The sequence below is a fragment of the Podarcis raffonei genome, chromosome 8, assembly GCF_027172205.1.
Source record: "Podarcis raffonei isolate rPodRaf1 chromosome 8, rPodRaf1.pri, whole genome shotgun sequence".
Taxonomy (NCBI): Eukaryota; Metazoa; Chordata; class Lepidosauria; order Squamata; family Lacertidae; genus Podarcis; species Podarcis raffonei.
The window spans coordinates 71,041,564-71,106,581 of record NC_070609.1 but is presented as its reverse complement, the minus strand read 5'-3'; the positions used below and the strand labels follow the sequence as shown (position 1 = coordinate 71,106,581).

The following is a 65,018-nucleotide window of genomic DNA, read 5'->3' as shown; positions in this document are numbered from 1 at the left end:
CAGTCCCTGAACACTGGAGCTTGCAATCTGAAATACATGACACACAAGGAAAAAGGACTGGTGAGGGAGGAGGAAACACAAGGCACCAGTGCCGAAAATTACTATGATGGCCGGCTGGGATAGAATCTGCTCAGGTAGCCTGATTGGACACTTGCCTTGAGGACAAAGTTGAGGGAGGTCCAAAGACAGCTGGTTTCTCAGCAGAGGTAATGGAATAGCCCTGTTTCCCTTCTCTCCCTCAGCTCTGCCCTCGTCTCATGCTCCTCTTGGGGCTTCTTATACACACCACACAAACAGAATTACGTAGTCCAAAACACCCCAAAACCCCTTAACGACTGTATGTTTCACAAGCAGAGTAGGACTGTTATACAGTGGTACCTCTGGTTAAGAACTTAATTCATTCCGGAGGTCCATTCTTCATTCTTAACCTGAAACTGTTCTTAACCTGAGGTACCACTTTAGCTAATGGGGCCTCCCGCCGTTGCCGCGTGATTTCTGTTCTCATCCTGAGGTAAAGTTCTCAACCTGAGGTACTACTTCCGGGTTAGCGGAGTCTGTAACCTGAAGTGTCTGTAACCCTAGGTGTCTGTAACCCGAGGTACCACTGTGTGTATTTTGATAAAAGGGGGCCTGCAGTAAAATGTGGTAGCGTAGGGTGCTCATTTCCTGCTGCCAGCCAGCCAGCCACCTGTCCATGCCCTCTTTGGGGATACTTCATTCACAAGAGGTTCCCCTATGGCGGGGGTTAATTCATACTCTTATTCTGTGGAACTAACCACATAGCAATAGGTTTGGAGGTATGGGACCTTACATGGCTATTAACCAAGCAGAGGGCTCTTGAACCATACCCTCGATGCCTCCAGAATGGCACAATAAACCATGGTTGGCATGACGTCCAGGTTTAACAAACACCAGTGCCTTTGCTCCTTTTGAAGCACTCCGGACAATATCAGTGAGATGGGTCGACTTGGACACATGGCAAGGTGAGTGTTTTGTCTTATTTTCCCTACCACTGTGTATGGCATTTGGCTGCAGAATTCAGCTGCCTTGATGATATTGAGTTTGTGGGTGGGTGTTTTTTAAGTTTCTAGCCCTCATGGCTGAAATCTCAGAAAGGTGGCTAGTTAAGGTTTTCTGTGTTTTTGGTGGCAATGAGAGGCTTCTGTAGCCTAAGCAGCTCCTTGAGCCACCCAACAAAGAGCAAAAAGCAAAACAAGGCAAAATCAAGAAGTGTTAATTATATTGTATGGAATTTGCAGTCGTGAGATAGCTTTGAAAGGGGGCCAGGAGGACGGCCCACCACGCTGAGCCTGGATAGCTCAGTTGGTTAGAGCGTGGTGGTGATAATGCCAAGGTTGCAGGTTCAATCCCTGCAGGGAGCACTGCATATTCCTGCACTGCAGGGGGTTGGACTAGAATCAGGGGTCGCCTGGGCCAGTTCACTCCATGCCCCCGCGATTTCCGACATGCGTCTGCGCAGACGCGATTTCCTGTGTCTCTGTAGACGTGATTTCCAGTGCCGTGGAAGCGAGTCCCTGTGCCGCACTGCAACAGTTTAGCGCAGCGCGTGGGGACTCGCCGAGTGGGAGGCTCGTTTCGGGGGTGGCTCATGGGCCAGTTAAATGACCCCCGTGGGCCACAGGTTGCCGACCCCTGGACTAAATGATCCTCAGGGTCCCTCCCAACTTGATGATTCTATTATTTATTTGCCATTTACATGCTAAAAAGGCTTACTGCTGCTACATCATCATCATCATAATATAATATCTAATAAATTACACATTTTCAGTAACATAAGTAAACGGCAGCTCTTCAACCTTAGCATTTGACACCTGAGGGACATACATTTTCAGCACCTGCTCTCTTCCTGTGACTGCAGTTTGTTTTAATCTGAATTTTAAATGATTGCCAGCAACCCTGGGGCCTTTTTGACGTAGGGTGCATAGTAAATGTAAGTGATTATGGCAGAGTGCAAGAACGCCCCTGTTGTCTGCGATCATATCGGGGGAGCATCACCGAACAGCTAATGCAGCGGAACTATGTGTGGACGGGGCTGTATGAATCCGGCATTACAGGGGGTTGGACTAGATGACCCTCGGAGAGCCCCTCCTGCGAATCTGGTCAAATCCGCCACCAATGCACCATCACTGCGTCAATGACACGCTGCACGAAAAGACATTGTTCCGGGGGAGCCCTCGGGTGTTGACTGCATCTAGTTTTGCAATTTCTTCCCTTTGCTGTCTCCACCCCTGCCCAAACCTGCAGCAAATTGTTCTTCCATCACTTAGCCCAATGCTAAGATGTGCAGCTTGAGTGAACAAGCGCAGAGTGTTTGGAGACCACGGACAAGTAGTTCCCTTTCTCTGCCCAGCTGTGAAGGGCAGCGAAGTCGGGGTTAGCCTGCTGTGAAGAGGAAGGCAGGGAGAATCTCCTCCCTGCTCGGTTTTTGTAGAACGGAAAAACCCGTGGTGCGATCAAGCGGGTCCTGCCCTGGCAGGCTCATTACAAAGCCCCGGGAACTCGATGTTTTGTGGGTTGGATGATTCCGGCTCTCGCTGCATTTTCAAGTTTGCCAAAGGTTTCTCTTTTTAATGTCAAGGTGGACCGCATCTGGATTTTGGGGGAGCCTGGCTTATTTATCCAGTCAAGAGCAGGCTCCCGGGGCGGCCTACAAATGTCGTTGATAAGTCTTACAAAGAATCGGAAAAGATTGTTTCCTCCTCCGGGCACAGCCAGTTCTCTTTTATGTTTGGCTTTCCTAGGGGAAAGTCGTGCAGCGGCATCCCTTCGGAAGCACAAAATGCCACCTTTGAATAGTGACCACCTGCATTTCCTCCAGATAGATGTTTGTTGGCTTTATTTTGCTGAAACAGTTTGAGAGTTCCGCCAACCTCTGGGTGAGCTGGCTTCTCGCCCTTTGCATTGTGATGAGCCGAGGAGGAGGAGGAGGAAAGTCGTGGCCTACCTTGAAGGAATAAGTAGCAAAGAAAGGAGTGAGAGTGCTAGCTTGGGCCCAATGCCCAGGTAAATGGAAGGATGTTGGAGAAGTTCGATGAAAAACAGATGGTGGAGCAGAAATTCCCAATGTTCAGAACTGAGTCAGTGCTTAGAATGTCAGATTAGGACCTGGGAGACCAGGGTTCTAATCCTCACTACAGTGGTACCTCGGGTTAAGTACTTAATTCGTTCCGGAGGTCCGTACTTAACCTGAAACTGTTCTTAACCTGAAGCACCACTTTAGCTAATGGGGCCTCCCGCTGCCGCCGCGCTGCCAGAGCACGATTTCTGTTCTCATCCTGAAGCAAAGTTCTTAACCTGAGGTACTATTTCTGGGTTAGTGGAGTCTGTAACCTGAAGCGTATGTAACCCGAAGTACCACTGTACCTATAAAGTAGCTTCTTAAAGACCACCAACCTTTTCCTTAGAAGGAAATATTTTTTGTGAATTGAGAGAAATGTATGCGAGTCTAATTGTGTCCTGCCCATGTAACACTTTTTTTCTCCGGCCTGGGCAGTTTTAAAATGGGATTGGATTTTTTATATATATCAGCATATCTCTCTCTAGATTACTGCTAGCCATGATGTAGTCATCATGGAACCTCCAGCATCAGAGGCAGTATATGGGTAAATAGCATGTACTGCTAATGAACAATATGAGTATGTTGCTGCCTTCATGCCTTGGCTTGTGAACGTTTTCTAGGAACATCATTCTAGCAGAAAGGATGCTGTGCTGGTTGGACCTTTGAAGAAAAGCAAACCTCAGTGGTTGTGCATCTCTTTGGAATGCAGAAGGTTCCAGGTATCTCCAGGTAGGGCTAGCAATGATGAAATGAATCATGTAAACAAAGATTAAATACATTCTAATGGTGAGTAGGTCTGCCAGCAACTATTAACAGCTAAGTATATGGCTAACAGTGGATCCTCCTTGTACAGGAGCAGGATACCTCTGGATGCCAGTTCCTAGGGAGAAACACCAGGGGGCAGCAGACTCTTGCCTCCTTGCCTGCATATGAGCTGCTAGAGGTGTCTTAGATAGCTGTGGTTGCAAACAGGGCAGTGAATCAAAGACATAAACTGTGTTGCTGTTCCCCGCAAGCAGCTGGTTTAAGTCTCAGTGTTTTTCTCTGTAATTTCTGTCTGCATTTCCGTTCTAATCTCAGATATATTTTTGAGCTTGCTGCTGTTGACGAGAGAGAGAAAGAGATTTGTTTGTGAATTGTGGATCTGCATAATTGTCTGGGACATCTTGTCCCGCAAACAAATTTTAAAATTCTTGGAATTCTCTTGACGGAAGACGTTTTCTCCATTGCTCCTTAGATTTTTGTTCTTTATCTTTTTCAGTCCTTCCAGCCATATGCTTTCCTTGTGCATTCATGATGATTTGTGTTCACAATGGTGTCAGGGGCAGTTTCAGGGCTGCTTTCCACCTGAAAAAGTTTGGAGGTCAACACACTGCTTCGTTTCCAATCAGTGCGTGTGATGTGACTTCTGCTGAAATCCTCTAACTTTTTGTACCACAAATTTTCCAAGGGTTCATGTTCCCCTGTCCCCACTTTTGTTGTCCTGTAGTGAAATAGTGTGGCAACATCCGGGAAGTATTGCAGAACCAACTAATAAAGCAGAATTATGTGGGGACGGTCCAGTATATATCCACCACAAATGCACTGTTATTGCCTCCATGACATGTTCCCTCAGTTTCCAATATTAAGTTTCATTTCCACATTAGTTTGCAGATTGATCGACTTCCTTAGTCCCCGCGCAAACCCATCAGCATGTTAATGCAACTTTCTCCTGACGTACACACAATTTTGTCTGCATTGTTGGCTAATGTGCTCATTTTGAGCATGCAATGTCCCCTAAAAATAACACATTTTTGTATGTTGCGTTCACTGGCGTATGCATTTTTGAATGCACACTTTACCATGGGGTGCACGGTTTTTTAAAAAACATTACAAAATTCGGAGAAGTGCAAATTTTGAAGAAGTGCTGCATTTCAGTTGGTTTATTGTTTCAGAAAGTGTGACTTAAGTAGGTTGACCTGTAAAGGGGAACTGACTCAAATTCTGCCCCCCACCCACCCACAAATGACCACAATGCCCAGCCTTTCTCTTGTAACTCCATATGACCTTCCCTCCCTGCCGTTTTTTTCTATCTTGCTTCTTGACACAGGACTGAAAAAGACATGCGAGGTTGCAAGGAATATTTTCCCCTCTCCTTAGGCCAAAATTAAATTGAGCTGGATTCAACAATCACTGAGAACCGGCCAAGTCAAACAGCCAGATGTGAAAATTGAAAGAAGGGGGGGAAAGGTAGAAACTCTCGTTAAAGAGAAGGGAGAATTAAGAATAGCCTGTTGTGCAGCTTATGTAATACCATTTACCATGGCTGTGTGTCAAAGCATCTAAACACAGCCAGCCTCTCTTTATAAAAAAAAATGGAGAAAGTAACAGCATGGTTCAGTTAAGGACAGGGCTATTTTCCATCTTTTGGGGCAAGCCCCGGCCTGGTATAGAATCAGGGGATAGAATGCAGTGCAAAGTGTTATCAATTTTCATTTTTAAAGAAAGCCCGCAAGTTCCTAGTCCTCATTATGGTTAGGAAGATAAGCCTAACACCCACTTACGATCTGAAGCTGTAAACTTTTGACCTGGGGATTCTACCACCTCTCTCCGAAGCATGCTTAGGCCAGATCTAAGTTTCTTTTGTTTTAACTTGCTTATATTATAGGCTTTAAAAAGAAAAAAACGCCCATGATTCTTTAGCAGCTTAATTGCCCGAGCCTGCAAAACATCGTGCACGTATGATGTTGCGGCTCGTGACTTGGCCGAAACGGCCTCGTGATTTGGATCAGAAGGCCTGGGGGGCCACATCAGGCCTACACGATGGATGTTTTGCACGAGTGCTTCAGGCTTAGCACTCATCTCCTATGCCCAGATCGCAGACTTAACCTTGACATCTTGCCCAGGCTTTGAAGCCTGCTCAGGGATCTCTGCCCACTGGGGCTGCAAGCTGCACCTCATTCAAGTCTCATCATACCACCCTTTCGATTTTTATCAATTCCCTGCAAGGGAGGAGAATTGGGGCTTATTTTCCCAGGCTTTCTCAATTGAAAAAAACCTATCTTTCTCAATTGCAAAACCTATGCAAGCTCCCCCCAGAGTCCCGTTCTCCATCTGATTTTTCCCCTGGCACACACACCTCCCAGCTGCAATGCCCGCTGCTCGGACACCAGAGGTTTTCTTTGGCTATCGTGCCTTCAGAGCAAACATCTCGCTTCTCCTGACTTTTTTTTTAAAAAAAAGAGCCAGCATCCCTCAACTTCATATTAGGAGCTGTGTCTGTCTCCACCTCAAAGCACGAGGGGAACGAGAGAGCTTTGCTTTCCAAGAAAGTGCTCTCTGGCTTGAAAGAAAACCGTTCCACCCTCGCCTTGGCGTGAGCATGACCCTAACCTGGCCAGGGATAGCAAGCCATTTCCCTTGCTCCAGGGAAACTGCAGCCTTTTCTGCCTGTCTCAGATTGAAGGAGGCTCCAAGGGAGAGAACTGGGTAATGGTTTCTTATATCTCCTCATTGCTTCCTATAATCCTCTTTTTTTATTTTTACCCTGCTCTGGGGTGGCACCAGTTTAGGGCTCATCACTGAAAGGGAGGCAGATCAGCGAGTAGAGCCTTACACGCAGAAGGTCCCAGGTTCAATCTCTGCCATCTGCAGGTATACAAGAAGCTTGCCTTATAACGGGTCAAGCCATCTTGCTCTGTACTTCCTGCACTGGCTGGCAGCAGCTCTCCAGGGTTTCAGGCAGGGCTCTCTCCCACCCCTACCTGGTGATGCCAGGGATCAAACCTGGGACCTTCTGGGTGCAAGGCAAACGCTCTGGCACTGAGCTACAAGCATTCCCTGGCCAGGCTGGGAGAGTCCTATCTGAAATCCTGGACAGCTACTGCCAGTCAGTGCAGACAGCACAGAGCTGGATAGACCCAGCAGTCTGACAATGGCAGAGAGCAGCTTCCTATGCCCCAGCCCCCCTTTTTTCCAGCCTCTCCCTGCAAGCAGCTTGGAGGCACCATTTGCAATACCCACCAGGTCTCAGAGCTACACTCTGCTCTTCCAGGGCATCAGCTGGAAGTTAAATGAGTTTGGTTGTTGTCCTCAAACCAAGAGCTTGCTCCCAGCAGCTCAGGGCAGTGCACAAATCTCGCTCCCCGCTGTTTCTTGGGCTCACAACGCCCCTGTGAGGTAGGCAAGGCTGTGAGATGGCCACTGGCCTAGAGTCGCCCGTGGAGCTTCGTCAAGGCAAACCCAACCATTAGGTAGAGGCAACTGCAGTCAAGTTGTAGGTGCTACTCAGCAGCGGTGGCCGCCCTGCTTCCACCAAACTGTTCCTCTGGAGTTCCCTTCTGTCAGATGACAGAGCTATGTACACCCCCTGGCCTCACCTGCCCCCCCCCCATACCTATGCTGCAGCAGTGGAGGACACTGTCTCCTTGCTAAGACTGACATAAGTTTCCTCTCCCTGTCCACTTTGCTTTATATGCATGCATTTTTGTGTGTGGGGGAGTGCCATCTTGAACTTTGCTTCAAGCAACAGACTGGCTAGCCCTGAACCTCCTGGCTGAGCAAATATCTGAACTCAGCTCTCCCTGGTCCTCATTTGGACATTCTAACCACTATACCACACTGTCACTTGGCACCACCCCAAAATTATTTGCTTTCGGTTCTCCATATTTCTACTTTGCTTTGCGGATTTTTAACTTTGCATTGTCACCTTGTTGCGTAACCCCCACCGGGACCTTCTGGTAAAAGGTGGGGCTGAAATCGAAGAGATCAAAATCGGCATCCGTATTTTGGACGGTTGTTCAATTTCTGTGCATTTGGACACCTCTTAAGGTGAAGCGAGATGAGCGCCGCAACGCCAGAGTCGGCCACGACTGGACCTAATGGTCAGGGGTCCCTTTACCTAAGGTGAACCACATTTTGCAAGATGCTCCTGAGATCGAGGAGCCAGTTACCACCGATGTTTAGAAACAATGGGAAGCCATTTTGAAACAAGATGGCGGACCCAACCTTTTACAACCACATTGGTTTTATCCAAATTTTGCGTGATGCTTCTTGAGATCATGGAGCTGGTTTTCTGCTACGTTTGGAAGAGAGGGCTGTCGATGGCTACTAGACATGATGTTTACGTTCTGCCTCTTCAGCTGGTGGCTGCAATGCTTCTGAATACCAGTTGATGGAAACCCCAGGAGGGGAAAATCCTCAAATCCTGCTTGCTGCTTTGCCACAAGCATCTTGTCAGCCACTGTGAGAACAGGTATCTGAATGAGATGAGCCACTGGCCTGATCCGGCAGGATCTTTTTGAGTTCTTAACTGGGCGCCATTTTGAATCAAGATGGCGGATTGAACCTTTCCAAATCCCACCGATTTTAAGCAAAACTCCACTGTTTTTGTTCTGTTTCTTAGAACTCCCGAGTCACACTAGGCATGAGGCTTCTATATAATAAGAATAGTAAGTATAGCAGCGGTTGCTGGCATCGCCCTGGATCTCCTTGTTTTCTTTCTTTGATCCAGTGTTGTTTACCAGCTTGTGAAAGCAGAGCAACCAGATGAAACTGATGCTCCTACTGGTCTCTGCCCACCCTGCCTTCCTAGAAGATGCCGGTCAATGAACAACACATTTCCTAACATGGAACATCCCCCCCGATGAAATATTCCAAAAGGAAACTTCTGAATCTGGATTCTGCTTCTGCTTTCCATCCCACCATTTTCTCCTCCCCTCCTATACTCCCCCCCCCCTTTTTTGGAGCAGGGTGTCATTGCATAAATCGCCTCCCTGCTCCAGCTGCTGAGACACAGCTGGCTGAGCTGCCTCTCTCTCTCTCTTTCTCTCTCTCGCTTCCCTGAGCACAGCTGTTGGGCTGTCCAGTGGTGCCCCCCCCTTTCTCCCTCCTCTGTTAACAGAAAATCACAGAGTAATATGAAACGGCTTGGCAGGGGCTGCTTTTATTTTTTATAAAAAAAAGAAAATCCACTTGGCTCATCAAACCAAAGTTTAATGTAAAGTCTACTCCTCTCTTCCCTCCTGCCCCCCACTCAACACTCCCCTCCAAATAGCTTTGTCAATTTCCAGCAAAGTTTGCCACTGCTGCAGACACTGTGTGCATTGATTTCTCTCTTTCTTCCTTCCTGCTGTGTTGCATTGTTGTTTTTTAAATTAAAGCCAGGCATGGAGCATATGGAAAAGTTTTCTGCCGGCTTTTCTCATGGCTTTCTACCAACGGAGAAGCAGAGAAGCCCTAAATGGCCTTGCATCTTGAGTTTCTTATGCATTATTCCGCTCCTGGGTCTACTGGCTGCCCGGGAAGGTTTGCTTGAGGCGAAAGCAAGAAAGACTGAGGTAAGATGCAGCCCGTTTTCTTCCAAATATTGTGTGCTGTTTTAATACCCTGCCTTCCACCCCACCCCAAATTAGCTCAAGGCGGTTGTTTCATCCTAACGACACCCCTGTGGGGTAGGTTAGACGGAGAGATTGTGACTGACCCAAGAGTGCCCCACTGGACAGGGATTTGAACTCAGGTCTGTTGTACTTCACCATTTATTTTTCTTTGCTGTGTGGTCATATTCTATGGAATGGGAACTTAAATATTTGCTCATCTGTTACATTATATCTCATGGTATTGTGGGTTTGTTTGTTTTTTTGCAAGGAGGTCAAAGATTTGAACTCGGGTCCTGCATCCCTGTCCACTGAGCAGAAAAGACAGCAAAGATTTCAAGTATTGCCTCTTCATATTTCATTTTTAGATTCCTGGCATGGCAGAAAAAGCTTCTGGTGGGGTTAACAGTGCATGCATAAGTAGAAGTAAGGCCCACCGATTTTATTACTACACACACCTCTCAATTTTTTGATGGTTCCAAATACCTTGCAAGGTAGGTTACGTCGACAGACAGCAGCTGGCCCAAGATTGCCAATTGAGCTTCCAGGGCTGGGTGATGGGTTGAACCTCAGTTTCCCCAGACAATTACCCTCCGTGAATTAATTAGACTAATCTTTTAAAGCCTTCCAGACTGATGACTATCAAAAATTCCACAGTTTAAAGGTACATTGTGTTAAGAAGTCCTTGCTTTTTGTCTGTCCTCAATCTTTTAACACCCAGCTCCTTGGGATGGCCCAAAAATCTAGTATTATGGAAGAAGGAATGGAGAAGCCTCTCCTAAACCACTTTCACCATACTTTGCAACATTTTTATACACCTCTATCCTGCCCCTCTATCTTGCCCACCTCTCCTTGTCCCAAAGTCCAAATGCTGCAACCTTTCCTCATGGTGTGTGTGTGTGTGTGTGTGTGTGTGTGTGTGTGTCCACCCCTTGATCCTTTTGGCTTCCTTTTTCAGAAGCTTTTCCATCTCTGCAAGATCCTTTTTTTTGTGGGGAAGGGACCAAAAATGGAAGTTTCACACACTCCTTTCTTTCTTTCTTTCTTTCTTTCTTTCTTTCTTTCTTTCCTAAAGATTTGGGCGTGAGATCAGACTTTGACCTACTTACAGAGGCATTGGAAAAGCACATGTCTGTGTGCCCTATATAAGTTTCAGGACAGATCCTAAGCTAGAGAAGCGTCTTGTTTCAATACGGCATTTCCCCTTCCTCACTTCCGCAAGGGATAGGACGTTTCAGAGCCGCCTGCTTTTGTGAAGAGAGTGCAGAATTGGGAGGGGAACCGAAGGATCATCTAGTCCAACCCCAGCTGCAACACGTTGCTAATCGTGACGGTTTATTAGAACTACACAAAGGAGGCAAACAGACAAGGAGCTCAAGATAGCTTGCTCTCACTTCCCCACCCTCCATTTTTGCCTGACACCAACCCTGCAAGGTAGAGCAGGGCAGGGCTGAGAAGGAGCAACTGGCCCAAGATCACCCAGTGGGCTTTGTAGCCAAGTGGGGAATTGAACAGTGGAGGCTGGTCTATTAGGGTAAATGCAGCACTGCCCCACCAACCTCAGCCTGCCCTGGGGCAGCTCCTGACTGATATTTACTTCCATCCAATCCAGGGGGTGCCCCTGGCTGCCAGCTTCCTCCCCCTTGGTCTTGCCCCTTGTACAACTCAACAGGGAGGAAGAGGCTGGGGACAAACATAGACTTAGTTGGCTCAGCCAGTAGTTGCTCTGGCGCCACCTAGTGTTGGCCTCCCTACCTTCAACCTACCAGCCTCCAGTGGGCACCAACCACCCCTGGATTGCAAGCCTGGTATTTAGAGACAAGGGATGCGCATGGCGCTGTGGGTTAAACCACAGAGCCTAGGAGTTGCCGATCAGAAGGTCGGCGGTTCGAATCCCCGCAACAGGGTGAGCTCCCATTGCTCGGTCCCTGCTGCTGCCAACCTAGCAGTTCGAAAGCACGTCAAAGTGCAAGTAGATAAATAGGTACCGCTCTGGTGGGAAGGTAAATGGCGTTTCCATGCGCTGCTCTGGTTCGCCAGAAGCGGCTTAGTCATGCTGGCCACATGACCCAGAAGCTGTATGCCGGCTCCCTCAGCCAATAAAGCGAGATGAGTGCCACAACTCCAGAGTCGGCCACAACTGGATCTAATGGTCAGGGGTCCCTTTACCTTTACCTTATTTAGAGACAGGCTGACAGCCTTGATGCTTAATATTTCCAGCTCCAGGCTCCTGAAAAAAGGACCCTGAAACACAAGAGTCTCTGAGGCTGCAACCAGAGAGCTGGCAGCCCTAAAAAAAGCCCATTTGTGCTTGGCTGCCTTCACTTTAAGGAACCAGCCAGCTCTTTCCCTGGCTCACAGACCTTTCCTGCAAAAAAACATGTGAGGCTGGGAGTTGGTTGGCATCATGTGGCAGAAGAGGCTGATGGGGCAGAAGGCAGGGAGCCCAACAGCAGGTGGCGCCAGAGCCAGTGAGGGGCAGAGCCTACAAGTTTTGTCCCTGAGACTAAAGAGGAGGAGGACGTTGGCAGGCAGGGCCACCCCCTGGACTTGGTGTAATAAAAAAGGCAGGCAGAATGAGGTTGGTGGGGCAGTGCCCCTTTTTCCCTAATGGACCATCCTCCACTGTGTGCAGCTCATCAGGGCTGTTCAGACCAAGAGCTGCACACCTAGTGAAAGGTCTTGTGAGTCCAACATCTCAACTAAGCCAGCTTGGCCTCAGCTCCAAGACCAACCATTCCTGACAAGAGCTAGGGGGGAATCCAAGGCAAGATCTGGCAGTTCCTTGTTTCTTTCCCTGTTGAGATCCAGAGCCCATTTCTCATGCTAGTTTAACATTCAGGATTCCCTTTGCCCTGCAGAAGAGAGGAATACAAGAAGCTGGCTTTGTAGCAAGCCGTTGGTCCACCTAGCTACAGTGGCGTAGCGTGGGTTGTCAGCACCCGGGGCAAGACAAGTAATGTGCCCCCTAACCCGTGGATTTGCGCCCCCTAACCCGTGGATTTGCGCCCCCTAACCCTAACCCCCAGATGTTGCGCCTGGTGCGGCTGGCCCCCCCTGCACCCCCCACGCTACGCCACTGCCTAGCTACACTGACCGGCAGCAGCTCTCCCGGGTTTCAGATTGGGGTCAGTTTACAAAAATGAAATGCTGGTCGGAGTTAGTTTTGCCCTCAAACCGCCTTGTTCTCTAGACTGTCACCTAGTGGCAGAATGGCGACATTAGCTTTTTCATAAAAGAAAGAGGCGTCCCTTATAGTCTTCTTTTAGCCTCCCAATTGAATGTCCTTTCTATTGTTATATCCATGGCAGGGCATGTGTACATGGTTCTCCCTCCATTTTATCCTCACAACAATCTTGTGAGGTAGAGTAGGGTGAGAGACAGTGGCGGGCCCTCGGATGTGGAAGTAAGAAGGCTTTGTTTTCCTTTTCAACTCTGTGTTCATCACAGGCCTCACGGTTTCCATTCAGTTCATCTTCCACCAAAAGCCAGGTTATTAGTCTCACTGTCCACTGTGGCAAAATCACATGGCTTCCATAATTAATAGTGTAAATGATGTTATTCCACCCCCATTCATTCAATGCAAAGGATGGACATTGCAAATTGGGCCGTGAGGGGGTGAGTAATAAATTACATATTGTTTGCAGATGGAACAACATATTGTTTGCAGACCCAGCAAAAACAGCGGATTCTGATTGTATTTGCTGGATTGATTTCCTTTCTGGCCACGGAACAATTTTTCTGTTTCAGTTTTCATCCGAACTCTGTGACATTCCTACCCACAGTCTTCCCAGTGTGAATCATGGCTGAGTTGGGTCCATCACTCTAACCGCTACACCACGCTGCCTCTCACGTAACGGGGACCCAACCCAGAGGCTTTGGTGCAGAGCTGACGTGCTGAGCTCTCCTCCTGACCTGCTTGGCTTGGCTTTTTTAAGGCAGATCCTGCTCTTCACGGTTTTCCTCCTGGAATTCCCCCTGCTCTCCGAGATGGCAAATTCCCACCCCATCCCCATAGCCGGAAGAAACGCTACACGCTCACGCCAGGTCACCTGAAGTGGGACCACTTCAATCTCACCTACAAGTAAGGCCAGGATTTGTAGAAATACTAATAGTTTTGGGGGTGGGGTCAAATACTTAATTTTTGCAATGGATTTTCTCTGTTAAATTACATCTACGCCCGTTGTTTTTACAAATGCATATGCATTCTTCTGCATACCTCAAATACTCATATTTTTGTACCTTTTGTGGGGCTCGGCAAACTGCGTCAGAGGCATGGGAATTTCAAAGTATAACCGCATTTTGATTTGGCTAACACTGGAGGAAGTGCAAATTAGGGATTGTTTGGGGGAAATATGTTGCAATGTAAATTTCTCTCCCCTTTCCTGGTTTGAATACTGGTTTCTGGGAAGGTGTGGAAATGATAAAGGGGAGGGCTCTGTCTTCCATCCACACAGGCAGTGCAGACTTTCCATTTGGAAGGCTGGCGGACAAGGAAGCCTAGTGGGAGGGGAAATGGAATAGAGTGTGCTGGAAAGGGGCATGGCTGACTGCAGTTCTGAAGACTTGGAGGGCCAGGGTTTCCCAGCCCTGGTCTAGGCTGCAAGTCAATGTTTCAAACAGGAGGTGTTGGGATTTAACCTGGCACCCTTTGCAGGGATCTGTGAGGGCCCCCCCATCTCTCTCTGTTTTTTAATATAATTTTTAGTTATGATTTTCAATTTTATACATTTTACAGTCATTTTAACATTTCGAAACTCGACTTCCTTCCCCCTCTTTCTGTGGTTCCTTAAATTTATTTTTTTATATTTTCTGCATATTCCAAATTAACTTACTCATTTATTCATCTATTTAAATATACATTCTTATAAAACTGCAGGTTATTACAATAACCCTGCCTGTGTCCTTATCTGTTTACAGTTTATTTGCAAACATCCAATAAACCATTTCCATTCTTTTATTTAAAAGTTTGTTATCTTGATTTTTTATTTTTCCGGTAAGTTTCACCATTTCTGCATATTCCGTAAGTTTGTGTTATCCATTCTTCTTTCATTGGGATGACCTTCTTCTTCTTTCCATTTTTGGGCAAGTAACATTCTTTCCGCTGTCATCGCATACATGAATAGATTTCTATACAGTTTGGGTAGTTCTTTCCCTATAATTCCCAACCTCCATCTCTCTCTGTATGTGATACTATGTGATCTTCTAAGTCTGGGTGGGGCTGAGCAGCCATTTCTGGTCGCGATCCCTCTGGTCTCTATTAGCTCAAACAGTTCCAAAGCTGCCTCTTATTTTCGTTCCAATTCCATTTCCTTCCAGGATCCTGTCTTTTCCTAGGAACATCATCAACGAGAGCCAGACAAGGAAGGGCCTGTCTGCTGCTTTCCGCATGTGGAGCGAAGTCTCCCCCTTCAGCTTCCGAGAGGTGCCACCAAGGGCAGCCAGTGACCTAAAAATTGGTAGGGGTTCCTCTTATAGTAGGGGCGCGGGTGGCGTTGTGGGTTAAACCACAGAGCCTAGGACTTGCCGATCAGAAGGTCGGCGGTTCAAATCCCGGCAACGGGGTGAGCTCCTGTTGCTCAGTCCCTGCTCCTGCCAACCTAGCAGTTCAAAAGCACCCCAAAAAGTGCAAGTAGATAAATAGGTACCGCTCCGGCGGGAAGGTAAATGGCGTTTCCGTGCGCTGCTCTGGTTCGCCAGAAGCAGCTTAGTCATGCTGGCCACATGACCTAGAAGCTGTACGCCAGCTCCCTCGGCCAATAAAGTGAGATGAGCGCCGCAACCCCAGAGTCGGCCACGACTGGACCTAATGGTCAGGGGTCCCTTTACCTTTTACCGCATATAGTGCTGGTTTCAGAAGAAAACTCTGAAAGAGTGATGGGGGGGGTGAAAATCCACAGCAACCCCGCTGAGGACTGAACATGCTCATTGGTTACAGAATGCTTTGTGTCGGGATGGAGGGAGGACAAGGAAAATGGAATGGAGTGCCCTAGTAGAGGGCATGGTTGGCTGAAACATACAAGGTGTGACCAGAAAGTTCGGTGAATGGTCACAGAAATCAGACAGTGAGAAATATTCGAACCTTACAGGTCTTCAAAGTAGGCCCCCTCGGATACAATGCGCTGTTGACAACATTCGTAGAACCATTGGGAACTTCTGGAGAAGTCCTCTTTTTGTACTGCTTTCAGTTCCCTCGTCACAGCAGCTTGGATGTGTGAAACGCTGGAAAATCTGTGCCCTTTCAGTGCAGATTTCAGTTTTGGAAAAAGAAAGAAATCCGGTGGGGTCAGATCAGAAGAATATGGAGGGTGGGAGAACTCAGTAACTTCAGTAACGATTTCACGTGGACTATGCAAATCTTCCGCCATCATTCAGACGGACAAACTCAATAACTCACAAACTCTGTCGACATTTGCTGCCGTTCTGCTCGTCGATGGTCTGCCTGACTGAGGGTCATCTTCGAAGGTTTGCTGCCCATCACGGAAATGGTTAAATGCTTAAAGTTACAGCTTCATTTCCGTACACAATTGTGAGCATTTCATGGGTTTCCGAGGATGACTGTATGTTTGAATACTTCTCGCTGTCCGATATCTGTAACCATTCACTGAACTTTCCGGTCACACCTTGTAGAACAGCACTGCAACATTTTGTTGAAGTTACCACTTCGATATGGGGAAAGGGCACAGCTCAGTGCTTTTGCACTAGGAAGGTCCCAGGGTCTATCTTGGGGATTCTCCAGGTATGGCAGGGAAGACTCCCTGTCTCAAACCCTAGAGAGCCATTGGCGGTCCGTGTGGATGATGCTGAGCCAAATGGACCAATGGTCTGACTCAGACCATTAGCGCTTACTCTGGTTCCCACTGCAAGTGTTAGAAACCAAGGGCACAAGACACCAGCCACAATCCGTATCCATCCTGTAGTTTCTTGAGAAATGCTCCTGTTTGATGTGCTTTCCCTCAAACCAGCTTCTACAATTTTAAGATGTGTGTACTACCTCAGTATTGGGCAGCCATCTTGTCCGTTCACCCCGTCTTAGTGAGGACAGTGATGTTTGCTTCCTTGCACATATATTTCCACGACCCTAGGACATTTGGAATCATCGCAGTAGAAACAAGAAGTATGGACCTCGGCACTCGCTGAAAAATTAACTGAGGAAGTCAAGGCATTACCCAGAAAGATAACTTTATGACATTCTTTTGTTACACACGCAACGGGCTATCACTTAGTGTTTTCCCACAAACAAACTGCATTTGGAGGGTGCAGTGGGAAGAGGGCATTGTGGGATGTGGGGGATTTCATTTACTTTGAAAAATCAATAAATATTTCCCCTTTTCCTTTTTAAAATTAAACTGTTGGGCAGGCAGGGGCTAAGGGCAGACTTCCACCGTTATTACTGGTAAGTGATCCCATTTCATCATTTTCATTTCTCCCCAGGCTTCTATTCCATAAACCATACAGACTGCTTGGAGTCCAGTATCCACCACTGCTTTGATGGGACAACGGGAGAGCTTGCCCACGCCTTTTTCCCTCAGACAGGCGAGATCCATTTTGATGACCATGAATACTGGATCGTGGGCAACACGAGATTCAGCTGGAAAAAGGGTAAGGGAATCACGTGTCTCGATTCTTGAGGCCGACGTCATCGTGGGTAACATTTGGTGCCATTTTGCTGCCTTTCCTCATGGGATTTACACATAGCTCTTCTTGTGTGTGATTTTGCAGGTGCTTTCTGGGTTTCTTTCTTTATTTTTTATAAAAACAAGTTCCTAGTCCCTTTGGTCCTGAAAAATATGCTTTCTTTCCCTGAAAAAAATTCTGGACACTGCAGTTTTATCAGGGGTTTCTGGGACTACATTGCCCATAGTTATTGAGAGAAAGGATGTGCTTTGAATATGCTGTGAATATACTGTGTGAACTCAGCCTTGTCGCGTACATTATGCAAATATACTCAATCATAATAAATGCATATACTGGTCACAAGATTTCTCAGTCACTCAGAGGCCGCCTACAATCCTTCAGAGTACACCCCCCTGCAAAAGATCCTGGGAACTGTAGTTTGTTAAGGGTGCTGGGAATTGTAGCTCTGTGAGAGGCAAATTAACGTTCCCAGGATTCTTGGGGGCAGGGGACATTGGAATATGCTTTAAGTCTATAATGGGTACACAGCCTCACTTTCTTTTCAGCACAGATATTTTTAAAATATCGATTTATTTTTATTCTTGTTTGGGGAGGCCTGTCAGGCTCCTTACACTGTTTGGCTGGGAATGGGAACTGTTAAAAACAAAAAGCTGCCTGCAATCCTCTTGAGTGGTTTGCTAGACAATTAAGATGTGCCCAGACTCTTCCCATGAGGAGCATCAAAGCTTTCTGATGCGTTGACCTTCGTTGGGGTTGACTTAGATTAGACAGCTTCCCCCCCCCCTTCTGGTTCCACGTCTGTCTTGCCAGACATCAGGGGGAGAAAAATGTCTGCGACGTGAGCTGATGAAGGAGTTCTGCACACAGAATGTTCCAGATTTAGGGGTAGCTGGTCCAGATTCAGTTTTCGGTGACTCAGTGGGGCTGCTGCAACCACAGTTGCACAAACCATTCCCACCCCAGCATAGATCCAGGCAGTTGTGCTATCAGTGGGGAGAGGTTTTGCCTTGTTCCTTCCCTTGATTTCTCGTCCAAAAGAAATGAAAAAGGGGGGAAGGGCTGTTTACATTTTTGTTCACTTGGATCACCAGATTTCCTGCAGACGTGGACATTTTGTGGGCAGCAGATGCCTCCATTATGGACCGGGTTGCTCTTTTAAAAGGCTCTGCTTGACATTAAATGCTAAGCAGATGGGTCTTTAATAGGGACGGGAAGTGTCTGCAACAATTGTCCCCACCCCAGCCTAGCCACCTTTATTTTTTCAAACCTCCCAATTTTTTAACCCTACAACAGTCCTCACAGTGTGACCAGATGGAGAATTTGGACACATACCAGAACTTCAGGCCCTCCTAGTGTCCCTATTTTCTAGGGACGTCCCTGATTTAGAAAAGCCGTCCTGGTTTCTGATTTGATCCTGAAATGTCCTGCTTTTCCTTAGGATGTCCCTATTTTCATTGGAAATGTTGGAGGGTATCCGACCCCTGAGTCATCTGAAGGCAGCCCTGTATAGGGAAGTTTTTAAAAAGTGTTTAATATTTTATTATGTTTTTATATATCTTGCTCAGAGTGCTGCGGCAACCCAGTAAGATGTGTGGGGTATAATTATAATTATGGAATTGGGACGTCCCTATTTTCATCAGAGAAATGTTGGAGGGTATGGGACTTTAGATTGGCGCACTTGACGCAGATCAAATAGCGTGGCAAATCTGCTTTTGTTTTTAAAAAACAACTTTGGCGGTTAAGAAAGCTACAGTGATATGTGTTAAAAATTTGCAGTGGGTGAATGATTAATGGGGAGACATGTACAGTGGTACCTCGGGTTACAGATGCTTCAGGTTACAGACTCCGCTAACCCAGAAATAGTACCTCAGGTTAAGAACTTTACCTCAGGATGAGAACAGAAATCGCGCGGCAGCAGTGGGAGGCCCCATTAGCTAAAGTGGTACCTCAGGTTAAGAACAGTTTCAGGTTAAGAATGGACCTCCAGAACAAATTAAGTCCTTAACCCGAGGTACCACTGTAAAAGTAAATTGGGATGAGTGCTCAGGTGGGTGCCATTGCCATTATAAGAGGTGTTCATGGTGAGTTCCAGCACCTCTTTTTCTAGAAAAACAGTACTGTTTGCAACCGCCCTGTAAACAAATGAGAGTGAACGTGCAATAGAGCCTGGACATAGTCTAACCGCCTCATAAGATTGGTGCAAGCAGGTCAGGATGGAGACAGGGCTGGAAGAGAAATATGGGTCAGACTGCATTTAAAGGTGAACTTTCCTAATTCACACCGCTATTGCTAAGAGTTCTCAGAGCTATTGGGAAGCCCCTCTTCCCTTCCCAGAGCTACAATTCCCAGAGTTCCCTGGGAAGAGAGATTGCCTGTTATGCCGCCTTGGGAATTGTAGTTCTGTGAGGGGAGATTTCTCCTCACAACTCTCTGCATCCCTTAACAAATGACAGTTCCCAGAATTCTTTGGGGGGAAGCCATGACTGTTGAAAGTAGTATCACAGTGTTTTAAACTTACGGTGTGAATGTGGCCTTAGGTAAAGGTCAAGGGACCCCTGACCATTAGCTCTGGGGTTGCAGTGCTCATCTCGCTTTATTGGCCAAGGGAGCCGGCATACAGCTTCCGGGTCATGTGGCCACCATGACTAAGCCGCTTCTGGCGAACCAGAGCAGCGCACAGAAACGCCGTCGCGGGGATTCGAACCGCTGACCTTCTGATCAGCAAGTCCTAGGCTCTGTGGTTTAACCCACAGCGCCACCCGCGAATGTGGCCTTAAGTTTTATCTATTGGAAAAGTGAGGCTAACCTTTGCCCTCATCCTTATTGCTTGCTTTGTTTTATGGTTCAACTTCCCATGACAGGGTTGACTGCTAGGCTCATAGGAGACCCCCTGCTTGCCAGGCGCAAAGAGACAAAACCAGCCCACAAAATTCAGGCCATAAGTTCCTGGGTTGTAGTTTCCAAGCATGAGGTGGGTTGTTCTGACCAGTAAAAACCCTCCATTAAAACCCAGAGCCGTGAAATCACTGGAGGGGAATGCACTTACCGGTAACTGCCGGCTCTCACATCTTTGCTGAGATTTGCTGAGGTGCCAGACCTTGTGAAATGTGAATGGCTGGCTTCCACCTCTGAACGTCTATCCACATTCTGGCTTGATAGGGAAGGATTTCCCATGCGTCCTGTCTTGAGATGGCTTTGCAAGCATGTTTCGTATTTAGGAGAAAATAGAAAGGTGTTGCATCGCCTTGGGGTTTATTGTGCGTAAACATCGGCTGGATCTATACTGATTCGTAAAAACGCTTCATTCTGCCCGGACGCTGAGGTCCAGCGCCGAGGGCCTTCTGGCGGTTCCCTCATTGCGAGAAGCAAAGCTACAGGGAACCAGGCAGAGGGCCTTCTCGGTAGTGGCGCCCGCCCTGTGGAACGCCCTTCCAGCAGATGTCAAAGAGATAAACAACTACCTGACATTCAGAAGACATCTTAAGGCAGCCCTGTTCAGGGAAGTTTTTAACGTGTGATATTTTACTGTATTTTTGGTTTTTATGGAAGCCGCCCAGAGTGGCTGGGGAGGCCCAGCCAGATGGGCGGGGTATAAATAATAAATTATTATTATTATTATTATTATTATTATTATTATTATTATTATTATTATACAGCTCTCAATGCAATGTTACACTGATGATTTTAAATTGTTCTGCAGAGCCTTCTGGTGTCACATGTTTATAACGCATTTATAACGTTCTTACTTACCAGTATAGATTAGTTCACCGCCATCACCACAGATTTCACAACTCCTCCACTTTGGGCCAAGGGTGGGGGGGGGAATGGACATTTTAAAGATTGCTTCTTGCCAACAAGGCATCTTGTCTCCAAATCAGATTGATAAAACCCAACTGGTAGATTGTAAAAGGTTTTGCTTGGCTTGCTCTCCATCCGACTCTCCTGACTGCTTTTTGCGGTGAAAAGGTGGCATCAACCCGAACTCGGAACCCCAGTGTGTGAGCATCATTGTGATCTCAGGTTGAAATTGGATTGGATTACATTACACAGTACTGAGCTAGGTGGATCCAATGGTCTGATCCAGCGAAAGGTGGCTTTATACATCCGGTTGGTGCTCTGGTCTGTTGCCTTATTGATTTAAGGACTGATTATTTCCGTCCACCTTTCTATCTCCCTCTCTCTCTTCAGGCGTTTGGCTTACAGACCTGGTCCACGTTGCAGCCCACGAAATCGGCCATGCTTTGGGCCTCATGCACTCCCTGGACCCCAATGCCTTGATGCACATCAATGCCACCCTGACTGGGAAAAACACCATTTCGCAGGACGAGATGTGGGGGATCTTCCGCCTTTACGGTGAGCGAGAGCATTGTTGGCTGCAGGGAGGGAAAGCAAGGACTCAACCAGCAATTGCATGGTTAAGCACTGTTAGCTCTTCTGCTGCCCTGTCCCTTCGTGCAAGTATGTTGGTTGCTGTATGTGCAAATTGGCTTGAGAGGTGAGAGTGGAGACTGGCTTCTAGCTCAGTGGCAATGGTGGCTCCCTGGAGGAGGGGTTAAAAAGCCCTTTGTGGATTGGGTTCAGGCAGGGGAGGGGGCTCTTAGAAGTGGGGGGCTGCAAAGGAGCTAGATGATGAGCTTATAGGGGCCAAATGTTATGCTATGTTATGTTATTTTTAAAAAATAATTTGATTTCTATCTTGCCTTTCTCCAAGGAGCTCATGGTGACATATAATTTATTTATTTATTAACTTTATAATCCTGCCGTTTCTCCAAAAAGGAGCCCCGAGTGGCAAACAGCAAGTGATAATTTTTAAAAAATAATATTAACACTTAAAAATTAGAGCGTGGTGCTGATAATGCCAAGGTTGCAGGTTCGATCCTGTATGGGACAACTGCATACTTCCTGCATTGCAGGAGGTTGGACTAGATCAGGGGTCAGCAAACTTTTTCAGCATGGGGCCGGTCCACTGTCCCTCAGACCTTGTGGGGGGCCGGACTATATTTTGGGGGGGGGCGGGGAATGAACAAATTCCTATGCCCCACAAATAACCCAGAGATGCATTTTAAATAAAAGCACACATTCTACTCATGTAAAAACACACTGATTCCCGGACTGTCCGTGGGCCAGATTTAGAAGGCGATTGGGCCGGATCCGGCCCCTGGTCCTTAGTTTGCCTACCCATGGACTAAATGATTATCTTTTTTATTATTATTATATTTTTATTGGTTTTCAAATACAAAAACAAAATTACCGTATTTTTCGTCCCATAGGACGCTCCGTCCCATAGGACGCACCTACTTTTTTGGGGGGGAAATAAAGGGGAAAAAAATCCCCTTTATTTCCCCCCCAAAACCAGGTCGGGGAACAGTGGGATGGCGGCGCTGCCCCTCCCCGCTGTCCCCCGAGCTTGTGGGGCTGGCCGATGTCTGCCCGGCGCGAGGGGCGCTCTGCTTCAGGGCGCCCCACGCGCCGGGTGGCAGGCTGCGGACACCTGCGCGAAGCACGGGCCGTCCTCCGAAGGGCGCCCCGTGCTCCGCGCTGCAGACTGCCGCCCGCAAGCCTTGCGCGCCCGGGGGAAGTTCCCCCCGTGCACAAGGCTTGCCAACACCTGCGCGAAGCACGGGGCGTCCTCCGAAGGGTGCCCCGTGCTGCCGCCCGCAAGCCCGTGCGCGCCCGGGGGGAGTTCCCTGGGGCACGCAAGGCTTGCGGACACCTACGCGAAGCACGGGACGTCCTCCGAAGGGCGCCCCGTGCTCCAGGCTGCCACCCGCAAGCCTTGCGCGCCCGGGGGGAGTTCCCCGGGGCGCGCAAGGCTTGTGGAAACCTACGCGAAGCACGGGACGTCCTCCAAAGGGCGCTCCATGCTCTGCGCTGCAGGCTGCCGCCCGCAAGCCTTGCGCGCCCGGGGGGAAATCCCCCGGGTGCGCAAGGCTTGCCAACACTTGCGCAAAGCACAGGGTGTCCTCTGGAGGGCACCCCATGCTCCGCGCTGCAGGCTGCCGCCTGCAAGCCTTGCGTGCCCGGGGGAACTCTTGCACCGACACCTCTCGCTCTCCAGGCTTCAGCGAAAGCCTGCATTCGCCCCATAGGACGCACACACATTTCCCCTTCATTTTTGGAGGGGAAAAAGTGCGTCCTATAGGGCGAAAAATACGGTATACATTCCACACATCTTGATTACATCTTGCTTCTCTTTTTTGACTTCCCTCAATCTGTCTGCAATTCCTTCACTTTATTACTTTTTCCACATTTCTACCCATTGTTGTTAATACTGTTAACTTCAGTTCCTTTTTAAAACTTATTTTCACATTTTCCCATCACAGAGCTTCCTTAAAACTTACAAACATAATCTGATTATAACTCAGTTTTTGCAAATATTGAATAATTTCCCCCCAATCTTCTATAAATCTTTGATCTCGTCGGTTCCGGATCCTTCCTGTCATTCTATCCAGTTCTGCATAGTCCATCATTTTGGTTCTCCATTCTTCTATCGTAGGTAGCTCCTCTTGTTTCCATTTCTGGGCCATCAATATTCTTGCTGCTGTCACTGCATATAAAAGTAACTTCTTTTCTTTCTTATTTATCTCATTACCTGTAATGCCTAGTAAGAATGCTTCTGGTTTCTTAACAAATGTATATTTCAACATTTTCTTCAATTCATTATAAATCATCTCCCAAAAACATTTTACCTTCTTACATTCCCACCACATATGAAAAAAGTACCTTCTTTTTCCTTACATTTCCAACATTTGTTACTTGTCTTATACATTTTTGCTAGCTTCACAGGTGTTACATACCATCTATACATCATTTTCATAACATTTTCTTTTATGACTGTACATGCAGTAAATCTTAGACCATCTTTCCAAAGTCTTTCCCAGTCCTCCATTTGTATATTATGCCCTATATCTTTGGCCCAATCAATCATAACTGATTTTACCTCCTCATCCTTCGTGCACCATTCCAATAATATCTTATACATTTTTGCTAGAATCTTATAATCATTGTTCAATATTTCTGTCTGAAATTTTGATTCTTTATCAGCAAAACCCCTCTGGTTTAAATCTTTTCTAAACATCTCATTAATTTGAAAAAAATGCAGCCAATCATTCACATAGTTCTTAACTTCTTCAAATGGTTTCATTTTCCATTTTCCTTCACTTTCACATATTAACTTCTCATATGTCACCCATCCCCCTGTCATATTGACTTTCTTCACACTCATCGCCTCTAGCGGCGACAACCAATATGGAGTTTTTTGTTCCAACAAATTTTTATATCTTTCCCACACTTCAATCAAAGACCTTCTTATAATGTGATTTTCAAATCCTTTATGTACCCGTTTCTTGTCATACCACAAATACGCATGCCACCCAAATCTATTGTCAAAACCTTCAAGATCTAACACATCCGTGTCTTCTAGTTTCATCCATTCCTTCAACCAACAGAGGCAAGATGCTTCATAGTACAATTTCAAGTCTGGCAGGGCGAAGCCTCCTCTTTAGCATCTGTCAATATCTTAAATTTTATCCTCGGCTTCTTACCCTGCCAGATATACCTTTAAATTTCTCTTTGCCAATTTTTAAAGATTGCTGCCCCTTTGATTACTGGAACTGTCTGAAATAGAAATAACATCTTCGGTAGCACATTCATTTTTATTGTTGCAATTTTCCCCCAAAATGACAATTTCATTCTTCCCCATATCTCTAAGTCCCTTTTGATCTTATTCCATGTTGGAATATAATTATTCTGAAACAAGTCAATACTCCTGGGGGTTAACCATACTCCTAAATATTTAACTTTCTTAACCACTTCAATCTCAGTTTGCTGCTGTAATCTATTAACTGTCTCCTGGTCTATATTTTTGGTAATTGCTTTAGTTTTTTTCTTATTCAAAATAAATCCTGCCAACTGACCAAACTGATCAATTTCTTTCAGCACTTCTGTTACTGTGTTCATAGGATCTTCCAGAGTTAGTACTAAATCATGGACTAGATGATTATCAGAGTCCCTTTCAACTCTGCAATTCTGATTCCTCTAGGAAAACACCTTTTAAACAATTCCGACACACATGGCAGGCTGTATGTGGCTCCCCCTCCATTTTATCCTCAAAACAACCCTGTGAGGTAGGCAGGAGTGAGAGACAGGGACTGGCCCCCTAGCCCTGCAAGGAGATCTTCACAGCTGTGTTGTGGGATTTGAACCCAGGTCTCCCAGGGACCTAGATTCTGGCACTCTAACCACTACACAAAGCTGCCTTCTTGAGTGCCAGCTTGCCTGTCTCTTTGCTGCTTCCCTGCAGAAACGTGTTTACATCAGTGGCTCTCTCTCCTCTCCTGAAAGCAGCATTTATCCCTGCAGGCCGCACCGCACGCCTTCAGTTTGGAAGTTACTGTCTCCAACTTCCCCAGATTTCCTGAGGCTGGGCCTCTGAAAACTAGTATTGGGGAGAGAAAATGATACGTTTCTGGTCCATCATAGAAATTCTGTGAAATGCTATATTTACAGCGGAGGGTGAGGTGGGGTGAGGAGAAAACGGCCTGATGAGAACATAGCTCTGGCAGCGGAGGGATCAGAAACCAGCCTTGTTTTCCTACAGTTTGAAAAAAGGGTTGAATTGGCATTGCCGTCGAAGGACTGCTTTCTGTGCCAAGCCTGTGCCACCTCCCCAGTCGCACGTTTTGCTCCTTCTAATAACAAGTGCCAATAGCTGTGAAGCCAAAACGGGCTCCAGCTGAGCTTGATTTTCTTTCTATTTTTGGGTGGTGGGTGGGTTGTTATAAAGTGGTACCTCGGGTTACAGACACTTCAGGTTACAGACTCCGCTAACCCAGAAATAGTACCTCGGGTTAAGAACTTTGCTTCAGGATGAGAACAGAAATCGTGCTCTGGCAGCGCAGCAGCAGCAGGAGGCCCCATTAGCTAAAGTAGTACCTCAGGTTAAGAACAGTTTCAGGTTAAGAACAGACCTCCAGAACGAATTAAAAGTACTTAACCCGAGGTACCATTGTAATGTATTATATGAGCTTGGCCTTGCTGATGCAGCCAGGTTTATTTATTTCCTTCCCCTTTCTCCTTTGACCTGGGCATCTTTTAAGACTCAGGGTCAGAAGGGAACCTGGAGGTAGGCCAACGTCAGGATCTCCAGTGCTGCATGCAAAACACAACGGGGTGGGAGGCATTTTTGCAGCCCCCAAGGGCCGGCATTGTCTCCTAGGGCCACCTGCCAGAAGTGGGCGGGACCAGAGGAAAAAAGTAGGCGGAGCAATGAATGCATGACTCTTAACCCTTTGTGCAGCAAGATTCTTCTTACATTCTGGTGACCTGGCAAGTTTTCACATACAGTGGTACCTCGGGTTACATACGCTTCAGGTTACAGACTCCGCTAACCCAGAAATAGTACCTCGGGTTAAGAACTTTGCATCAGGATGAGAACAGAAATCGTGCTCCGGCGGGGCGGTGGCAGGAGGAGGCCCCATTAGCTAAAGTGGTGCTTCAGGTTAAGAACAGTTTCAGGTTAAGTACGGACCTCCAGAATGAAGTACTTAACCCGAGGTACCACTGTATATTTATAAATATGCTTCTTCCACTCAAACCATCCACGCTCCAAAGCATGCTTTTTCAACTGTTGGAACAAAGAAAAATTAAAGACTCGGCTGAAAGATCAGTTACCTTGGAATCCTCCTCTACAAAGTTTTTCATGCTGGTTGGTTGCTACAGGAACCTTTACCCAGTAACTAGTGCCTTGAGCTTGCTTTCTTCCAGGTCCCTCCTCATATCTTTTCCTTTTATGCTATTTCATAAGCTTGAAGGCATGGGCTTTCTTACCACTGCTATCTGTAAGCCACTCATGTATAGCCTTTCTCAGATGAAAAGCAGGATTTAAAAAATGCTTCCGATAAATAAATACGTGGGTACATTTCCGTTGACAGGACCAACATCGGTTGAAATCAAAGTGCACAAAGTTCAATCAGCTTTTGAAAAGTTTTTATTGCCACCTTTAATGAATCTTCCTACTTCAGGCTGTAAAGATCGAATCTTCATATGTCCTTCATGGTCTCAGAAAGGCTACTGCAGAACGCGCAGGAAGTTTATGAAGAAAAATTGTCCGTATAGCTGCGGCTTTTGCTCAGGTAATGAATATACTTTGCTTTGAATCCAGCATTCAAGGATATCTGCTTCTAAAAGGGATATATAATATATTTATAAGCAATAGACGCAAGGGAAGAATGCTCTTTTGCTAGGCGGATAGCTCGGCCTGTCCAGGATAATGGGCTGATATTTTATTAATGGGAGCTAATGACAGGCTACATTCTCCTGATAGCTGGGAGTCTCTCTCTGGTGTTTGGAATGCAACATCCAAGAGAGTTTAGGAAGATGGGATGCCTCACGGGAAGCGATTCATAAATGATAATATGATCATGTCTTTTTTAATAGAATATTTATATACCTTTACTCATTTTTTTAAAAAAATCCGAGTGGTTTACAACAACCACTCGTGAAGCCATTAAAACATTTAAGATCAGATATCGGATAACTGTTGTTTGTTAATTGCCTGCGTAAGCCTGGAGGCATAGAAAAGTTTTCAGCAGGCATTTAAAAGTTGAAAAACAAGGTGCGTGATGAATCTCTATGGGCTGAGTTCCCACATGACTGGGCCAATGACACTAAAGGCTGCATTTGTGTTGATTTCAAATTAGCATCACCAATTGGGGGAATGACCAGCTATGCTCCTGCAGGTTATCAAACCAGAATATAAAGGTTCATGTGGTCCCTGAGTTGTTCAGGACTTTGTTAAGACAAGGCCCTTGAACCTGGCTCAGTAGCAGTTGCGTCAGGGATTCTTAAGATGTGATTCCTGCATTGCAGCAGGGGGTTGATCCCTGGGGAGCCTTTCAACCCAGTGTTCTTTACACTGGCTGGCAGCAGCTCTTCAGGTTTTCAGATTGGGGTCTCTCTCAACCCTGCTGGGCATTGAACCCGGGACCTTCTGCATGCAAGGCTGATGCTCTAACCACTGAACTCCAGCCCTTCCCCAAGATGCCTCGATTTTCAAAATTAGTAAGACAACAGCAGGAAGACAATCGTGTAATCCTAAATCTGTAGCTCAAAGATGACAATATGTCCTTTTTGTTTTGATCCCCCTTCCCTTCCTTGTTCTGCTGGCAGAATTCCCGTTCCCAACGGTGATAACAACGCCGCTTCCCCCGAGGATGAAAACGAGGATTGTTCCCGAAGGCAGGAACGTTACCTTCCGCTGTGGCCAGAAGATCATTCATAAAAAAGGCAAAGTTTAGTAAGTAATCTCACTTGGGGGTGAGCCAGACATGCATGCATGTCTCTTTAACTTTTTGGTTTGGAATGCGTGTCTGTATGTGATCTTTGGGAATCCTTAGAATTGTGCAGTTGGAAGGAATCCCAAAGCTCATCTAGTCCAACTCGCTGCAATGCAGGAAAGCGGGTTACAGTGGGGCCGCGCAAGACGAATGCCTCGCAAGACGAAAAACCCGCTAGATGAAAGGGTTTTCCATTTTTCGATGCGCTTGGCAAGACGAATTTCCCTATGGGCTTGCTTCGCAAGATGAAAACGTCTTGCGAGTCTTGCGATTTTTTTCGCTCCCCCCCCTTTTTCTAAGCCGCTAAGCCTTTAATAGCCGCTAAGCTGCTAAACCGCTAATAGCGCTAAGCCGCTAATAGGGTTGCTTCGCAAGACGAAAAAACCGCTAGACGAAGAGACTCGCGGAACGGATTATTTTCGTCTTGCGAGGCACCACTGTACCTTGAATTAGGGACAACCAGCACCAGGGGTTACATAGAAAGCTGACTTATACTGAGTCAACCATTCCTTGGTTCCAGTCACCCTCTTGTGCACATGTTCCAGCTTGTCGATATCCTCCTTAAAATGAGGCACCCAGAACTGGACACAGGACTCTAGGGCATGGTTAAAGGGATAAAACCTGGTGAATATCAACCTTCCCCTCTTGCTTTTCCCACACACAGCTGGTATAAAGAGAAGGAGCTTCTGGAATACTCCTATCCGGGATACCTGTCTCTGAATGACGACCACATGAGCATCATAGCCAACGTCATCAATGAAGGGACCTATACTTGTGTAGTGAAGAAAAAGTCTCAGATCCTCACCACATATTCCTGGAGGGTCAGGCTGAAGCACTAGCAGGGAACCCGTTGCAAAGGACTTTGGTATAACCCAAGTGGTTCTGTCCCATGTTGGGTTTCCTCTTTTCTGCCTGTCGTTTTGTGTATCTAACTTTCAGCAATGCACCCGATCTTAAAAACGGCAAAGCCCATCCACAGGTGTGGTTTGGGCAGTGTGTGGGGAGGCTGGGCCTTCCTCCCCAACAGATTACTGCTTCCAAAAGGAGATGAGTACAAAATTCATCTGGTCTGTATATTTTAGTTTTAGCAGGTCAAAGAGATGGGAGCTAGAATGGCTGTTTTGTTTATCTTGCTAGCGTTACGAAAAGAGAGTCTGTAAAATGTATTGGGGGGGACCCAAAGAAAGCCCACACACCTGTGGACATCTAGGTCTGGAGAGGTCCCAACAGCTTTGGGAAGTGGAAATATCTAGTGGCTACCAGATGGAGAATAACCAAAATGTCACCTTGGTAATAAATTCAGCTGCAATATTGCTATTGCTGCAGTTAATATTGATTTTCCTTACAAAAGCGATGAAATGATAAGATGTAGAAGCAGGTGATGGGGAACCTTTGGCCCTCCACTTGTTGCTGTGCTACAACTCCCTGCTTGCTGGTGCTGGTGGGAATTGTAGTTCAGCGGCACTTGAAAATGCTACGTAGCTCCTAGGTGTAAAGATCGCATATTCCTCAGAGTAACAAAAAAGATTTATCCACCATGAGCCATCAACTCTCTGATTTGCTTTCTGTGATGGCAACTCAAGCAAGCTTACGAGACGCTGTTAAATTCCTTGCATATGTTGTGATGCACTTATCCGTCGGTCGAGCCTCTTGAAGAGCTGTCTACAGCTTCTGGAAAGCTAAAGGACAGTTGATCCTCTAGGAATTTCACTGGTAAATTACTGCGGTTCTCCTGTTTGAATAAAGTGCTTCCTGACTCTGCCGTCATTCTTGTCGTTGATGTAGAAATTATGCTGCCCACAAATCCTTCTAAGAGAAAACCAGGTGCCCCCAATAAATTAGGTTAAGAGAGCACCGGCAGACAGCTGCATGTTTGTGTTAAACCCTTCTTGACCTATAATTACCCCACCCTCTTGCATTCGCGAAGCCATCAAAATGAATCGCAGTACATAATCATCCACAGAGGGAATAGCCCCCCCCCTCCATCTTCAGTCAAAAGGATCAGAAGTACAGACAGCGGGCTTCCATCTGGCGGCAGAATAGCTGGGAAATCATGGGGTTGTATCTAACGTTTTTATTTATTAGCCCCAACCCAAAGCAACTTACAAACAAACAAGCGAACAAGTCCCAGGTCGCATCCATACCACAAATCTAACACACATTTTGAGTATATGGCTTCTCCCTGCCCCAAGAACTACAGTTCCCAGCAGCCTTAAGAAACAGCAGTTCCCAGGATTCTTTGGGGGAAGGTGTGTGGTATGGGTGTGGCCCTAATCAGAGTAGACCCACTAAAATTAACCAGCCTGAGGTCTATTGATTTCAATGGGCCTACTCTGACTACAATGGCCAGTTTACGAGGACATCCCTAGAGCACCCAGTGGGCAACCCTTTTCTGCCAAAGGGCCACCTGCCAGAGGTGGGTGGGGCCAAAGACAAAAGTGGGTGGAGCTATGAATGTAAATATTACCTTTGGGTGCAGTAGGCTGGCTTCTACACACACACACAGTCTGAATTTGTGCATTTACATATTTCAACACGTCCAACGGAATGTTGCGAAGTCCCAAAAAACATTTGAGCTGTACACAAGTATAAATATCTGTACATTTTCCAGCAGAGTAGCAAAACCATTGACGTTACATGAACACACTATGTACAAGTCATGATTATATTTCTTCCGCAAAAGTACCAAAAAAAAACCCCACGCTCCCCTCTGCTGGTTTCACACCCAGCACAACACTTCAGGATCAAAACAAAATGCCTTGCTTGGTGAACGTACAAAAATAAAAGTTAAAGGAGGAATATGAACCTGATTCTGACCACGAGCTTCATGTGACCAAAAAAATTGGCCACATCACAGTGGAGCATGCGCATACAGCACATGTCAAGAGTGCATGCATAGATATGCTCAAATAGTATCATCCTTGTTCATTATTATGAATCAGATTTCTTACCTGCCTCTCCCCTAAAGTCCCAAGGTTAAGGTCACAGCCTGAGATCTTAGAAGGCAACTGCCAGTCTGAGTAGGCAAGGCTGAGCTGGGTTTGTTCTGCTGCAAGTTTCTAGGTTCCGGCCACCTTATTCTGCCACATGCAATTTCAGTAGACATTGGCCAACCTACTTCCAAGCGTTATTTCCACCGTCACAAGGACTAGAAACTCTCACACAGCTGGTGTTTTCGAATGGAAGCAGTTATCCCTGAGATTTTCAAGATGCAGAACTCTGCACCCAATTTCTTTGCACGCCGACAGCCTGGAAAATCAATTTCACACAGTCTTAGGGCAAATCTACACTGTACATTTAAAGTGCATCCCATACATGTTTCAACCAAGGTGGGTTGGATGTGTTGTGGATAAGGAGATTCTAAGAATGGCAGGCTTCTGGTTGGGGGGGGGAGTCATCTAGTTTTTCCAACTGTGATGGTGAACAGGGGGTGGGGGCAACCATCGGCCCTCCAACTGCTGTGAGACCCATCAGCCCCAGCCAGTACAGCCCAACAGTCAAGATGATGGGAGTTGAATTCCAACAACATCTGGAAGGCCGCATGCTCATCTCTGCTTTAAAATGGGCGTTTTAAACACTGATCAGATCTGGTTCTCGTCAGATCTTGGAAGGCAACAGAGGTACCTGGAGAACAAACTTGGATCCACAGGAAGAGACAAAAAGAAAAGAGGGTACCTGATGATATTCTAGTCCATGGGGGCGGCATAAATGAAAATATGACAGAAATGTACTCTGCGAGCGAGTCAGCTGCCATCCCACTCTCTCTGTTTAAATACCTGCCAGGAAGATGCAGTGGAACAATTTCAATGCATTACGGTCCCTGATTACTTGGTAGAACTTCTAATAGATATATGAAATATATACACACACACACCATCCTTTCCTTTCATTTAAGGACAGTTTTAACAACTGCAGAACAAACTGCCTCAGCTGAACAGTCCCCAACACCTTTGGTGAGTGGGGAGAGTTGCTTTATCGAGGGACTGATATCTGCATTTGCTCGGAGAAACTTTCAGCTATACAGCTCCCCAAAGCTTTGTAACCCATGAGAGTCCTGCTCAGAATAGAGACCTATTAAGAATTAATAGACATAAGTAACTTGGGTCCACTAATTTTGATGAGTCTACTGGGAGTAAAAGTAAGTTGGATACAATCATCTGTGCCTGTCCCTTACAGCTACATGAACCCATTTCTGTGGATTAGCAATAAAAAGTAACCGGCAGGCTGAGGCTGCTGGTCAGAGTCAGAACTCAAAGACTCCGGATGTCCTCTGCTCAGCTGTCTCTTGATGTTGTTCTGTTTGCAACAAGCTTGTGCAACAGAACACTCCTGAGCAATCAAAGGTCATTGCACTTTGCACCATTTCAAGTTGAGCATCCAAAGGGCTTCCCTGGCAGCCCTGCCCTTCTGCACTTGAGGGGAATAGTGGATGGAAGACAGGGAGGCAGAGAGAGAAATAAAAGCACTTATCCTCCCAGACTTTGGTGGGTTAGCGACCTCCAGAGTAACTTAGCAGGCATCTGCCATCAATCATTGGACTGATACACGCCTCCCTTTAAACATTTTGACATTCCACTCGGCATTGCACCACAAAACTTCCGAGGAAAATGTACACATTCAAAATGCAAGCTGGCCAAATTATTCCCCTGCTGGAAATGTAATTTGATTTCCAGAAGTGAAACTGAGGAAAACTACAGCAGTGCAAAAAAGAAAAAGAAAAAAAGTGCTGATAATGGTGGAGGGGTGAAGATCTGCGTGCCTCTGTGCAAATCATTTCCTGTTTCCGAGTCTGGCACTAGTGAAGAAGAGTTTCCTTTACACGGGGTAAACAATTAAAAATTGTATTTCTTTATTCTACAAATGTACAAGCAAAAACAAAAACAAAAATCCCATCCAGAGTAGAAGATTTAAATACAAACAAGAGGGGGGAAAAAAAGAATCATTTCCAAAACTGTACCATTCAAGTTCGTTGGGATTTTGTTTTCTTGTTTTGCCTTCTCTTCTTTTTGCAAAAAAGAGTCCTTGGCTATTCAGATTAATTCCAATCCTTAAAATGGAATCGCAGTGACTTTTTGTGCCAGATCCAGGAAGAACGTTTTTCACATATGCAGGTGACATCCTGCAAAAAACAAACACACACCCCTCCCCCTGAGAGGAGTGGATTTGCACGGAGAGCGCTTGTCGACACGCTTGCCAACAGCTTGAGCAGAAAAGCAAAGTGTTCGCTTCCCCTCTGGCTTCTCCCCGTCTCCTTCCTGCACTGCTTCGCCTTACGCTTTAGAACTTCAAACTGAAGCCTGGTCCCGCGGCTGATGCCCCTTGGTTTGTGGTCGTAAGATGGAAGCCGGTGTCCTTCAGGTCGTCGTCACCCTAGAATGACAAAACAGATATGCAAACTTAAGATGTTTCACTAGCCAACAGTCGGCTGCAGATAAGGAGATTCTAAGAATGCCAGGCCTCTGAATGGTGGATATTTCAAGACAGACAAAAGGAAGGACTTCGTCACATGGTGCGTAGTTAACTTACGGAACTCCCTCCCACAAGATGTACTGATAGCTGCCAGTTTAAGATGACTCGAGGAGGGAATGAGGCTTATGAGTCGAAGAGGGGAGCTCATGCAACAGCTAGCAAGCTGCGATGGTTATAGGCAAGCACAGGTTTTCAGCTGTGTACCAGCCTGTGGGAGACAACAGTGGGAAAAGGGCAACCGTTCTCAGGCCCTGCTTGTGGGCTTCCCACAGGCCATGGTGAGGAAGAAGATGATGGACTAGAGAGGCCTTTTGGTCTGATCCAAAAGGGCTCTATCTCACATATATTCTTTTAAGCCTTCCACAAAGCAACGGCACCACCTGCTGGCAGATAAGGCCTGCGCCGGTTGCAAACCTACCAAGCCAAATGCAGCCACTGTGTGGGACTGGGGTGGGGGGGACAAGATAGACGGAATAGTGCATGGGTAGGCAAAGTAAGGCCCAGGGGTCGGAATCGGCCCAATCACCTTTTAAATCCGGCCTGCGAACGGTCCGGGAATCAGTGTGTTTTTACATGAGTAGAATGTGCCCTTTTATTTAAATTGCATCTCTGTGTTATTTGTGGGGCCTGCCTGGTGTTTTTACATGAGTAGAATGTGTGCATTTATTTAAAATGCATCTCTGGGTTATTTGTGGGGCATAGGAATTCGTTCTCTCCCCCCCCCAATATAGTCCGGCCCCCCACAAGGTCTGAGGGACAGTGGACCGGCCCCCTGCTGAAAAAGTTTGCTGACCCCTGGGATAATGGTTGCAATATGAGCACTAACGGCAGGCTTAGCAGTGAGTTTTTAACTGCTGCCAGCCACCTATGAAGGAGAGATGAGGGAGGTGGCTTGCTATCTCTGATCCTTAGGACTGATTGAAACAGGGGTTTTTCTATATTCCGAGAGGAGTGCTCTGTCACCGAGCTACGTAACAGGCCCTTCTTCCTGTTAACAGCGCTGCTGGAGAAGGGCGATAGCTCAGTGGCAGAGAATCTACCCTGTATGCAGAAGGTCCATGGTTCAATCCCAGCTGGCATCTCCTGGTAGGGCAAAGAATGCCCCATGCCTGAACCCTCTGAAAACTGCTGTCAGTGTAGACCAGTGTTTCTCAAACTCGAGTCTCCAGCTGTTGTTGGGAGTACAAGTTCCATCATGCCTGGCACTGGTCCTGCTGTAAGTCCAAATATCTGGAGGGCATCAGATTGGGGCAAGGATGGTCTGCATAATTTGTAGAAAGAGGTGGCACATGGTGATTTTGAAGAGGGCAAAGTTGGTTCCAGGAAAGCTGTGTTCCACCTCTCCTTCCTGACTTAGGAGCATCTGGTTCTGCTCTTGCTTGGAAGGATGCAAGACGTGCATTCAAAACTGTTCTCCCCCCCGGTACAGCCCAGAGAAGGAAGACTGTGACTTCCTCCTCTTTAAAAAGAAAAAGGCTGTTCAGAAACGAAGCACTCCCAGAGCTTCTTCACCTGGTTACGTCATCTTGGTCAAAGAATGAGAACATAAAATTGACATAACGTACAGATAAAGGGGATGCGGGTGGCGCTGTGGGTTTAACCACAGAGCCTAGGACCTGTCGATCAGAAGGCTGGCAGTTCGAATCCCCATGACGGGGTGAGCTCCCGTTGCTCGGTCCCTGCTCCTGCCAACCTAGCAGTTCGAAAGCACGTCAAAGTGCAAGTAGATAAATAGGTACTGCTCCAGCAGGAAGGTGAACGGCGTTTCCGTGCTCTGCTCTGGTTCGCCAGAAGCGGCTTAGTCATGCTGGCCACATGACCCGGAAGCTGTACGCCAGCTCCCTCGGCCAATAAAGCGAGATGAGCGCCACAACCCCAGAGTCGGCCACGACTGGACCTAATGGTCAGGGGTCCCTTGACCTTTACAAATAAAGGGGGAGTTATGTTGGAAGCATTATAGACTTGAAGTGCACCATCTTCCACCTTGGGTTTTCCTTTTTGAAAATTTCAATAAGGTCCAGAAACCTGTTCTCTTTTAAAACACAGGCCTTTTTAGGATGGTGAATTTTTACACAGAGCTTTGCCGACTACAAGGAAACTTACCAGCTGACTGTATCCTAGGCCCCCCTCTGGCGGCCGTGGACTCGTCCCACGTTTCACTCGCTGCTGTTCACTTTTTGCTGGCCACGTCGGAAACATGGACGGTTCGATGGGCAGCGGCGTCTCCTGGAAATACTCGTGCTTCAAGCCGTCTTCAGCGGTGATCCTTCTGCCCGGGTAGTACGTCAGGAACCTGGAAAAGGGTTAGCACAATGAGCTGAGGGGAATGACGAAGAAAATGAATTTCAGAGGAGGAGGTGAGCCAGAGTGGGCAAGTATGAACCGCAGCCCCCCTGCAATGCGAAGCTGCCGCTATTTTACCTGGACAAGAGCTCACTGAAAGCCCTTTTAGAAACAAAACAAAGCAGGGGCCCAGAACTTCAAATTCTCATGTCTGACGATTTGCTCGCTGTGCTGGAAAAAAGCAGCAGGCAGCTTCGGGCAGAAAAACGCGGGTGAGCATGAAGTCGGATGCCGCCAAAGAAGATTTTTTTGCAAATTGTTCACTTAGCACAATTTCATACACCACTTCACTCCCCACCGGGAAGAATTGCTATGGCATGGCATCTGGGTGTGTGTGTGTGTGTGTGTGTGTGTGTGTGTGTGTAGCAATCACAATGTGCCTCAAGGTCGGGTGGGTTAGGGTCAGAACCTTACCCAAGCGGCTCAATTTTCCCTGCAACGCTGGGCTGCATCTGCCTCTTGAATGTGGTGCTATTCATAGAGGATAAGGCTATTATCAATGGCTACTAGCCATGATCACTGTGTTCTCTCTGTGCTGTCTATTTATTTATTTATTAACTAGCAGAAAGTACGCAGCATTGCTCAGGAATTCTAATAAACAAAGAAACCGCACTGAGATTCATTAACGGATATAATGCGATTTGCTGGTCTCCTGCCAAATTTGGTTAAAACCGCCATCTTGATTCAACATGGCACCCAATAGTATCCAAACATAGATAGATTAAAACCCAACCCTTCATCTCAGGGACCATTGTGCCAAAGCGGGTGGTGGCATCTCTAGAGGTGTCTAAATCAGTGCTGTTTGAAAAGGATCAGTCCACCATCTTGACTCAGAATGGTGTCCAAGAGTATTAGAACAGAGATTGAAACCCACTCCTACATCTTAGGAACCATCATGCCAAACTGGGTGGCCATAACTTCAGGAATGTCTGAATGCATAGAAAAGACAGACAAACAACTTTCCAAATTATATAGTATATTTCACAGCATGATTGTAATAAAACCTCAAAGCAGTTTACTCTTGGAGGGAGCTGAATACCAGCTGCTGGGAATTACAGATGGGGAAAGTGGACTGGATGGGCCTGATTCAAAAGGCCTCTTCTAATGTTCTAATTCAAGGTTCTCTCCTCGGACAGCTTTAAAAGGGGATTTGATGGAGGACGGCTAGTCATGACGGCTATGCTCTACCTCCTCCTGTATGGGCTGGCCACTGTGAGAACAGGATGCTGGACTGGATGGGTCTTTGGTCCGATCCAGCAGGGCTTACCTTACGTTTTTGATATTCTTATGGACTTACTTATTCATGAGATCAAATCCCTGGTCTGAGAGGAGTGCCCCAAACCGCTTGCGGAGGTTGTTGTAAGGATATTCTGTGAACGTCATCTTCTTCACTGCCGGCAGCTCGTTATACCCAGGCCAGATTTTCTCACTGGGGGTTCCCAGATCCTTCCAGAAAGAATAATTATGAAAAACCATGTAAGGAAGCTGGCTTAAAATGGCTCAACCCCCTTCTCCCCTTGCCCCAGTCAGTATGATACTAGCGAGGATCGTCTGTGGACAAAAATAGTGGAGATCAAGAAAATGGAATAAGAGTCATATACAAAATGAGGACAAAAGTTTTGAAAAACCAGGAAGTATCATCCCATTTGGGCGATATATTGTTAGGAACTTTTGCGGCTTTCGTATGCATCTGTTGCTAGTGACTTGGCCTTCTGTTACTGAAAATCCAATCTGACCTCAGCCAGCCCCTACTTTAAAACATACAACCAGTCCAGAGGAAGGCATGGCCTGTCAGCTTCCTCCTCCTCCTCCTCCTCTGAGTCAGTATGGCCTTTGTAGAACTCAGCAGGATGGAGGGTGAGGACAAAACTCGAGTGAGTTGTCATTGGCTCCAGCCCTACAATACTGTTAGGGCTCCTTGCCTTACACCCTAAAAGTATCTACCATGAGGTACCAAAAGCCACTGGTCAGCTAGTAAAAAAATTAAGACTCACTGCATTTCTATGCAGGTTGGAGAAAGAAAAAGAGTTTCCTTCTTCTGCAGTTAGTACATGAACAAAGGGGGAGGAGGGGGCCCACTAGAAGGGTTTGCTCGCCCACAAGGAATTTCTAGTTGCCTACAGCTCCCTAGTGTGTCACTAAATGCATGTCTCTGCCATCCAGACCATGTCAGGTGGAGAGCAAGACACTGATAGCCTGCCAAGCTAGTTGCTTAGCAACAAAGGAAGAACATTGGATCGAAAAGCAAGAATCTTATTTTTCGACCCACTGGGGGCCGGAATATCATCAAGTGAAAAACAGGGAATTAACAACATCTCTTTAGGGGGTCTTTGCAGCAGAAAAGAGAAAGCTAGCACCTATTTTGTTTTGTTTAGTTTGGCATTATGCAAATATATAATGAGTGGCAGTGTGTGTGTTTGTGTGAAGCTTTACCTTGAAAACTTTGTTAATTTGGTCAATATCCGACTTCCCTGGAAACAGCGGCTTCTGGGTTAACAGCTCTCCGAATATGCAACCCACGGACCACATGTCGACGGCTGTGGAATATTCCTGGAAGGCAGGAGAATAAGAAATTAAGTTAGTTGCTTAATTTTGTTCGCCGCCAAGCATGGTCAAGGCAGATCAGTATGGTGCGGTAAGGATGCATGTGAAGATTTCTGGAACAAGGAAGGGTTTTTTGTTTTCGTTTTGCAGCATGGGGAGCGAAGAGTCCACAGCAACAATTCTGAAACTGTGCTGCTGAGTGGGTGAGGTTGAAAAGGTACCATATTTTTCATTCTATAGGACACACCCGACCATAGGACGCACCTTGTTTTAGAGGGGGGAAACAAGAAAAAAAAATTTCTCCCCCTCTCTGCACAACGCCCCTTCAGCGAAGCGGCAGGAGAAAAGGAGCCCCTTCCATTTCTCCCCCCGCTTAGCTGAAGGGGCACCTACCCTTCAGTGAAGGCAACCCGAAGCATCCAGAGTGCAGCGGGAGCTCCTGCTGCACTCGAGGCTTCAGGCGGCTATCTTTGAAGCCTGGAGAGTGCGAGGGGTCGGTGTGTATCGACCCCTCTCGCTCTCCAGGCTCCAGCGAAAGCAATGCGAAGCCTCCGGAGAGCAGCGGGAGCGCTCCCACTGCGCTTTGGAGGCTTCGCGTTGCTATTGCTGAAGCCAAGGAGCCTGCATTCGCTCCATAAGATGCACACACATTTCCCCTTAATTTTTGGAGGGGAAAATGTGCGTCTTATAGAGCAAAAAATACGGTAACTCACAATGGCAGGTTATCATTTGGCACTTGAGTCAAGCAGCGTCCATTTTCTCCACTTATACCCCCCCACCCCACCCCAATATACGGGTGGGATCATCATCTTGAGGGAAGGGAGATGCAAACGTCCCAGATTTGTGCTTTGTTTTAAAATACGGGGAAAAGATGGCCAAGGGTGAATATTATAGAGGTTTATAAAACTTTGAGGTCACTCAACTTAATAAGGAAAACCAGCCAAGCGAGTGCCACTCGTCAGCTGCACGGTACATTCGGCTACGATAAATGTTAAAATGGGAATGATGAAAAATAGCTGCCTTTGGAAACTCCCAGGCAGGAAAGGCTATAAGTCACAAACCTTGGCTCCAAGTAGCAGCTCAGGCGCCCTGTACCACAATGTCACGACGACAGGGGTATACGGCTTCAGAGGCGATCCGTACTCTCGGGCCAGCCCAAAGTCTCCAACCTGGTGAGAAAGAAATGGAATAGCCTAAGAACTGCCTGGACGATGGGGACCACAAGCTAAACTCTACACCGGTATATGGTTTTCAGCAGCAGTCAGCTCGACGCCCCTAGAAAGCCACAAGCTTTTTGTATCACTGTCCTGGCTTCTGTTTGAGTAAGGTGCTCGTTTCTAGGTCTTTAAAGCCCTCAAACTGTCTGAGAACAGGATCTCATAAAGATTGCATCCCAGCAAGTCCACTCACTCTGTCTGGTAATAGAGAGGTGGGCTTTTACATCGGTGGAACCAGTATTGTGAAATACAGTGGTACCTCAGGTTAAGTACTTAATTCGTTCCGGAGGTCTGTACTTAACCTGAAACTGTTCTTAACCTGAAGTACCACTTTAGCTAATGGGGCCTCCCGCTGCCGCCGGAGCACGATTTCTGTTCTCATCCTGAAGCAAAGTTCTTAACCTGAGGTACTATTTCTGGGTTAGTGGAGTCTGTAACCTGAAGCGTATGTAACTTGAAGCATATGTAACCCGAGGTACCACTGTACTCTTTCTGCTGAAATATCAGAGGCCCCTATTTTGCCAGCTCTTTGAAGGTGAGGGTTGTTCAAGTAGAGGCTGGACAACCTATTGCCAGGGATGCTGTAGCGGCAAGATACCTATTAGGAGCAGGGAGTGTGCTGGATAAACCTCTAAATACCCTATCAACTCTAAAATTCTGCAGTGTCACCAAATGAAGCCAGACCCCACTGGTGGTGGTTGGGTTCTCTCACAGCTTTGGACAATCACCGTGAATGTTTTATAGAAAGGAAGGGCATACAGCTTAATAAATAAATGCAATAAATAACGTATGGTTTTACGTTGCATTTGGAAAAACAACAACAACAACCCTGGATGGGTCAAAATGTACTCTGCAGAGAGCCTGCCATGAACACATCTGACTGCTTGCAACAGCTTCAGAAAGTTGGCTCTTACTTTTAAGATGCCAGCGTGGCTCAATAGCAGGTTGGAGGTTTTCAAGTCTCGATGAAGAATCCAGTTATCGTGAAGATGCTTGACCCCTCGCAACAGTTGAATCATCAAGGTTTTCACTTCCCCTGAAATATACAACAGCAGAGATCCTAAGGGGGTGGCGAAAGAAGTCAGGACCCACCCGTGCCTTTGTCAGCCTGGTAAGCTTAAGTTTATGTCAAGTGTGTTTAGAATTCGAGAAACGCCACAAACCTGGCAAGAATGGCTGTTTCATTGTTTCCATGAGGCTCTTGAGATCGTGCTCCACGTAATTCATTACAATATATATCTTGTCCATGTTGCTGCCGACGACAATTTCCTGGAAACCGAAATGAGACGCACCAGTGATCCTAAAGGCCACAGATACCATTGGATGACTGCAGGGTTTAATTCATAATTTCCTTCCTTCAATCTTTGCACTTACTTACATCTCACTCAAGTGTATGGGATTCCTTGCAGACTATGACTACCAGCCAAGCCGAGACATAACCAGATACTTGGGAAGATCTGGGGTATCAGCACACAGATACAAATTAACATATGCTAACATATGCTAACATGTAATATGTTACAGGTGTGGACTCTTTTTAATCAAAATGTCACTGGAGGCCAACCAACTAGTTTCCCATCCAAACCACCCTGAATAAATTTGCTCCTCACCCCAGATCACTCCAAATTACCCCCAAATTTCCCAATGTATCCTGCTCCAAATAAACCCAGTTCAATTTCTCCCATTCAGTACCCTTTGAATGACCTCTAGATAAGGTCACTTTGAAACAATATTTCTCCAAATACCTCTCCTAGCCAGTAGCCTGGGATACACACTCCAATTTACTTATCTCCTGAATTCATTACCTACCCCGAAACACTTTAAATGCCCTAGCGATGCCTCTGCAGCCAAGTGCTTAAACACAAGGTTAGATAGAGAAAGGCTAGATAGAAATGTTTTTCTTCCTTTCTAGAACTTATCCAGTGAAGCTGAATGTTGGAAGATTCAGCACAGATAAAAGAAAGTACTTCTTCACACAGGGCCTAGTAAATACTATGGTATTCGCTGCCACAGGAGGCAGGGCCACCAACTCGGATGGCTTTAAAATATTATTAGACATATTCACAGAGGAAAGGGCTAGAAACGGCTACTAGCCATATTGGCTTATGCTCTGCTTCCATGGCTGGAGGCAGTAATATTTCTGAATACCAGGTTGCTGGAAGCCGCAGGAAGCGGGAAAGCGCTCATGTGCTCAGGCCCTGCTTTTCTTTCAGGTCTCAAAAACAAATCAGCCATGTATCCCAGCTATGTAGTACTAAACTAAGAACATAAGAAGCACCTTGCTGGCTCACGCCAATGGGCCATCTACCCAGCCTCTGCTTGGAAGCTTCCCATTCAGGCATCTAGCTGGCTACTGTGAGAACAGGATGCTGTACTAGAGGTGCCAGTGGCCTGATCCACCATCCTCTTCTTGAGTTTTCATAAAAGGCAATGTCCCCTTGCCTTGTGGGTGGAGGGGAAAGAGGCTTAAGTGATACGGAGCTACATATATAGGCTTCCACGCAAGGATGGTATGTATGCTGCAGCTTTCTTGGAACAAGGGAAAGCCACAGAATATAATCCTGGACAATTGCAAGGCGCCCAGTTAACACGTCAACAGGCGATCAAGTGCTGGTGGCCTTACCCTGACAGTGACGATATTTGGGTGCTGGGCTTTCAAGATGGTGTTGATCTCCCTTAGAGAAGTAATGGGGAAACCTTCTTTCTCCTTCTCCATCTTCAGCCGCTTCAGCGCCACAATCTCATCTAGAAAGTATTTATTATTATTATTAGTAGTAGTAGTAGTAGTAGTAGTATTAACTTACCTACTTATTTGACCATTTATGCACCGCTTTGTTACTATAGTCTCTAAGCGGTGCCATTGCTGAAGAAACAACAAACCTGTTTTTTTGTCTTTTGCTCGGTACACCACTCCGTATGTTCCCTCCTCGATCCGGTTTAGACACTGAAATTCCTCAACGCTACGACAGCCCTAGAGAGAGAATAAAAGTTGCATATGTACACAATTTCTCTTAATTTTCAAATTACTCTGCTTCTAGTAGTCGGGTGGAGGGGCAAGGAATTACGCAAGGTCACAAGACAATCCCTCTTAGGTCCTGTGTTTCCAATCCTATTTTTCACATTCATATGGACTAGAAACTTTAAAAAATGAAATGGGGGTGGGGAGAGAGCCAATTCAAGCTCTATTCAAAGCACAGTGTACGAGCCAGAGCCATGTATCATATAACTATCCTGAGTGGAGCTGTGCTCATCTCTGGTTTGAGCTGGAATCTGATAAAAAAAACCTCCCAACTCTAAGGAAATAAGACACTAGAAATAATATTTGATAGCAGGAGTATGCAGGAGCTTGAGAAAGACTCATAATTGAAACAACTTAGTTACATGTGATCCATAGTTGCAGGATGGGGTGAGTGGTTTTTTTTTTTTGTCATGTGGGATTTTGTCATGTTAATTTGTATTCTTACGTGGACCGAGAACTCCCAGAAGTGCAAGCTGGATTTAGAAGAGGCAGAGGAACCAGAGACCAAATTGCAAACATGCGCTGGATTATGGAGAAAGCTAGAGAGTTCCAGAAAGACATCTACTTCTGCGTCATTGACTATGCAAAAGCCTTTGACTGTGTCGACCACAGCAAACTATGGCAAGTTCTTAAAGAAATGGGAGTGCCTGATCACCTCATCTGTCTCCTGAGAAATCTCTATGTGGGACAAGAAGCTACAGTTAGAACTGGATATGGAACAACTGATTGGTTCAAAATTGGGAAAGGCGTACGACAAGGCTGTATTTTGTCTCCCTGCTTATTTAATTTATACGCAGAATACATCATGCGAAAGGCTGGGCTGGATGAATCCCAAGCTGGAATTAAGATTGCCGGAAGAAATATCAACAACCTCAGATATGCAGATGACACAACCTTGATGGCAGAAAGTGAGGAGGAATTAAAGAACCTTTTAATGAGGGTGAAAGAGGAGAGCGCAAAATATGGTCTGAAGCTCAACATCAAAAAAACGAAGATCATGGCCACTGGTCCCATCACCTCCTGGCAAATAGAAGGGGAAGAAATGGAGGCAGTGAGAGATTTTACTTTCTTGGGCTCCATGATCACTGCAGATGGTGACAGCAGCCACGAAATTAAAAGACGCCTGCTTCTTGGGAGAAGGGCAATGACAGGCCTAGACAGCATCTTGAGAAGTAGAGATGTCACCTTGCCAACAAAGGTCCGTATAGTTAAAGCCATGGTTTTCCCAGTAGTGATGTATGGAAGTGAGAGCTGGACCATAAAGAAGGCTGATCGCCGAAGAATTGATGCTTTTGAATTATGGTGCTGGAGAAGACTCTTGAGAGTCCCATGGACTGCAAGAAGATCAAATGCATCCATTCTTAATGAAATCAGCCCTGAGTGCTCACTGGAAGGACAGATCGTGAAGCTGAGGCTCCAGTACTTTGGCCACCTCATGAGAAGAGAAGACTCCCTGGAGAAGACACTGATGCTGGGAAAGATGGAGGGCACAAGGAGAAGGGGGCGACAGAGGATGAGATGGTTGGATAGTGTTCTCGAAGCCACAAACATGAGTCTGACCAAACTGCGGGAGGTAGTGGAGGACAGAGGTGCCTGGCGTGCTCTGGTCCATGGGGTCACGAAGAGTCGGACACGACTAAACGACTAAACAACAACAACAATATGGATATGTTTGGGTCTCTATATATTTGTGGTGTGGAGTATTGTTTTGAGGCTCTCGCAGACCCAGTTTGCATCCAGGGACAAGCCAAACCATGGTTTAGTGTGAATGAGAAAGTATGCAGATATACTTAGCAAAAAATGTGAGTGCTGTTCTCCTCCCCTCTGGTCCTGCTGCTGCTGCTGCACTACCCAGAGCAAAGCTATGGTTTTGCTTAGGGTCACATCTGAACCAGGCTTACAGTGGTACCTCGGGTTACATACGCTTCAGGTTACATACGCTTCAGGTTACAGACTCTGCTAACCCAGAAATAGTACCTCGGGTTAAGAACTTTGCTTCAGGATGAGAAAAGAAATTGTGCTCTGGTGGCGCAGCGGCAGCAGCAGGAGGCCCCATTAGCTAAAGTGGTGCTTCAGGTTAAGAACAATTTCAGGTTAAGAACGGACCTCCGGAACAAATTAAGTACGTAACCAGAGGTACCACTGTATACTGCTTCTTTCCCAGACAAACCACACGCAGCAAACCAAGAACAAACCTTGCCTATGGCTTGTCTGGGGCAAGACAAACCATGAGCCCAGGTTTGGAAGTAATGTTAAGAAAAACCATGGCTTAAACCTGGGTAGCACAGTGGCAGCAGGGCCTGGGAAGGAGTAGAATGACTGCATTTTTTGATTCCAGCCAGTAGGCCAGACCCTTAGATCGCCCAATCCCAGTGGGCCATTGTGACAGGTGGGTACATGGAGTCTCTGTTCATTCGGAGGTCAGCAAAAGACACCAAATGGCTTGGCCTGACCCCTCCCTAGGAAGGCCAGAGATCTATAGCAGCCCCCTAACCTGAAGGGCGGGTAGATACTTGGGCAACTCTTGCTTCAGCTCCACAGGTGATGACACAGGTGAGTCAGGTAGGTAGTCGCCCTCCGTCATCGTGTTGGATTGCGGGGTCCCCTCGCCAGCGTCTTCTTCCTCTCCTTCGCTCCCCACGGAATCCCGGTCAAACCTTGACTCTGCAACTTCAAACGTAAGAATCAAATTGTGGCAGGAAGCGGATGTTGGGGGATCCTTCAAGTTCAAAAGGAGGGTGCAAAGGAAACATCCTGCCCTTGCCTCCAGCGCTCCAAGACAAACTGCCTCTGAGTGTGGAACAATGTTTCTCAACCTGTGGGTCCCGAGATATTGCTGGACTACAACTTCCATCATTCCTAGCCAGCATGGCCAGTGGTCAGGGATGATGGGAGTTGTAGTCCAACAACATTTGGGGACCCACGGGTTGAGAACCACAGGTGTGGAGGCTTCATTTCAATATGATGGATTGTATCTGAGTTACAGACCCACTGAAATCAATGAACCTAAGTTACTCACTGCAAGTAGAACAAACATTAGACACGGTTCTCATGGCTATTTGACAGACCTATCCTTCCTGAATCCACCTATTAACCATGTCTTGCGGCAGCAAGATCCACAAGTCAAATTATATACTGTGTAAAGCTTCTCCCCTTTTTGCCCTTCAAGAACCTGCAGCCAAGTCAGGCCAGGATCTATGTTCAGCGGCTGCCAAATATTTGTATCTGTCAGGGAGGAAGAAGCTCCAGTTGAGGAGTGCAGAACTGTTTTTTCAGCCTGAAGCCCGAGTTAAATAAAAAATGGGCAGAGCAAGAGTTGTGACTCTTGCCTTTGTACAGTAGGCTACATTGGAATCATAGAACTGTAGGGCTGCAAGGGAGCCCAAGGCTCACCTAGTCCAAAACCCCTGGAATGCAAGAATCACAGATACATTCAAGTCATGCAAAAGCCAGAGATTTCTATACCCACGCAAGTAAGACACCTCACAGTACACATTCAAAAGCAAGTTAATTTAACAGGAAACTAAAATATTACCTTAAAGATTACAAATTGAAACACCAGAAAGCTGCAGAATGCACAATTAATGCAGCAAAGTTAATTTTTAAAAGCTGTTGCATGGGGAAGGGTGCGACCTGGCGAGAGTCTCAAGGGACAGAGAGGCCTGGGGGCCGCATTTGAGGTTCCCTATACTTGCTTTAGACTGCAAACACGAGAACCAGCCAGGGGTGGGTTGGGGGAAGCCTTAGGACACAAACCGTATTTTTAGGAGGTGCCTCCAAACCATCAGAGGATCACCAAGGTCATGCCACAAGCACAAGGAGAGAGATTACATAAAGCCACATTTCGCCATTTGTCTTCTTACCCACTGGGAGGTGGTCTCCGTTCTCCCGCTCTTCTTCTTCGCTCATTTCGTCTTCGCTCACCTCTTCTGCAAGGCAAAAAAAGGGGAAAGAATGAGACAGGCTAGGAAGAAAATTGAACTTGATTGCTTTTATACCTCTGCGGGGAGGGGATGGGCGCCATCTTGCTGGTCCTTTAATCACTGTATGATGCTCTGTAACTTTTAGGCACTTTTAAGAGCTGGTGGCAGCCTCAGCCTATAAAACCCTTAACAACTTTAGACCTGACTTATCTCCCATAGGGAGACGCGGGTGGCGCTGCGGGTTAAATCACAGAGCCAAGGACTTGACGATCAGAAGGTCAGCAGTTCCAATCCCTGCGACGGGGTGAGCTCCCATTGCTCAGTCCCTGCTCCTGCCAACCTAGCAGTTCGAAAGCACGTCAAAGTGCAAGTAGATAAATAGGTACCACTCCTGCGGGAAGGTAAATGGCGTTTCCGAGCGCTGCTCTGGTTCGCCAGAAGCGGCTTAGTCATGCTGGCCACATGACCCGGAAGCTGTATGCCGGCTCTCTCGGCCAATAAAGCGAGATGAGCACCGCAACCCCAGAGTCGGCCACGACTGGACCTAATGGTCAGGGGTCCCTTTACCTTTACCTATCTCAAGGACCATAGTCTTCCATAAGTTTCCTTTGAAGCTCAGCTCCAGATCCTGCAACCTCTAGAGCAGAGACTGATGCCAAGTTCAATTAAGGACGTTTCTGCTGCAGCTCTTTATTGTTTCACACAGGGAACATTCCCAGCCCTGCCCTGGGGACGCCAGGGATTGAACCTGGGGACTTACGCCTGCAGAGCAGATGCTCTGCCACTGAACTATGGCCTTCTTCTGGTTGCAATGATTAAAAAGAATTAACACTACTAAAATGGGACCGTGGCTGAGTGATACAGCAGCAGTACAGCATGGAAAAGGTCCCAGATTCAAACAATGGCATCTCTAGGTAGGGCCGCAAAAGACTGGTTTCATGAGTGGGCAACATTTTTAGACCGATGGGCATAACTGGGTCTTTGAGTCAGTGCTGTGGATGCCACTGTTAGGATTTTTATCAATCCGAGCTGCTCCAGTGAGTGGTAATATGATTGTATAGAGCATGAGAGTGTCTGAGAGAGTGTGAGAAAGGAAGTCTGTATTATCTCTTCCTGAGTACTTTTGGAAGTTAGTTTCACTTCTGAGCGTGCTGCAGTTTCTGTACTGGTGTTCAGAGAGCACAGACGGACTGACGGAGTCTCTGTATATAGACTGTAAATAAAGCAGTTTTAGAACTATGATTGAGTCTTTCTTCTGCTATGATATGCCAGAAGACTGGCGTGCTCTTTTCAGGAGAGGAGGGTCGCCTATTACCGGTCTCTCTGGACTGAGGGAGATTTACAGCCAGGGAGAACCACCAGAGAAACACCCTGAAGACTTGGGAAGTTGGCAGCCATTCCCGGGCGTTTTTCCAACAGCCAACCCCTCTGCTCAGCTCCCCCAACCCTGAGAGGCAGAAAGTGTGTGCATACACAAACACATTTCACTCTTCCAAAGAGACCACAGTAGAAACACGAATGCTGCTGTGTGTTTGCGTGTGCATGAGAGACAGACACTTACCAGCTGACTGCTCTGTCACTTCTTCAGAGTTGCTTCCTGTCTCCTCCTCCTCCTCTTCCTCCTCCTCTTCCTCTTCTTCTGACTCTTCACTGCTGGACTCCTCCTCCTCTTCTTCCTCCTCCTCCTCCTCTTCCTCCTCCGAACCGGATCCAGATTCCCCTGAAGAAAGCAAACACAAAGATGAAAAAATGCAAAAAACCCCAACCTCAACTCTCAAGCTAACTGCTATTGGCTCATTAAAGAACCCCTAAATTTCTTACACCCCAGCGGTTACCTGAGGATGTTTCTGCTGAGCTGGTTTTTCTTTCGCTGTCACTGATGTCCTGTAGATCAGAAAGGGGGTCTCTCTCTTCTGGCTTTTCTTCTTTCACTGTTTTTTATTTTTAATTTAAAAAATTGGGAACAGGGTTGAGAAATCCCAATTCTCAAAAGTACTAAGGGATTCTACTTGTACAATATTGCAGTTTTTTTTCTTCCTTAAAAATCTAAAGCAGGGGTGAGGAACCCCATGACCATCCAAAAGCCGTTGGACTCCAATTCCCATCAGCCCCAGCAACAAACAAAGGGCCAACATCTCTCCTCCCTCTCCTGGTCTGAAGAATGCAAGGAAAATGTCTGCCACCAAGTGGGCCAACCAAGTCAACATGCACAGAGTTGCCCTGGAAGGATGATCTATCTATCTATCCATCTATCTATCTACAGTGGTACCTCGGGTTACAGACGCTTCAGGTTACAGACTCCGTAACCCAGAAATATTACCTTGGGTTAAGAACTTTGCTTCAGGATGAGAACAGAAATCATGCGGCGTCAGCACAGCGGCAGCAGGAGGCCCCATTAGCTAAAGTGGTGCTTCAGGTTAAGAACAGTTTCAGGTTAAGAACGGACCTCCGCAACGAATTAAGTACTTAACCTGAGGTACCACTCTATCTATCTATCTATCTATCTATCTATCTATCTATCTATTTTTAATGCAGTATTTCAGTGTTAACTTTAAGCCACACAAAAACACTTGGAAATAATTTTAACATGGCATCCTTGTATTTTGTTTACTAAATAAAAGCCAAGTAAACTGAATCACTGAGCTCAAATGATATACATGGAATGGAAACTTTCCTACATCCCCCAGGTTGTAGAACTCCCTCCCCACAGAGGTGTGTTAGGCCCCTTCAATATGCAGCTTCCAGAAGATGCTGCGCACTCACCTCTTTACCCTGGCTTTGGACACCTAAGGTGCATGTTCTTAGGATCCACCTTATTTTTATGATTGTAAATTTGTTTTTTGAAAACAAAAACATTTTTAATGTTGTGCTTTAACTCTTGTAACCCACCCTTGGACTTTAGGTTGAAGGGTGGATAATAACTAAGTAGAAATAATTTTAAAATGCCATATACTTTCGGCTAGCTTGATGGATTCCTCCCTGGCACATGGAAGACACATTTATGCCTTTTAAAAGTTACCTGGCTTTCGGATTTCTCCTTGTTCAAGCTTTTCTCTCTGTTGTCGTAGCGGGCTGCGGCTCCAGATCCTTACTTTCTCGTTGTAGTCTTCTCTCACAGTCCTGTGGTGTGCTGAAACTGGTCAACACAAGAAAAAAAAATCTGTTTGTGAGTCCTGGACTGAAATCTCCGTTCTTACGCCATGGCAATTTGCTTCACGCAAACTTTGCAGCTCTAGCGAAATGAGAATTCCTTCCCTGCCTACCGGTACTACACTGGCACATTCGAATAAGGAGCAATGTTTAATTAAGGTTCAACCATCCTTAAGTTTGAAAATGCACCTCAGTGATGGGCTATTAGGGTCAGAAAGACTAAGACACGGCTTTAAAATCAATCAGAAGACACTTAGAACGACTCCAATTAAACATAAAAAATAGGTACCAAGAATCAATTATTTACGATAGCAGGGAACAACTATTTCAGAAATCTATATACGACTTGATGTGGGGAGGGGGACACCAGGAAATAGCTAGACATGGAAGGTATCCAGAGTCTACAGAAGGATGAACTGTGGCTAAGTGGCAGAATATTTCCTTTACATGCAGAAGGTCCCAGGTTCAATCCTTGGCATCTCCAAGTAGAGATGGACAGAAATCCTGGAGCTGCTGCCAGTTAGGGTAGACAATACTGAGGTAGATGAACCAAAGTTCTAACTCAGTGTCAGACAGCTACCTAGATAGCCTCCTTGCTAACAAATCTGGGTGAAAGAAGTCAAGATCAGATGGTGCAACCAAAGGTCAGGACTTCACCTGTTTTGAGTGCAGAAGGTGCCATGTTCAAACCCCACTACCTCCAGGTTAGGGGTGGGACAGAGGCCCTCTCTGAAATTCTGGAGAGCCACTGCCAGTCAGTGCAGACAATACTGAGCTAGATGGACTAATGATCTGAGTCAGTATAAGCCAGCTTCCTATGTGGAACTCGCAATATCATGTTGCAAATGTGGAATGGTGCTGTTCAGTATTTCAGCCACTCCATTTCATCTCACATACCGTTTTCCACCCCCGGTCAGTCAGCATTCCATGCCCACCAAGAATGCTCAGTTCTCACTGTCCAAACTGCAGCTCCCCCCCCCCATGAAACAGCTCTCCTAGGCCACCTGCGGCCCATGCTGCTTGCTTGTTCACCTGCCTGCTATTCTGTTGTCACGCTATTGACATAGCCTACTGGTTGCTATGATGACAGCATGAAGACAGACTTACGTTTTTATACATATAAGAAGATATATCCACTTGCAAGCCTTGGGGTTCTCCCTAGCCTGCAGATGCCTCCCTCTCCTGCACAGACAGCACCATTTTTGCTACATAATCAGTGGCACTGACAACCTGTACTTTGGAAACAAGAGAGGATAGTGACTTCCTGGGGACCTATGAGGTCTCACAAATCACAGGTCTCTTACCCTTTGCCCGTTTCCCTCAAACTCAGTATTTCCAGAAGATTAAGAGGGTGGCGGTGGGACAAAGACTAGTATGTCACAGTTGGAAGGATAAACATTCACCATCCATTACTCAACAGTCTGGAGATCTTACTTACCTATCTCCATTTTAATGTATACAATAATCAATCCTGTTTGGATATCTGTTTCAACATCCAGAATCACTGCATTTATATATATGTTTTTTTAAGTAGGATTGATGCATGATTGTTAATGTGATCTGACATTTCTTTCCTTTTTCTTTCAGATATATTTGCAATAAAACATATAGACAGACAGATAAGCGCGCGCACACACACACACACACACACACTACCGTCCCCGTACTCAGAGTTTCCCAGGATTCTAAGGAACAACAAAAAAACCCATGGTAGTTTTTCAAATCCATGGTTAAAAGTAGTGGTTCTGAAAGGTTCAGTGCCCAATCTTGATTCAAAATGGCATCCATTTTGTGTAGCCAAACACAGACAATAACCTGCTCCTTGATCTCAGGAACCATCATGCAAAAATTTGGCTATGATACCTTAAAAGTGATGCAAATGCACAGCAAACGAACAACCTTCAAAAAATATATAGCAGATATACAGATGTGTGGTGCTTTTTAATAATAATAAAAAAGATTAACCCAGAGTTGTTATTAGGTTGCTAAATAGGAGTTCACACCATGCTAGGGTCCATTTAGACCCCAATACCTCAGTTTCCCCATGTGTCACACCCAAAATCACAGCAGGAGCTAGCACTGAGACACAGCAACAATACACCAGCTAACTTTAAGAGACCATGTGGAACAGGAAATGACACTGGGGGTGGGGTGGGAGAGTTTTACATACAGTGGTGCCTCGATAGACGAAAAGAATCCGTTCCGCGATTCTCTTCGTCTAGCGGTTTTTTTGTCTTGCGAAGCAAGCCCATTGACAGCTTAGCGGATTAGCGCTACATCTGTCAAGCGGCTTTTCGCGATCAGCTGTTAAGCGGCTTATCAGCAGAACAGCTGATAAGCGGCTTAGGAAAAGGGCTAAAAAAGTGAAAAAAACCCGCGGGGGGACGCAAGATTTTTTCGTCTTGCGAAGCAACCCCATAGGGAAATTCGTTTTGCGAAGCGCCTCCAAAACGGAAAACCCTTTCGTCTAGCGGGTTTTCCGTCTTGCGAGGCGTTCGTCTTGCGGGGCACCACTGTATTTTGAATACCCATTTGGAAATTTAAATGTGGAGGATTTAAAAAAATACAAATTATTGTGGAGGGTAGAGAAGGGAGGACTTAATGCAATCCAAACACTCTATTCCAACCCCCCCCCCCCCAATTTTAGCTAATCACTCCCCGTCCCCAAGCTTTCTACAAAATAAAAAGAGTACCTGGGGGGGCTAACAAAAAAAGGTTAAGCATGCCCTGTAGTTTGAGCACCAGGAAGAGGAACCTCCAGCACCACAACCCTTCTGCTTATCGTAAGGCCACTGCATAACCAACAAAGGAGCAGCCATGCTTGGGGGTTATTTTGCTCTCCTGCTTCCGATAACCACAGGAGCATCTACAGAGCACAGCGCTTCTGCATCCAACCACAGCAAAGCTGTTTTTGGCAATGCCTTGAGCTCCCATGTTCTGCCCACACACTTCCAAGCCTATCCTGGCAGCAGCAAAGGCTATAAACTCTTTCTCTTTTAAAACAAGACAGCGGAGATTCCTGGAAAGCGGCAATTCGGCAGCCAGAACCAAAGCCCATGCCCTTCTGGCTCTTCTGTGCCCTGAGACAAAAACACAATGTTGTGCTAGAGCACACGCTGTGCTTACAGACGGTCCCAGGTCCAACCCCTTGTTTCTGCAGGCAAGGCTGGAAAAAACGACTTGCGTCTGAAACCCTGGAGACCCCTGCAAGTCAGTGCAGAAAACACTGAGTTAGATGCACTCAGTACAAGGAAGCTTGCTAGGCTCCTATTTAAATTGGCTCTTTATTCAGAAACATGAGGACTGGAACCCTGCTTTTATTTTTGGGGAAACGTTGTAGCTCGGTGGTAGAGCAGTTTCAACACCCCAGCATCTCCAGGTAGGGCTGGGAGAGATTCATGCCTGAAACCCTGGAGAGCTGCTGCCAGTCAGTGTAGACCAGGGTTTCCAAACTCAGGTCTCCAGCTGTTTTTGGACTACAATTTCCATCATTCCTGACCACTGGTCCTGCTGGAAAGGGAGGATGGGAGCTGAGGTCCAAAAACAGCTGGAGACCAAAGTTTGGGAAACAGTGGTGTAGATAATACTGAGCGAGCTGGACCGATGGTCTGACTCAGGAGAACACAGCTTCCTATGTTCCTAGGTCTTAGGAGAAGGGATGCTGTTCAGTGGCAAAGCATCCGTTTTGCATTAGAAGATCCCAGGTTTGATCCCCCAGCGTGTCCAGGTGGAGTTTCCTGGAACCCTGGAAAGCTGATGCTAATGGAAAGTCAATTATGAGGCAGTACTGAGCTTGACGTCCCAAGAATCTGATGCGGTGTAAGACAGCCTCCTTTGCCCGACATCCAGGAGCACGTCTGTCTCAAAGGTTTGCAGGGCATAAACGTCATAGACGAAATAAACACACGATCCGTACCCGCAAGGAAATAAGGCTTCCCTCGCCCCGTTCCACCCCCACCTCTGAGCTACTTACTCTCTCGTCTGGCCTCCCGTTCTTTACGCCTCTCCTCCGCTCGCCTCTCCCGTTCCTTGATCTCCCGCTGCTCTTTCTGCTGCTCTCTCATTTTCCTCTCTCGCTCCCTCTTCCGCTCAAGCTGCTCCAGGCGGTCCCTACGAAGGGTTTCATCAGGCGCCCGTGTTATTTTATCGAATTGGTTTTTGTTTGTTTTAATTAACAATTTTGAATTATATGGTCTCTTTTGCTGCATTCCCTCTAGAAAGATTAGCAATATTTATTTTAAGATCGTAGCTTCTGGCATCTGCACAAAGGCCGAATCTCCCTTATCAAGAGAGGTTTTGCTTAGCCAAGTCAGCACCAACACAAATCAGGATGTTAAGATATTTATTGACTGCCCACCCACCTACCATGCTTTGGACCCTCCTCAAATACGAAAGAGAGACCCCTCTTGGGAGGACAGTGACTACCAACATCCCCTCTGGCTCATGGTTCTGGCAACAGTACCATGGATGTAGTACAACTGCAGTGGGGAACCTTTCTCAGTTTGAGGGCCACATTCAATTCTCGGCAACATTCTGGGGGACACATGCCTGTGGCGGGTGGAGCCAGAGGCAAAAGCGGGCAGAGCAGTAGGTGTGAATTTCACCTTCCTTCAGCAAGTGAGTTCCTACATTACACTCTTTATCCTTGTGTTCCAGGAAAGCCAGAGGCATTATCAGAATTCAAGGGCACATTCCGGCCAGGCAAAAAAACCCAAACACTTAAGGAGAGGCGGTGGCCTGGGGAAGAGTCCCAAGGGGAAGATAAGAGAGGTCAGATATTCTCCTTCCCTGTAACACATAGCTAAATCCAATATTAGCCCTACTCAGAGCAGATGCACAAAAATAAAGGGGGTCAAGTCAGCCACATGGACTGATTTCAATGGATCTGCTTGGAGCAGGGCGGACCTTGGATACTGCCCACAATTTCTTAACCATAAGCTTGATCTAGTGCCCAAATGTTCTCTCTTAAGGGGAAGGCATTGTAACATTGCTTTATGGGCTGGTAGGAGACTTGAGGCCTGCATGCTGGAGAATTTTGTAGGGGAGGGATCACAGACCTTGGTGGCAGAGGACCTGCTTTATATGCAGAAGGTCCCCAGTTCAATTCCAGGTATTCCCAGTTAAACAGCAGGTAGCAGCGGATGGGAAGGACCTCTCTTTGTCCAAGATCATGGAGAACATCTGCCAGTCGTAGCAGACCAGGAATGGGGAGGCGCTCTGTCTAGATGCTGCTGGACTCCAACTCACACCTTCCCTGTCCATTGGCCATGCTGGCAGGGGCTGATGGGAGTTGGAGTCCAACAGCAGCTGGACAGACAAAGGTTCCCCACCACCCAAGTGGGCACTATTAGGCAAGAGAGACAAATAGTCTGAACGGGTGCTAAGACAGCTTTTGTGTTCCTATGTACTTATCCAATGCCCACTGGGGTGAATCAGATATGCAGGATTAAGCTGTGTGAAATGCATGGTCCATTTCTTAAGTTGTAAAATCCCTCATATTAGAGGTGGTTTTCTGAATGTTGGTTCAAATCAGTACTGTACATTCCTCACCAAGCTCACATATCAATTGCATCCATAGGGCTACAGGACTCCTCCATGGGTGGTAGGTGCAGAATGTCTTTAGCTAGATTTCTGCACAAGGAGCAACTCCTAACCCCAGCTCCACCCATCGCTCAACAGGCACACTCACTTAGATGCCCAAACCATGGTTTCTGATGAAGGCCGAACTTGCGTAACCTCAACTTATTAGGTTTCTCAATCAATTAAAAGCTATGTTCAGAGATCACACAGAGTATGATTTGATGCCTAGCTGTTACCCCCCCCCCCCCCGCAACATGCCCCCCAACCCTTTCCCCTCCCTCTCACAGCAGCTAAGAGGTTACGAGCTCCCTGCTCTCCTCCCACTATGCAGCTGGGAGGACTCTGTCAGCTTGTGCTTTTGGTTAAGTGCAACTTGCCATGCCACCCACACCAGGAATTGTGGTTTGCATTAAGTATGACTCCTTTTAACAAGCCAGCTTCAGAAACCATGGTTTGATGGTGGCTTGTTTTTAAATCAACCACAGTCAATGTCAACCACAGTTCCATGCTCAAATGACAAGACCAACTGTGCTGAACTACAAGTGGGTGTGAAAGCTTTCAAACTCATCCTCCCAGCCACAGAGGAGGAGAGAGGGTGTGAGCCTAGGGGGCCGTTAGGCTTTGTCCATGTTCTGTTAAGTCAGGAGTAGCTAACCTGTGGTCCTGCATCTTCTTTTTGATTCATTACAGTAATACAGCAGAGCCAATGCATTCTCGAAAAGTAGAAGTGTGCATTTTGCTCTCAGCCAAACCAATAAGTTTGCTTCCATGGTCCAGTTCAGCTTTTCTGTGGAGCTCTCCATGACCCCAAATCAACAACTGGGAGCTGCATCAAACCATTATTCCACTGCATCTATAGTTTCTGCAATGTTACCAAGCACTGTCCACCCACTTTTTAAAGAAACCACTCATCACAGCGATCCTATGTTTGCATTACAAGAAAAAGGCAGAGCCCCAGGAAACTAAATTCTTAAGTCAACAGCACAGTCTGTAGCTTTTTTTGGAACTGCTGCCTATGCGGCATCATGGAAATAATACCACATTCCAATAGCCCATACCTTTGCTTAAACCAGTTAAGTGCTTGATTTACACTGTTAAGCAAATTGCCACATCCCTGCAGTTCTTGTGATCACAGCCCCCAGACAGCTATTTAGTGGCAGGTGACATAAGCACAGAATCAAAGGAGCAGATGTACAGCTGTTAGACTGATTGCATTAATGTCCCTAAGAAGTTGGTTCTGGGGAGGAAATGCTGGATTTGGGGCTCCAGGGCCAGGGGGGGATTTACCTCTCTCTCCGGGAATGCTCCCTAGCCAATTCCCTCCTTTTCTGCCTCTCCCATTCACGGCGGGCCTTATCCTGCTCTTCGCGGTGCCTTTTCCTACGTTCATGCTCGCGCTCCTTCTCTTTCACCCTAGCATGCTTCCCTAATAATAGAGATACAAAAGAAAAAGGCCAAACCATTACCCCCCCTCCCAAACAGCATTCGGAAGTCGTAAAACGAGCAAAGGAACCAGATGAAAAAGAGAAGGAGAGAGAAACACAGATTATGAAAGAATCATTTCTCTTGGCACTCTGCTAAAACAAAAAAACAACAACCACAAGCCACCATGGCTAAAATTAGCCATCAGGTTAAAGGGCTTTTAAAAATTAAAGCTGACTTCCACGAACATTGGAACTTCTCCCTTCCTTGTGACTTTGTAGCTGGCACTGTTAACAGTATTACTCTACTTATACAGGGTAAAAGCTACCCTGGCTCTGAGCTCTCACCTGAGAACATAAGAAGCTTCTTGATGGGTTAACATGCACATGGTCCAGCAATCTCCTAATGGATGGCAGCAACCAGAAGGTACCAGGTGGCCTATTAGCCAGCAGACAACTGATAGACCCAAGGTGCATTCTCAGTCAACATACAGCAATGGTGAGGCCCAAAAGACCCAGTGCACCACATGGACTGAGCTTACACCCTGAAGTATGCTGGGGGTGTCTCAGCAGACAACCTTACATGGGGAGGGTCAGCTCATATACTCAACTGCTTGCCATAGGCAACCAGGGATTCCATGCAGGTGAGTGAGTGCTCTGGGGGGAGGAGGGACAGAGTGCATCAGCCCCTCCGCTTGGTTCCCAGGCTAGTTGCATAGGAAGGAAAGTCTCTTCCTCCACAAGCTGCATGGAAATGCAGAGGGAAAAGGAATGGCTCAGTAGAAGCCACAGCTTTTTTAAACTACCTTGTTAAGAATCCTTTGCATTTCCATGCTCCCTGAAAGGCGGAGATGGAAACAGAGACTATTAGCCTCTAAGATGAGAAGGTCCACCGTTTACAGCTCATTGGTTAGCGCAACATAATGGGGTGTGGTCAAAAGTAGGAGCGGTCACCTGATGAGCAACTGAGCCAATGGCTGAAGAACTTCCCTTACCACTGCCAGTAAAAACTGCTGAGTTCTTAAAGGGCCAGCAAAAATCATTCTTGAGGGCCAGATCAGAATCTCGAACTGTAAGTTAGCTAGCTGCGCTCTAAGCGGGCTGGAGGGGAGCCTGCTGGCTACTAAACTTTGTGGGCGTATATAGAAGGCTGCCTTAACTGAACTCATCATTGTGTGATAGGTTCCAGACACCAACCAAGGACACCAGAGGTTAGGAGACACTGAGGAGGAAATGCTAAGAAGGGACCTGAGTACCTTCTGCCGAGTGACTGCGATGACGCCGCTTCTCTTTCCTCTTCTCGTCTTTTCTGTGGTGTGCTCTCTCCTTCCGTGACATTTGCTGGGGGGGTTTGATTGCCAGGGAGTCGTCCTCTTCTCCCCTGAAGTCCACAACAATGGCGGGGGGGGAGAGAATGGGAAAAGAATCATGTGTATGTAGAACAAGAATTCATTCATTTACTGTCATATATCAGGAGTCACTGCACCTGGCAACAGCAGCCTGAGAGATGGGACAGTGGCAACTGAAACCAGCTGCTCATTGGCTTCTTCCCTCCCCTGAATCACTTCTATTCAAGCTGGCCATCACTATGTCACTTTAAAAGTACATGCCCAAGGTTGCTTATTTTAACTCTCCCCACCTTGTTTTCCTCATGTAAGCTGCAGAGCAAAGACTTTTAATCGGTGCACAGTGCTTAGTAAAACACAGCTGTTTAAAAATGAAGTATACCACACTGCAACAGTATCGCAATCGTGGAAGGCAGAGGTGATGGTCCCAAAGACGATGACAGGGAAGACTGCCAATGAAGCAAAGCCAGCTGCAAAGGGAAGCTGGAACTAGAACCTGCCAGACTACTAATTCAGGTGCAGCCCATCGTAACGGCCACATCTCTGTAGACCAGAAGTCTCCAGATGTTGCTGAACTCCCATCAGTCCCAGCCAGAATGGCCAATGGTCAGGGATGGTGAGAGTTGCAGTCCAACATCTGGAAGGGTCACAAGCTCCCCATCCCTAAGGTAGACCATCACTTGCCTTTATTGCTCCCAGCTACCACCATCACAAATCTACCTTCTTTCAATGCAGGGGAAAGGAATCTGTGGCCCTCCAGATATTGCTAGCCTCCAACCTCCATCAGGCCTAGTGTTCAAAGATGATAGGGGTTGCAGTCCAAGAATATCTGGAAGGGTTCCAGACCCCCATACACATTCCTATCATATGGCAAGTGTGAGTAATTGTAATTAAACCGTGTGTGTGTGAGAGAGAGAGAGTGAGTATAACCCTCCCTCTGCTAGCGGCTTTCCTACCGGTCTTCCATAGAGTCTTCCCTCCTGTAAGGTGAATTCCGGATAGTTATCTCCATGCGGTGATCTCTCAGCTCTCCCTCTTCAAGGGAATCGCGCTTCGAGTCCCGATCATCAGACTACGACGATAGGGAGAAACACACATTTTGGCTTTCAGAAATTGTGCACAGTGAAAGATTATTCGTAGTTTTACCCCCCGAAATTTTGTTACCCAATCATAGCAGAGGCAGAGAGCTTGTTGTACTATTGGAAAGAACACAGACATTTAAACAGGGGAGACCTATTTGTGTGCTATATTCACTTCAAAGGCGGCTGGGGGGGGGGAGGAATCCCAGGATGCTACTTGACGTGTCTTGACAGAATGTTTCATACAAATATTCCAGGGAACTTTGGACAAATGGGTAGAACCAAAGTATAGTGGGGAAAGAAGAACATGCAGGCACTTTCATCCAACAGGTTTTTATTTACAACCTGGGTAGTGTCATGCTGCTGCTGTGGACAATTATTTTGAACCCTCCAATCCAATTCACTTTCTTTCTGGAAGCAAGAGTTAATTGGCTGCTGCATGTGCACGTTTGTGAACAAGCTAATGAGTATGATGTGGGGGGTGGTAAGTGAATGTGAAAGTTATTTTGCAATAATTTTGCCAGGTTAGGCGGAACACTGTGTTTTTATCTGGTGTTTATATATGGGAAATGCATCCAGAAGACAAAAATGTATCGAGGAGTTAGTGGTTTCACATGGTTACCCTCCCTGCCTCTGTTCCTTCCCCCTCCCTCGCTCTTGTTAAGTTTTTTAATGGTGCGAGAACAGTCTTTTAATGTCCTGAGAATGTTGGGAGGAGGTGAAGCCCCCCCCCCCACAGCTGCCTTAATCAGCTGTGGAGGATAGTGCTGAGTACCTTCTTCGATGTTGGACATTGTTTTGAGAAAGTAAGGCATTGGGAGAGGGTGGCTAATGGATGATCTGCACATAGTCAGTCTTGGAAGCCACACAGGCTATCTATAAAATTGGACAGTTTGGGCAGAGTTTCTTTGAAGCTCATGCATGGCCTGATCGGCTGCAGGGCCATGCAAACAGAGGCTACCTGGGGGAGTCGCACTGCTGCTTCTTGAGGGCTTCCTACTCACTTGTGTATTTTGTATTGCTTCTGAATCTCATTTTAAAAGAACCACCTTGCCTTTGGCAAGAGTTTGGTTCTGTGAACCGCCCTAATATCTTGTGATGAAGAGCGGTATATAAATGTAATCAACAACAACAACACCACTGAGGCTTGCAAAAGTACAAACCTGCTGTACCTGGAAGTGAGTGGGGAGAGTGCAGCTGAATGGGAGACAGCTGCGGGCAGCCTGAGGAAGTATCATCCCCCTTGGGCCTGCCCATAAGAAGCAAGTCTAGAGTAAGAGAATAGGGTGACGTCTTCTGTTTGCAGGAACTCTTCTTGTTATGATACTTTTGTGGTTGAGCTGAGTGTTTGGACCCTGGGTGAGAACCCGGAGGGTGTGTCAGGAGGAAAACGAACTGATGTATAGGTATATGTAACATTTTTATATGCAACTGTGTATTTTTGTAATAGTTTAAGTTGCCTGTTGTTGCTTCAGTTTTCTGTACCCCGCTTAGAGATCTTTTTAATTTATTAGGCAGTATAGAAATTAAATAATAACATAAAAATAATCAAAAGAATATTTAGGAGGAACCCGCTCCCGCCCCCCGAGGAGATTACGGTTATTACCTGCCCTTCACCAGCAAGTCCCAGAGCAGGTTACAACAAGCTATAGAACGCTTTCTCTCTAATGAGAGGTGGGGGAGGAAAGTTTGGGTAGTTTTCTAAACTGCACAATGTCAGCATGAGAGTGGTACTCGACTAGCACAAAGGACTTTCACCAGACATGCAATCCTATGTGTGGGCACTTGGAAGCAAGTCTCAGTTACTTCAAGCAGGTGTGCACAGGATTGCAGCCTGAGAATACCAGAAGAAGCTTTGTTCTAATTAGAGAGGGGGGAAGAAAATGAGGGAAAAGAAAACATACTCTTATAGGCACTGGCTCTAGAAGGGCAGCTTACATTTTTGAGGCGCTTTGTGTCTGCTTTCTCCTCTTGCTCCTTGCGACGTTTCTTCTCCTGAAGAATTTCATCTAACGTTTTCACTTTCCAAGATTCCTTTTCATCACCCATTTGTGTTTAAAAAGGCACTAAAAGAAAAGACAACCATCAAATGAGACTGCTGCTACCCTATCATGGACCTGGCTGTCCACATTTTAATAACGCCAAGATTTAAACTACCGTTAAGGTACCGTATTTTTCGCTCTATAGGATGCACTTTTTCCCCTCCAAAAATGAAGGGGGAATGTGTGTGCATCCTATGGAGCGAATGCAGGCTCCTTGGCTTCGCGGCAACGCACCTGTCCTGGAAGCCGGAGGAGGAACAGAAGGGTCTCCTCCTGTTCCTTCTCCAGCTTCGCAGCTTCCCCTGTGAAGGAGGGGCGCTGCGCAGAGAGAGAGAAGGCGCAGTGCCCCTTCAGCGACGCGTCTGTCCTGGCTTCTGCTTTAACCCTGGCCCAGCCTCTTTGGGCAGGGGGAGCCTTCATCCCGCTGCCCTGAAGAGGCTTGGCGCAGTTACCCCAGAAGCCAGAACAGCCACACAGTATCCCAGAAGCCAGATCCCTCTTGCTGTTCTGGCTTCTGGGGTTCAGAATAATTTTTTCTTGTTTTCCGCCTCCCAAAACTAGGTGCGCCCTATGGTCCGGTGCGCCCTATGGTGCGAAAAATACGGTACTCTGCCTGCAGCCACCTCTGAAAAGCACTTGGAAACAATAATTAGCCCCAAACAAATAGGCCAATTTGCTAGCTGGGTTAGCATCATGGAAGACATCTACTATATATTTCAGAAAGTTGCTCGTCTGCTGCCTATGCATTTGGACACTTCCTAAGATATTGCAACAAAACTTTTGAAAGAGCTCAAAGAGCAAGTTTTTGTCTATGTTTGGATACAAGGTCATTTGAACTAAAATGGTGGACTGAACCATTCAAAATTGCACTGATTTTAATGACTGGTTTCAACAATGTACTGGTTTTGGGTTGTTTATACAGTGGTACCTCTAGATACGAACGGGATCCGTTCCGAAACCCCGTTCGCATCTAGAGGTAAATGTAACTAGTGATGGCACGTCTGCACACGCGCGCGTCGCTTTTCACCGCTTCTGGGCATGACGTCATTTTGAGCGTCCACACATGTGCAAGCGGCGAAACCCGGAAGTAAAGCGCTCCTTTACTTCCGGGTTGCCGAGGAGCGCAACTCGAATGCACTCAACTCGAAGCATATTTAACCTGAGGTATGACTGTATATAATTTCCAAGCAACGCTGGGTACGAGGCTGCTAGTATAATGTAACTACAGCATTCATTTATTAATAGGGTCATTGAAAGCTGCCTTGGAGCACATCAGTCACCTGATTCTCCTATCTCAGCTACTGTCTCCTTTGAACAGCTCTGTAGCCTCTCAGGAAGAGAGTTTCTCCCATCACCTGCTACCTAATTATTTAAACTCAGACACCGGGAACTTTTGGCCCTGCAGGCATTGCTGAACTACATCTCACATCAGCCCTAGAAAACACAGCCAATGGCCAGGGAAGATGGGTTTTGTAGTTCAACAACATCTGTAGGACCAAAGAATTCCAACACGTATTATAATAGGAAGGACAAAAGTTTAAACCTGGGGCTTTTGGAACGTGATGCACGCAGCCCCCACTCCCTCAAGCTGTTTCCTCCCCATATATCATTGACTGGTGGGCAACAGCCTCCACAAGCAGTTTGCCCCAAATGCACCATTGTTAAAGGTATTCAGAAGGCATGGCCCCTGCTCAGCTGTACTAGAACTAGGAATTTCAGCAAGTGCAGTGACCACGAACAAACCACACCATCAAAAGTTCCTTAAAAGAAAAAGCTAGCCTTTGAATTTTGCAGCTTTACGCACACACAAAACCCCCAAAACCCATACAGCATCGTATTTGTAGTGATGGCACAGGGCAGGACCAGGAAGACCAAAAGCTCGAATAGGGGTGGATGTTATTGTTTGGTTTTGTCATTGTGGCTATACCCTTTCGCGTTTTTTCATTGTAAACCGCAATTTGACCCTTGGCGAAGGGGCGGTACATAAATTTAATAAATAAATAAATAACGGTAGATAAATAAAACACCCGCTCAACCAAGAGCCCTAACGGGGGCTCCGGACTTGAATGAACTGGGACGGGGTTGGGCAGAGAAGGAAGTTCCGAGCGTCTTGGGAGGAAGCCAAGAAGAAAATCTCCAAATCCTAGTAAAATAAGGACAGCTCGAGAGGGCGCCTCACCACCACCCGCTGCAAGGGAGGCCTAGCCCCACAACACGCCACCCCGGCAAGGCAGGCCGCCCGACCACGGCCCACCTTCCCCGCCACAGGAAACCCCGCTTCCCTTCCCTCTGAAACCCGGCCCCCGGCCCCGGGGGAGCGGGGAAGGGAAGGCGGCCCACCGCAGCCGCAGCCTCCCCTCCTTCGACCCTCCCTTACCTTCCCTGTCGCCCCTACCGCCACCGCCTCCACGACCCACTTGCCGGGGATGCAGTGCCCGGAAGCGCGACGCGTGGCGCACGCATTTCTTCCGGCGCGGGTCCGTTACGTCACCGGAAAGAGGGAAGTTCCCGGCCCGGCCCGGGGACAGTTAAAGGGAGAGGCCCATCCGCTTGTGGACGTTCGCAGAACGTCAGCCGGAAGCCCGTAGACTTTCGAATAGACCTATGAAGGGGTAACGTACTTCTGGGTCCACTAAGCCTCCCAGCTCCAAGACGGAAATCAAGCGTTTTCTTGTGGACATCAATGCACAATTTCTATAGAGATGCATAAAGTGTGGACTTATAAAGGCTCCCTAACTTCCAGGGTGTTGTTTTTTTATGGCTCCCCACTCCAAATAAAACCACCCCCAGCTGTGGAATTAAGGGAGGACTGCCCACGAAAATCAATGGATAAAATAGTATTGTTGTTGTTCAGTCGTTTAGTCGTGTCCGACTCTTCGTGACCCCATGGACCAGAACACGCCAGAAACTCCTGTCTTCCACTGCCTCCCGCAGTTTGGTCAAACTCATGCTGGGAGCTTTGAGAACACTGTCCAACCATCTCGTCCTCTGCCGTCCCCTTCTCCTTGTGCCCTCCATCTTTCCCAACATCAGGGTCTTTTCCAGGGAGTCTTCTCTTCTCATGAGGTGGCCAAAGTATTGGAGCCTCAGCTTCAGGATCTGTCCTTCCAATGAGCACTCAGGGCTGATTTCCTTAAGAATGGATGCGTTTGATCTTCTTGCAGTCCATGGGACTCTCAAGAGTCTCCTCCAGCACCATAATTCAAAAGCATCAATTCTTTGGCAATCAGCCTTCTTTATGGTCCAGCTCTCACTTCCATTCATCACTACTGGGAAAACCATAGCTTTAACTATACGGACCTTTGTTGGCAAGGTGATGTCCCTGCTTTTTAAGATGCTCTCTAAGTTTGTCATTGCTTTTCTCCCAAGAAGCAGGCGTCTTTTAATTTTGTGGCTGCTGTCACCATCTGCAGTGATCATGGAGCCCAAGAAAGTAAAATCTCTCACTGCCTCCATTTCTTCCCCTTCTATTTGCATTT

General features: G+C 46.8%; 2 protein-coding genes across 5 annotated transcripts; one reads left to right on the top strand and one right to left on the bottom strand.

Moving 5' to 3' along the window:
• The first annotated feature begins 6,647 nt into the window (after positions 1 to 6,647).
• Positions 6,648 to 30,173, top strand: MMP23B (matrix metallopeptidase 23B). Its single transcript, XM_053400724.1, has 9 exons — positions 6,648 to 7,888; positions 7,964 to 9,396; positions 13,371 to 13,516; positions 14,752 to 14,891; positions 16,867 to 17,034; positions 21,259 to 21,423; positions 27,093 to 27,203; positions 28,240 to 28,366; positions 29,071 to 30,173. The coding sequence occupies exons 2-9, from the start codon at positions 9,226 to 9,228 to the stop codon at positions 29,243 to 29,245; spliced, it is 1,203 nt and encodes a 400-aa protein (XP_053256699.1). The 5' UTR covers positions 6,648 to 7,888; positions 7,964 to 9,225; the 3' UTR covers positions 29,246 to 30,173.
• Positions 30,174 to 30,465: 292 nt separating this feature from the next.
• On the bottom strand, positions 30,466 to 64,034 carry LOC128419708 (cyclin-dependent kinase 11B-like). 4 transcript variants are annotated; one of them, XR_008331904.1, is made up of 21 exons: positions 63,917 to 64,034; positions 61,436 to 61,563; positions 59,375 to 59,490; positions 58,329 to 58,453; positions 56,939 to 57,077; positions 54,045 to 54,181; positions 49,941 to 50,057; positions 48,757 to 48,852; positions 48,483 to 48,641; positions 46,862 to 46,927; positions 45,493 to 45,668; positions 42,860 to 42,950; positions 42,603 to 42,724; positions 41,143 to 41,248; positions 40,894 to 41,015; positions 39,824 to 39,931; positions 38,652 to 38,768; positions 37,516 to 37,664; positions 35,979 to 36,168; positions 33,364 to 33,776; positions 30,466 to 32,182 (listed from the first exon to the last, which is right to left on the bottom strand). XR_008331904.1 is itself a non-coding variant. In XM_053400720.1 (20 exons), the coding sequence occupies exons 2-20, from the start codon at positions 61,544 to 61,546 to the stop codon at positions 33,684 to 33,686; spliced, it is 2,334 nt and encodes a 777-aa protein (XP_053256695.1). In that variant the 5' UTR covers positions 61,547 to 61,563; positions 63,917 to 64,034; the 3' UTR covers positions 33,411 to 33,683. The 4 variants fall into 4 exon arrangements, 3 of the variants coding, with proteins under 3 accessions (XP_053256695.1, XP_053256696.1, XP_053256697.1); XM_053400720.1 differs by lacking the exon at positions 30,466 to 32,182 and having other exon boundaries at positions 33,411 to 33,776; positions 45,493 to 45,662; XM_053400721.1 differs by lacking the exons at positions 30,466 to 32,182; positions 54,045 to 54,181; positions 56,939 to 57,077 and having other exon boundaries at positions 33,411 to 33,776.
• Positions 64,035 to 65,018: the final 984 nt, after the last annotated feature.

What these genes read in the sequence shown, in the direction of transcription:
- MMP23B (XM_053400724.1), top strand. Translation starts at nt 9,226, where the DNA reads ATGGAGCATATGGAAAAGTTTTCTGCCGGCTTTTCTCATGGCTTTCTA. An exon ending in CGAAAGCAAGAAAGACTGAG is followed by an intron (nt 9,397 to 13,370) that starts GTAAGATGCAGC and finishes GGCTTTTTTAAG; the next exon opens with GCAGATCCTGCTCTTCACGG. An exon ending in TAGCTGCGGCTTTTGCTCAG is followed by an intron (nt 27,204 to 28,239) that starts GTAATGAATATA and finishes TTCTGCTGGCAG; the next exon opens with AATTCCCGTTCCCAACGGTG.
- LOC128419708 (XM_053400720.1), bottom strand. Translation starts at nt 61,546, where the DNA reads ATGGGTGATGAAAAGGAATCTTGGAAAGTGAAAACGTTAGATGAAATT. An exon ending in ACACAAAGCGCCTCAAAAAT is followed by an intron (nt 59,491 to 61,435) that starts GTAAGCTGCCCT and finishes CTATCGTCGTAG; the next exon opens with TCTGATGATCGGGACTCGAA. An exon ending in GGATTTGATCTCATGAATAA is followed by an intron (nt 36,169 to 37,515) that starts GTAAGTCCATAA and finishes ACCCTTTTCCAG; the next exon opens with GTTCCTGACGTACTACCCGG.